This window comes from Aedes albopictus, chromosome 2, assembly GCF_035046485.1.
Source record: "Aedes albopictus strain Foshan chromosome 2, AalbF5, whole genome shotgun sequence".
Classification (NCBI taxonomy): domain Eukaryota; kingdom Metazoa; phylum Arthropoda; class Insecta; order Diptera; family Culicidae; genus Aedes; species Aedes albopictus.
Window position 1 is genome coordinate 290,218,010 of NC_085137.1, and position 57,339 is coordinate 290,275,348.

At 40.3% G+C, this 57,339-nt stretch overlaps 3 protein-coding genes across 3 annotated transcripts; 2 read left to right on the forward strand and 1 right to left on the reverse strand.

Annotated features, from left to right (window-relative positions):
* Positions 1-20,236: 20,236 nt before the first annotated feature.
* Positions 20,237-20,629, reverse strand: LOC134286631 (inhibitor of growth protein 3-like). Its single transcript, XM_062848273.1, has one exon. It carries the CDS (start codon positions 20,627-20,629, stop codon positions 20,237-20,239), a length of 393 nt encoding a protein of 130 aa, XP_062704257.1.
* A 3,503-nt stretch (positions 20,630-24,132) lies between these two features.
* On the forward strand, positions 24,133-39,860 carry LOC109426247 (esterase B1). Its single transcript, XM_029872825.2, has 4 exons — positions 24,133-25,603; positions 25,663-25,802; positions 38,565-39,162; positions 39,214-39,860. The coding sequence occupies exons 1-4, from the start codon at positions 24,885-24,887 to the stop codon at positions 39,494-39,496; spliced, it is 1,740 nt and encodes a 579-aa protein (XP_029728685.2). The 5' UTR covers positions 24,133-24,884; the 3' UTR covers positions 39,497-39,860.
* On the forward strand, positions 27,842-30,220 carry LOC134288811 (uncharacterized). The gene is made up of 3 exons (XM_062854696.1): positions 27,842-28,120; positions 28,292-29,400; positions 29,464-30,220. The coding sequence occupies exons 1-3, from the start codon at positions 27,842-27,844 to the stop codon at positions 30,218-30,220; spliced, it is 2,145 nt and encodes a 714-aa protein (XP_062710680.1).
* Positions 39,861-57,339: the final 17,479 nt, after the last annotated feature.

The window sequence follows — 57,339 nt, forward strand, 5'->3', positions numbered from 1 at the left end:
CGAATTAAGGACAAACGTCTTGAAATCCCACTTCAAGACAGGCTTCAAACAACAGTACATCTTATTATTCTGTTTTTGCTTACTTGTAATAAGCTTAAAATGAGAAGCTCAGGTGCGCTGCTTTTGTTTACAAAGAGATTTGTGCTTTCGAAATCGTGAGTAGGTGTCGAAGTCGGCCATTGTGGCGGATTCTAACAAGTCTGTCCTTAATGAATAGCGTTAGAGTTTAGTGATCAACCATTTTAGTAAGAAATAAAATATTATACCTTATTAACCAATATACCAAATAAGGGTCAAATTGCTAATATCGAGTTCTTCTGTAACATGACAATCACCCTTCGGAACATCATTTTAGGTCTCTCCTGCCGTTCATTGGTTTTCCAAGAACACCGATCGTATTTGAACCAAGATTCTAGGGTATCGCGCCACTTGGGCGGTGGCTTCTATATTCGTCTGTTTTCCACTATTATAACTCAGTCAATTTTGAACCGAGCCCAAGTGGCGCGATTCCCTATTCGTATTCTGTACTTGCTTGGGTCGCTGAAGTATCTATGGGGTCTGAGGTACCAAATATTGGGGTTTGGCCAGCGGTGCGAACTCGCCTGGCACCCCCACTCCAATAACAGGCATTACCTGTATTCGCGTAGCGTTCGGCACGACGGTGACGAAAACTTGTTCGCCACCAGCGTGAAACTCGCCAAGCCCCCCTATAGAGTTTGAGGCCGCTTTCGGTAAGGTCGATTAAGGATTTCTGTTGCGAACTATATAGTGCGGGAATCTTATTCTGATGTGTATCCGCCCTTTCGTAGTGTGTGGCCGACCCACCTCCACTTACGTTCTCGAATTTCTGTGATATCGGTTTCTCAATATATCGTCGATGGAACTCAGTATTCAAGATACAATTGTGAGGCCATTTGGCCCGAATTATATAATTATGCGTGAATAATCGGTTATTACTTACCTGAAATCTAAATTGTTTACTGGTAGATCTTCAACAGCGTTGCAGTGTTTACCGACTCGAAGTTACCGCTAGAAAATATTAATGCAAGGTTCAAAAATCTCTAAACTCGTGGTGTACACGGAGAAACTAAACAACTCAAATTTGAGTTCTTTTAAACTCAAATTTGAGTTCTTTTTCATCTCCCTTTTCATGCGCTCTTTCTTTTGTTGTCAGAGAGTGAAGAGAGAAACAGCCCAACTTGTTCAGTTCGAGTGCGTCAACTCAACGTTGAGTTTCTGCCACAGTACTCAAATTTGAGTGAATAGAACCTAATCGATTTTTCGGTTGGGTGAAAAAAACTTACTTTTAAGTATTTTTTTTCACATGGAAGCAAATGGGAAGAACCCAGCATAAACATCGATTCCATCAACTCAAAATTGGCTTGACGCACGCAACCCCGAAGTTGGGTGGAAAGAACTCAATTTTGGGTACTTTTGTTTCTCCGTGTACGATCTTTTCTTCCTATTCTGTTCAAGTTGGGACATACCCAGGCCCGGATTTAAGGAGGGCCAATGGGGGCAAGTGCTCTTTCGATTAAGTTAAAAAACATTATTTTAATTTCTAAGCAATTCAACTGCAGAATTGAAGTGTATTTCCCAGAATGACTATTTTGAGGGATCGGTTCAATGCTTGGTTGCAGCAAATTCATATCTAGATAGGTATAACAGTATTTAATAATCAGGTAAAATGGAGTATTTTTTTTAATTTCGTTATACGCGAGTTTCTATAAAACCCCATGAAGTTCTTGTTGAATTCAATGGAAAAAACTGTTTTAGGACTTAACATTACGACAAAAAAGCGTCTCTATCAAATAACTGCTTAATACCCATCTGCATCAGTTCGTCGAGCACAGATGTTATCATTGGAAAGAGTAGATAACGATTCCTGGAGATGTTCGCGAAATTTGGGGCAGATTTGGAAACCTAGTTTTTAAAAACATCTCAGAACAATGTTTTTACAGTGTTATTGCTACAGTTGCCCCCTAGAATCCTGACTTTGTTCACTCGTAGAATTTTGCAATTCGAACTGAACGCTAATTTGTACAATTTTCATAAATCTTTTAAATTCGGATGAAAGTTTAAAATACATGTACGATGTATACCTGTATGCGAAATCTTGACATTTTAGCATAAATATTAGAACGCATGTTCGTAACATTTTTTTCATTTATTTAAATAATCGGTCGATATTTTGGAGAATTTCAATAGTAGGTTTTTAATATTTTATCATGAATAAAAAATTCATCATTCGAATGAACAAAACAGTTGAGTGATATATGTTCTTTCTAAACCGCAAAAATCAGCTAAAAAAACGAATAATAAACAACATCGAATAGAAAGCGTTAATGTACGGTTTACATATTAAAAATCTTGTTTTTGGGGGCTCACTTTATACGGTTTGCCCCGGGCCCCCCGAAGCTTAAATCTGGCACTGGGCATACCTACAGGGAGCGGCCAAAATGTTTGGGATAGGTAACTTTATTTTTCTCACATAAAAGTTCAACATGCTGTAACTTTTCATAGAGTGCATCAGAAATTCTTAAATTTTGACTGTTTATCAACCTATTATATGTGCATCATTGGTACAAATTTGAGCTGGATTGGTTAATTTTTCGCGAAGCTAGAACCGTTTTCATAAAACACTATTTATTGGATAACTAGTTTTTGAGCTGTAATATCTCGGAGACCAGTGAGCCGAATTGAATGAAACTTTGAGCGATTATCATTAATATATTAGGGTAAAAACACTAGACTTCGCCCCCCTAAAATTATGCTCTAATCTTCGCCACTTCATAAATAAAAAATGGGATATGTATGGAGGGGGCGAAGAGTAGAGCAGTGGCAAAGTCTAGTGCTTTTACCCTAATGCTTGATTTTTTTTCAAAACGTAGGTACTTTTTAAACATTCAAAAAAGTTATGATGATTTGACATTTTCACCCATATAGAGGAAAATGAGTCAAATTTACAATAGGGGTAGGCGGGGCATTATGGACACCCGGGGCAGAATGGACACCCTCAATATTTTGAAATATGCGAACTTTTTTGAACTTTCAATGAATGGAGAATATAGTCCATTTGTCTAAAACGTAGATTCAGGAAAGAAACATTCGTAATTAAAATTATACTTGATTTTACACAAAAAAGTTGCGTCCTCAATTTTTTGTGCATGGAAATTATAATTTTCACACCATCTAAAATAAGATTTAGTGATTAATTTATTGCAGGTCGATAAAAACCTGATATTTCTAGAACACATGCAAGTAGTTTTGCTATATCTACATGCTTAACATGTTTATATTTTCTTCTTTATCATATCAAAAATCAAGTTTGAAAATATCTTCTGCTGCCGGGGCAAAATGGACACTCACCTTTTTGAAAGAAGCGGCAAGGGAAAAATATAACCTAAATCACAAACCAACCAAATTCTTCGATTTCAGTATATTTTCGGTTAAATGTTCACTATAGTAGACATAGGGTGAAACAAATTGGTCAAAAAACGACAGCAGTGGAAAATAGTTGTTCTAGGCACAGCTGTACATGCCGACAAAAACGAAGCTTTATCCAAAACACCCTGAATTTAAATTAACTGAACAAAAATGAACTACTTCGGCGTATTATTCATCCATAATAGTTGTTTTGTAATTAAATGACTCTATAGGTGTAAATAATGTACGAAATTCGTAAAAGACTCATGGTGTCCATATTGCCCCATGGGGCCCATGGGGGTGTCCATTCTGCCCCGTATGCTTGAAGACGGTCATGAAAAACTAACATTTTTCATAAAATTTTTTGAAGTGGATAAATCATTTTTCTTCGTGAGCATTCTTATGCAAAAGATGCTAAATAGACTTAAAAAGTTGGCAAAAACCTTAGGGTGTCCATATTGCCCCGCCTAACCCTATCGCACAAAAAATACTAATTTTACAAAATAACACAAAATAGTACAATAATATATTGTTTCGAGAAAGATCCTAAAAGTGTCAAACCATCATAACTTTTTTCAACGATTGAAAAGTACCTATGTTTTAACAAATTTTCAAGCATTATTAAATTGTTGATAAACGCTCAAAATTTCATTCAATTCGGTTCACTGGTCTCCGAGATATGACAGTTCAAAAATTAGTTGTCTAAAAATAGTGTTTTACGAGATAGAACCGTTCGCGAAAGATTATCCAATCGAGCTCAAATTTCGGCACCAACATTTCAAAAGGGCGTAACTGCATTTTGAAACAAACCCCTCTTTCACATCTGTGGATCGTATTTCAATGCCGCCATGCAAATCACCGCCAGTATAGGAAAGAAGATCAATTTCTCTGTCTAGTAATGTTTGTGAATTTCGTGGGAAACTTAAAATATGACCCACAGATGTGAAAGAGTGGTTTGTTTCAAAATGCAGTTACGCCCTTTTGAAATGTTGGTGCCGATTTGTACCAATGATGCACATATAATAGGTTGACAAACAGTCAAAATTTAAGAATTTTTGATGCACTCTATGAAAAGTTACAGCATGTTGAACTTTTTTGAGAGAGTAAAAAAAGCTGCCTATCCCAAACATTTTGGCCACCCCCCGTATGTCACATTGCGTGGAATGTTTTATATCTTATACCTATACCTCGGGATCCGGATTATTTATAAAGATGGTGACGGCTCTACTCCATTTGGCATAATAGCCATTTGGCATAATGTCGTTTGGCATAATGCCATTTGGTATAAAAGCCATTTGACATAATGGTCATTTGGCATTATGGTCATTTGGCATAACAAATATTATGCACATTCTTACCAAGATGTCTGTTCTTCGTGTTATGCCAAACGGCATTATGCCAAATGGCCATTATGTCAAATGGCTTTTATGCCAAATGGGGTAGAGCCAATCTACAGACTTGCCGATACTTGTTTGAATAATCCATTTTCTATAGGAAATTTATAGTGTACCAATAGATAAGAAAAATGTCACTAACCCAAACATGTTGGTGCTAGTGAGCATTCACATATTATATCTTAGGGGACTCCCGGAAGCAGTTCCTGGGAGGAATCACAGGAGAAATTCCTGTAGGCATCCCAGGAGGAATTCCTGAGAGGGATCCCTCGAGGAATACTAGGAAAAAAATCCTGGAGGAACTTTGGGAAGAATTATTGGAGGAATCCCGTGAGAAATTCCTGATGGAATCCAAGGATGAATTCCTCTGCCCATATTCGCATAGTCGATGTAACCACCAACGTCTGCTCTGGTGGGAAAACACGATTTTATAGATTTTTTCCGGATTTACATATGCACCGATTATTTGAATAAAATAATCTGTCAGTTTCGTGGATTACAGCTACAAAAAGTGAGCCGCAATGATTTCAAGATGTTTCATGTATTTTTTGCATATTAAAAAAGTGTACGTCAGTTTATGCGACCATTCACTCGTTTTGATGAATGATTACACGGATAAGTTGACGTAACAACCAGATTGCTATGACCGTTATGTTAGCTATTACGGTACCCGTTTTCTGAACACGTGTTAGATTTTTTTTCCGGAATGTCCGGTGTTCGTGCGTTAAATTCATTCACATTCTGAAAATGTGAACTATCTAATAGTGCGGTCGAGCGTATCATGAAGCATGGTGGGCATCGTAGTAAGATTCACAGTTGGTCGGCTTTAAATCAGAACGGACCAACTGTTTTTCAATGATTATGGGAAAATGTCCTCCAAGAAATTGGGTTATCAAATCATGTGCATTATTTCTTGAAATACTATGATTCCTTGGCTTATCTTTACCTGTCAAAAAAATCGCCTAGTCCAATTTGACTTTACGCCGACCAGTTTTCTTATTTCGTTGAATGTGTGCAAAATATCGGAATTACTATTAATCCCCAGGCTCTGCGATGGATCCTTACGGCTTCTTCCAATGCACCTTGCAATTAACCCTTCAGCGCGCCCGCTGTTGTAAAAAGTACAACACCACCGAAAAACCTCGCTTTTCGTATACAGCGCGAGCGCGGTGCAGTTTCGGTTGCTTGATGGCGCGCGTCCTGGAAGGTTAAGGCAGTCTATGCTGAAAAGGTTATTTCATGCCTTAACAAATTATCGTATTGTACGTAATTATTTAGGCCGTTACAAATATTTATTTCACTTTTTGTCCCACCACTCTTTATAAATAATATAAATAATAAAAATATAAATAATAAAGCATAAAAAAAGATATAAATAATAAAGCATAAAAAAATATAAAGCACATAAAAATATTAAAAACTCATCGGATTTGTTAAAGAATTTTTAGCAAGACCCGATATTTTGATAAAAAAAAATTATCTGTCCCCTCAAAATGCAAAAACTAGCCAAAAATTTTTGAAGGGGGGGGGTGGCAGACAAAAAGTCAAAATAAAATTTGTATCCGCCTTATTAAGAAATACCTTAGTAATATTTACAATTTTTTCAGATTTATTTGATAAACTGAAACATTAAGTGTCACCCGCGCTGCCCATATTCGCATAGTCGATGTAAGCGCCACTGTACTTTTCAACATACTTTTGGAATTTTAACAATGAATGAATATAAAGTTCAAGATTTTTTTCGCGTTGACATCTAACTAAGGGTTAGATCTTGTGATCTTTTGAATAAAACTGGTCGCAAATATGCACACGCGTTAGATATTAGCTTTTGTACGGTGACATTGCCAATGGTGGCTACATCGACTATGCGAATATGGGCAGCGCGGGCCTCATTTATTTTTTTCTCAAATTCGACAAATTACGAAATGTTACGAGACTAATTTCATTTTGATAACCTTGTGCTATTCCTCTAACCTAAGTTTTTACAATTAAATTAGTAAACATAAAAAGCTCATACACCCTAGGCAGATAGATATGGATTTAATTTATCTATGAATTTAATTTATCTAAGTTTCGAAGGATGTTTACGACTGGGAAGAAATGTTGAACTGTTGTGGCTTTCTCAGTCTAACAGAATTAAAACGGCTATACCAAACTAACCGTTTCACTTCTGTTAGACTGAAAAGCCACAGCAGTTCAGTAGTGTTGTTTCAATGATGGTTTTGAAACAAAACAAACAAAACGTTAAACTTATAATAGTTTTGCTGTGGAATGATTTTACTCGTGGCTAACCATGAGTTTACTATTTATTTTATTAATCAGGTGCCACAAAAACTCATTGATTGCTTCAAGCACTTAGTCAGTAGCTGAAAGGGGGTATGAGGAGTTGACGTCGTAAATCAGAGGAGGCGATAGAGAACTACCACAACCATCCATACAAAAAAAAAATAACTGTTCATACAAGAAGTGTTTGGATTCTATACTTAGAAGATTTGACAAACACTCATTTTAGGGTAATTTAAAGTAATCCCAAGTAACAATTTCATTGCTGATTGGTTTTCTTTGATTTTTATTAGGGTTTTATTACAGCAATAATTAAAACTCACAGTTTTATGAGTGCTTTTATGAAAACCATTGATAAAATGTTTTATAGTGTACTTGAAGATATCCATAAAGACAGATTTTAAGAGTAAACAAAACTTTCCGATGTGTAAACCTTCTGGCAATCATTATTACCACAATAAAACTGTTAAAACTCTCAACAGATGGCGATCCGTTCGATTAGTAACGACATCTATTGATGGAAAAGCAGAACTACGACACTGCTAGGTTTATTGCGGTCATCATAAAAGTAAACTTGCTTTCGTTTTATTTTCGCTGATTATGGTTGTCGCCATATTGAAGAATTAGCTAACGTGAATGGAAAATAGTTCATTTTGCTCAAATTAGCAATGAATTGATAGTTTGCCACCATTTCCATAACATGTTCACATAAATAAACTCTCTCTGCTGAGTTTTCTTGTGATTCAACATAGTTTTACTAAATTCACAAATTGATTTATTTCATTCCAAGATGATAATATTCACTATTTTCGAAGCGCATTAATTTTATGATTCTGCAGCCCCAATATTCACGGTAAATTCGAATGCGCATAAGGCTACCAGAACAATTACTAAGGTATGCACACAGCAAAATCTAGCCACCGTATTTTGGATAGAATTTTTACAATTTTCAATGAATCGTGGCAACCTATGGCGCAAATGAAAGCTTATTGTGTAAGGAATCGAAAAATATTTACTTCGGGTGATATTTTCACATTGTGTTTAAAATAGAGTCAAGGGATCAACAAGTCCTCGAAAAGTTTTTGCACAAACGTGCTGAAAATCTGACAATGTACATTAAAACGACCTTCCCTGCAGACTTGAATTAGCTTTCAAGTATTCGGTTCTATACATCATTGCAATGTGGAAAGGCTGCAGATTAACTTAAGACCAAGAAATAATCAAAGTTTAGCAAGAAATGCATAGTTTGGTCAACAATATGAATTTGTGGTTTGAAAAACAGAACTATCAAAAATACATGTACAACAAATCATCTTTTTCACTACGGGAAATGTCGAAAAAAATGGCTGGCATCCCTTTTTTAAAAGCTTAGATATTGTGTATTGATTTGGATTGATTATTGTGCCCTGCTTATGGCGGAGAATCCTTGCGTTTGTATGCAGAAAACTATGTGGAAATTGTACCACATTTTTTCTAAAATCGTAAAATTTCATAACCTCAAAACTCAACCCAATTAAACAATATTGAGTAACCGTGAATTGGAACCTTCAAAAAATGTCAAGAAAGGCAGCTTTCATCGAAAAATAAGATTGATTTTGACACAAAGGTGGTAAAAATTTCTTGGCAAGCGATCGAAGGTACTGTGCAAAACTTTACGCAAGGACTCAAGCGCAAAGCTTGAGATGACGGATATAATAAGTCCAATCAACAATGTCTTGATGTTAGTTTAAAGTCAATTAATGCTTTTTTATGATGAAATGCTTCTGGTTTGGGTATAAGTTAGAATGCATTATTACTGCTTGATTTTCTTTGGCTAGATTTTGCTGTGCGCATACCTTACTAAAATATTGCTTTGAAATAATCGCTTTCTACTTACGAATGATGTATCCTCCTGAACTTTACGTGCCATCGAAGAAGCTTCTCTGCATTTTGAGCTGCCATAGTTTTTGTTGAAAAAAAAACAACAACGATCGAGAATTTTTCAGCTAGGTTTTAAAACGGGTTTATTGCTGCTCTTAATGCGGTTTGCAAAACCTCTCCGAGAGTGGTCCACTTAGCCGGAAGATGCTCTTAAAGAGGTTATCAAGAGGTTTTGATGTATGGTTCAGTTTTATTGCAAGTTTTATAAAATTGGTCATGAAGATCTCTTGTAGAGCCGAACAAAACTTAAAATGTTACTTGGGAAGCACAATCACTCCGAACAATACTCGCCGCTAACCAGGATCACGGCATATGGCGGCGTTGCATGAACTACGAATTGTACCAAGTGTATAAATAAATCGATACAGTATTGTGATTTTACTTCGAAGATGAATTCCAAGGGAATTTGTTTGAGCTGGTTGGGAATCGCCGTTTAATTGCACTCATTATATCCCCCACACAAGAGGCGTTTCAAAGCGTTCTTGTAAAATTATAGACTTTTATGTTAATGCTCTTATTACGTTAAACGACCTCTAGATGGATTTTCTGTAAAATATTATATGTAACACGCATTGAAAAGTTTAATGCTGAACTTTTAAACTAGAATTTTCCATATTTTTTATAACGAAAACTTTTTATCTCGACGAATTCTTCCGAAAACACATTGGAGCACCCCTCCGACTATGCTTCTCCATCCTTGCCACCATCAGCTGGCAGCATCAGTAGCATGAGCAGCATAAAAGAAATGTCAGATTGAATCAAAACAAACCACACCAACCGAGAGAGAGAGAATCTCACGCACGTGTTGCTCCTACGTTAAATATGTCAAAGCGATGCGTCAGTTTGGTTGCTGTCTCGCTCTGCAATCGAACGACGATTCAAACGGCGATTCGAACGGCGATTCCAAAAACGACGGTTCTGATTCGTCGTGTTCAGTTAGCAAATCCACGTACAATATGAACCAAATTTTAACAGCCCCACAAACTTTTTGCTCTCATTAACTTACGGTCAAACTTTAACTAATTCAATCATGCTCATTACTAAACTACTGCTTGGAAAACTAATTAGATTTTTAAGGAGAACGAAAAATGTGTCCCCGAAACAGGCTGACAAAATCGGGTAACTAATGTATAATGAAGCGGATAAAACACGGCAGGCTGCGGTGGGCTGTGTGCGTAGCTCGTATGCCGGAGAAACGACAAACTAAAACCATATTAGCAGAGAACCAGGAAGGAGCCGTTGGCTTCGTGGTAGGACGCGCACGTTGGTCTTTTAGGTCTTCCTCAACTGCATTTTGCGGCCCTAAGGGGACTCCAAAATCTCAGGGCGACTGAAAGCTATTGACCCAGGGCCAAGACCAGTGGAGGCGATTGCTTCAATCGGCGTAGACTCACCACTACGAGTTGTAGGCTGTCAAGTATCAATTTGTTTAATTATGCGCATGTTGTTGTCAAAGAATCATAAATGTTTCACTATCTACATTGCATCCATAATAAGTATTAAACATAGTTGATAATATTCACTATGAAAGTTGCTGATATTGAAAATGATTTTCAGGCATCTGAAATCAAAAAAATCAGACATCTCAAATACAAATTATGTTTATGTCAATAAATTATCTCATTAAATCATGTTCAATCACGTTTTATGGGGAGATTTTAATTTTCTTGTATACAGACGTCAGTTTTGCGACCACATGGTGGTTACGTCAAAACGTTCTTTTCAATATACTCACATGTTTTAGAACTGACACATTTTTTTAATAATTGGAGCATATGCAATACATGGTGTAGGATATGTTAAGCCAAAAAAGTGGATTTTGAACTATGTGGCGTTTACGTCACCTATCAGGTATCAGAAGGCCGGCTCCAGAGGCACGTTATCCTCCATTTGGGACATTTCTGCCATCGCCAAAATAACAGCCTATTTCATCATCTACCTGAGGGAAAAGGAAGGAAAAAGGATTTGGATGGGGATAGGGACAGGTAGGGAAATAGGAAAAATACCCTGGAAGAGGGTACTAACGCACAAGCGTACCACAATGGGTTCAAACAGCGCCCTGAAAAAGGCACTGTAATAACGCATAAAGCGAAAGAGAGCCTATAGCTCTTTACCACAGCGGGTTAAGAACAACAGAATATCCTGAAGATTCAGGTTTCTGAAGTCAGTTTCACTTAATAAGTGTTTACCGAATACTCGGAAACGCAGTTGCGCGAAAACTGGACAGTTACATATCAAATGATACGAAGTTCCATAATCGGATTCACAGCTATCACAGGCAAATGAATCAGCTTGCTGAATATTCGCCATGTGATAGCTGAGTCGGCAGTGGCCAGTCAATGCTTTGACCAGCATGCTGCAATTCTGCTTAGACAGATTAGTTAGATACTTCGCCACCCGTAGAGATGGCTCAGCACTATACAATTTGGTTTGACGACATGACTCCAAACTATTCCAATATTGTCTGTGTTGAGTGACAGCCCAGATGTGAATCTGAAGCTTAATCCAACACTTCGATATCGGAATAGCTGGCTCAGGGCCAATGAAGTCATGTGATGCTCCAGAGCGAGCTAACTCATCAGCCAATTCATTTCCAGCGATGGAAGAATGACCAGGTACCCATAGAAGGTGAACAGCGTTTGCTGAATTCAGCTCCTCGATTTGAGTTCGACAAGCGATAACTATCTTCGACCTGGAGTTGGCCGAAGCAAGTGCTTTAATAGCAGCCTGGCTATCTGAACAGAAGTATATTACTTTGCCCATTACGTGCTGCTGAAGTGCTGATTGCACTCCGCACATAAGAGCAAAGATTTCGGCCTGAAAAACGGTGCAGTGTTTACCAAGTGAGTAAGACTGATACAGCCTTAGCTCACGAGAATAAACACCAGCACCTGCTCGACCTTCGAGAAGGGAGCCATCAGTGTAACATACGATGCCGTCTGAAATACTTCTTTCCAGATAACCAGATGTCCACTCTTCCCGGGAAGGGAAGTTCGTGGAAAATGTCCTATATGGAAAATTACAAGCAATTGTAAGATCACTTGGAGCAAGGACAATTTTGTCCCAATTCACCAAAAGTGGAAACAACGAGGTGTGTGTTGAACTGCGGTTCACAGGAGTTTCCTCTAGTAGACCGAGTACCCGTAACCGGTAAGTGCAAGAAAGGGCTTCTTGTTTGAGATGAATGTGTAGTGAGGCAACGTCAAAGAGAACTTCTAGCGCTGCCGTAGGAGTTGAAGAGAACGCTCCAGACATCGCCATTAAGCACATCCTTTGGAGATGGCCTAATTTTGATTGGACCGTTCTCACTTCACTCTTTTGCCACCACACAAGACATCCATAAGCCAATATTGGCCGAACCACAGTTGTGTAAATCCATTTGATATACTTGGGTTTTAGACCCCAAGTTGTACCAAAAGTACGCCGGCATTGCCCGAAGGCCATACAAGCTTTCTTGATTCTGAACTCAATGTGAGGTGTCCAGGAAAGCTTGGAATCAAGAATGACTCCAACGTACTTTACCTGTTCAGTCACATCGATTTCAGAATCAAAGAGACGCAAAGGTCGAACGCCATTACGGTTTCGCCTTTCCGTGAAAAGAACAATAGATGTTTTACTCGGATTAACCGAAAGGCCATATTGGCGACACCAACCCTCAACTACCTGAAGGGCGTTTTGCATCAGGTCGAAAAGGGTGCTGATGCACATACCAACTAACAATGTTAGGTAGTCGTCGGCAAAACCATAAGTAGGAAAACCGCTATTATTGAGTTGCCTCAATAGCGTATCTGCTACGAGATTCCACAAAAGCGGTGATAAGACTCCCCCTTGGGGGCATCCACAAACACTCAATTTCCTAATCCCTGCTAGACGCAATGTCGAGAAGAGATATCGGTTTTTGAGCATTTGGTGAATCCAATTGGAAATCATTGGAGATATACCATGACTCCGTGCGGCTTCCAATATGGCATCGAAAGGCACCCTCGATATCTAAGAAAACACCCAAACAAGATTGCTTTTGAGCGAATGCTTTCTCGATATCGTAAACAACCTTGTGTAAAAGAGTCACAGTGGACTTACCAGATTGGTAGGCATGTTGGTTCACATGAAGAGGCACGTTGGCCAGATGAACATCACGGATATGATGATCCACAATGCGTTCTAAGCATTTCAGAAGAAAAGAGGTCAAACTGATAGGTCTGAAACTCTTTGCTTCTTCATACGACGCACGACCCACTTTCGGAATAAACTTTACAGTAATATCCCTCCAGGATTTGGGAATATACCCTGTAGCAAAACTGCAAACAAGTAGTTTTTTCAAAAGATGTTTGAAATAATCAAATCCCTTCTGAAGCAAAATAGGATAAATCCCATCTGCCCCAGGAGATTTGAAAGGAGCAAAGCTATTAAGAGCCCACTCAATCGATTCTATAGTTACAATACTCCGAGCCGAAGCTAAAGAATCATAACTACAAGAAAAGACATCAGGATCATCCGAAGATGTAATATCCACACATCCAGGGAAGTGTGTGCTGAATAAGCATTCCAGAACTTCCTCATCAGAGGAAGTCAGATCGCCATTTGGCAAACGAAGTTCGTTCACCCGGAAATCCTTAGATTTCGCAAGGATTTTGTTTAACCGACTGACTTCACTCAAGCTGGAAACATTTGTACAAAGGTTTTTCCAGCCGGATCGTTCAGCAGACCGGAGAGCTTTCCTGTAGGCCTTGCGAGCCGACCTGAAAGCCTCCGAACCAGCCGAACGTCGTCTGTTCCAACTCTTTCTACATTGTTTCCTGAGTTTCGCCAGATCAGAGTTCCACCAAGGGGTTCCTCTTGTGATCTTCACAGACCGTAGAGGGCATGCTTCTTCAAAAGCTTCCATGATGAAGGTCGTTGTAGTATCAACGGCATCATCTAAATCACTTGGAGTGTCAATGGATGGTGAATATCCATAAAATTTGGCTGCAACCAAATCAGTATAAAGATCCCAGTTTGTTGACCGAGGATTCCTGAAACGCAATGTTTGCGAAGTAACATTTAAATGTTCAAAAAAGATATAGCGATGGTCAGATAAAGATTCTTCATCTGACACATGCCAATTGGTCAGCTCGTGACTAATTCTGCTAGAGCAAAGCGTTATATCTAACACTTCCTCTCTAGCAGATACCATGAAGGTTGGGCGGTTGCCTATGTTAAGTAATGCAAGATCTGTACTACTTAAGTACTCCATCAAACTGGAGCCTCTCAAGTTAATGTCTGAGCTGCCCCAGATGATATGGTGAGCATTAGCATCACTGCCAATAATTAGCGGAAGGCCTTTTGAAATGCAGTATGCGATGACTTGTTTGAAAGCATCCGTAGGGGATGGTTCATCATGTGGTAAATACACAGAACAATAGACGTATTTCCTGTTGAGGTTTCCAACAGATACATCAATTGTGATAGCACATACATCTCTGGTGGTTAGTTCAGAGATGAGTGTAGCAACTATTGCGTTGTTGACAAGCACACAGGCTCGAGGCATGACACGCGAGTTTGCCATTTCATGTTTACTGAAAGTGGCAAACACCGGGTTCACAAGGTTTCCTAGATAGAAATTTCCCTTACGAAAGTAAGGTTCTTGTACCAAGGCCACTTGGGCTGTACCATTTTGCATAAGTCTGCAAAGATTGATCGTTGCTGTTCTTTTATGCTGAAGATTGATCTGAGCTATCCTAACCGTAGCCACTACCCAAACTAGGTAAGATTAAACTCTTCGCAACAGCAGCACAACAAAGAACAGTAACAATAAAACCATATCGGTATCGATTGGAAAACGCCAAAGGCGAGGATACACAGAATACACTGTGTAAATCGCATAATGCGAAACCATATAGGTGAAAATTTAAACTAATTAACAACATCTTCATAATCCCGCCCTTATTTAGCCTCAAGTGAGACTAAAGAAGGGCAGCTGATTGTCTCGGAGAAACACAAGGTCCACTGCACCATTGCTCCGGTTAGCGCAGTAAGGGCTACATACTGTGGAGGGCGCCCTGGTACTCCACAGGCTCCGTTAGCGGTTAGGTTTTTATTAGACCCCCCTAGCCATTCATTCCTAGGCACGGTAAGCATAAAGCCGCATCACACCATGAATTAGGGGTCACCTGTTGGTGGATTCTTACCACCGGAACAGGCGGTCCGTAGTGTTATTCTTAGCCAATTGAGACAATCGCTACCGACACTACACAGCTATCTAGGCTGATCGAGAAAAGAAGTTAATATTGATGATCAACTTCATACGGACTCGAACAGCCAGATAATTATGTTTATGTCAATAAATTATCTCATTAAATCATGTTCAATCACGTTTTATGGGGAGATTTTAATTTTCTTGTATACAGACGTCAGTTTTGCGACCACATGGTGGTTACGTCAAAACGTTCTTTTCAATATACTCACATGTTTTAGAACTGACACATTTTTTTAATAATTGGAGCATATGCAATACATGGTGTAGGATATGTTAAGCCAAAAAAGTGGATTTTGAACTATGTGGCGTTTACGTCACCTATGCGAATATGGGCAGTCCTGGAGACATCCCGGAAGGGATTCCTAGAGTAATTTAAGGAGAAATTCCTGGAGGAATCTTTTTATGAATTTCTAGTTGAATCGCTGTTGAATTTCCTGAAACAATCCCGAAAGGAAATCGTGAAAAATAAACCGGAGGAATTCCAAGTGGATTTTCTAGATAAAGCCCTGGAGGAACCTTGGCAGGAATTACTAAAAAAACGGTATTAATTTTTGAAACAAAAAACTCGGAAGGAGTTTCTTCAGAAATTCCGGAAGGAATTCCCGAAGGTATCCGTAAGGGAATTCCTGGAGCAATTAACGATGGAATTATTGGTAGCAATTCTGTAAAACCCCTGAATCAATTACTAGAACATCATGAAGGTATCCTGAGAGGATTTCAATGAAATTCTTGGACCCCTGAAGGAATTTGAAGAACAATACCTGAAGAAATCCTGGAAAGGATCAAGTGAGGTGATTTCGAACCAGCTTTTTTTTTTCAGATAAGCTGCTCTCAATAATTTGTACGATTGGGCCAAAGATGCCAACTTTGAATGTTTTTACTGTGCCAAGATTACACTAGTTTACAGCATTTTTTAACTCAGTAAGCTGATGATCGTTTTTGATGTAGATCCATGCCCTGAGTTCGAAAACGCGAAGGAAAAAATTACAGTCGAGCGGATTTTTTTTCGACTTTCCATACAAGGTTGATGATTTGAAATCGATTTTTGTTATATTTTTAAGCAAAGTCGCTCACTTTACACATTTCATTCTCCGTAATCAATGCTCCGATTGAGCTGAATTTTTTACTGTAACTCGCCTACATATGATATGTCAAATAAACGTTGGGAAAGAATTTTTAAAATGTTTTTTTTTCTTATTGAAAAAATACATTTCTTCATATATTTTTGGAAATTTTGCTAAAATTTAAGGAGATTGTCCCCAATACTCGCCAATATCTTGAATTTCATCAATCTTACGCAAAACCACAGATGATCGAATTGTATTATATTCAGCTTTTAATTTATGGAAAAAGATTACAATTTGGTTGAACAAAACGCAAGATTTTTGAATTTTAATAAATTCCATATTTTAGAAAGTTGTAAAACTTGATATTGAGCTAAAACTCAAAAACTGTTCTACTTTAATTTTTTTTGAAGCACGGTTTCGATATCAGCGCTAAATTATGCTTCAAAAATTTTGGTCGTTGACGGAAGTTCACGACTTTCGTTTTATTTTGTAAACTGGTGTTATCAGTAAAATACACTATTTTCTACCACTATTTTCTACCATCGCCACCAGTTACGAGAATTAATCACTAATAACTACATCATCGGACATCGCTTAGCCAGACGAACATTTTTATAGAAAACACAGTTATATCTTTTCGTTGAATTGAAATTTCGACGTAATAAATGAATTGTACAGAAGCGCCATCTAGTGAGATAACTTCATATAAGGGATTATTAATATTAAAATTGAGTAGAGTAAATTCCGATGTAAATAGGAAGTATTGGTATTGATAGCAGTATTTAAATATATTGGGTCGATACATATTGCATCAAGATATTCACCTCAAAGGAAGTTTACTATTTTGAGGACGTTTGTCGCTTGGGGTATCTAGGATGCTAAGCAAATATGTACTTATCAGCGCCAGATTGCAGAAAAACATTAGAACTATTTTCATTAACAAATAGTGCTTGATGTACTAAACACTTTTGCCGAAGACACAAACATTCTATTCATTCAGAATATCAAGATATTCAGATAAAATTTTCAATTTGAATTTGAACACACTAGCGCCATCTACTGGGGTAATTTCGGCTAATTTATTTATCATAAGATTACACTTGGTTTGTAGAACAGTTTGGTCGAAGGCGGCATTATTCTAGGAAGTCATGATTAAAAGATACAACCATTCGTGCCGTGGGGTCCAATGACACGTGTGGCTGGTAGCTCGTTAAGTAACCCTGTGCTTCTGGGCCTGTAGATCTCTAGACTTCCACCGCATGCTCAAGCAGATGTAATTGCGTTGTTTAGTGAATAATAAGTAATGCTATTTTCTATAACCTAACTGAAAGAGCTCATTTTTCTGAGTATAACGTGATTTTATTGGTTACCTTTGTTTTGATGGTTAACAAAACTGTTTTATTTTTCGTGGATAAAATGACAGTTCGACCCGAACAAAAAAAATCCCCATACAAACTATAAATGCATTTTAAAAATAATTCCTGGCGTCCAAAAATTATGAAATTTTGGATTTCGACTAATTTTTGGGCGGGGAATCCGATTATGAAATAATCCGGATACCCATAAAGAACCCAATTACAGTCGAGTCTTTTTTACGCGGTTTTCATTTACGCGGTCGCGTGAATGAAAACTCCATACAAAAAAAATAATCGTCTTATTTTTGCATGATTCGTCGAGAAATGGTAAGACTTTTTACGCGGTTTTTTTGAATTTTGAACTGAGTTTTTTTTTACGCGGCACGTAACCCCCGCGTAAAAAAAACCTGACTGTACCTCCAAAGGCGATGCATTGGTAAAGGCAACCATCGCATGACGCAAATGTCGACACAACGGGCTTTCGTAACATCCACGCCATCGCACTAAGGGGATTCAGGTGGCCAAAAATCGAAAATTTACTTTGTTCAACTTGAGATTTAGGTTCGGTAGTTGCAGGTAGACCACTTGGACCAGTAAACCCTAAAATATTAGTTTGCTAATCCCTATACTTATCGAGATATTGGCAGCAAAATGAGACCATTGGCATTTTTGGTAAAATGAATGAAATGTTCAACTTAGCATATTTTCGGCTTAAATGAAAAATGTTAAACTTTCAAAGTAGTTTCTAAAAGCTTGCTTATAAACATTTCGAATGACGTATCAGACACAGAAATTGTTACCGAACGGTAACAAATACTTGATTTTATTACGGCGATGGAAATAGGGCAATGCATTGTGCAGTAGATTTTAGTTTGAACGGTCAATTTGAATATACCTAATTGGTAACCACTCGTCAATGACGCTTTGTTGTGCGGGTGGCGATAGCTAAAGGTGAGCAAAGTATACTGCGATGATGGAGCGGAAATAGAGAACGCAAAGGTGTATGAGTGGGGTTCAGAGTGCTGGAGATGCGTTGAAAGGGGGAGTTGACTCGCTGGACGTTTTGTCGATGCCTGGCCCAATCCAGCTTCAACGTAGCCGGGAGTTTGTTCACCAACTGATGTAAGAGGGACACATTGTACATATAGTCCTCTAGCTGGTACGCGTCTACCGTGGCACAAAAGCTTTGAACATTCACAGCGAACTCCACCAACATCTCCAATCGATCCTGCGTGCCGGCAGGGCGTTCACCTTTTGTATCAACAGCTTCAGGTTGACCGAATCTCATTTTGAGTGTATGCATCAGCAGACTCCGCGCAGTTTCATATGCCTTCCCTTCCAATGACTTTTGGAACCGGATCAGATTTTCCTCGTTCGTAAAGCCGCACATGCTCGTGGTGCTGTTAAACATCGACATAAAGATCGGCCATTCCTCGAACTTGCCAGAAAACTTGGGTAGGTCATTGGAAATTCCTTGACGAGCTGCTAACTGTTGACGGGAAAACGAGCACGGCTCAAAATCTTCTTCCTGGTTTCTTGAGTAGAAATCTGCCTCTCGAAATGTCTTTCTTGGCTGACGCCTTAGTTGTCCATATGGTTCCTCAACACTTCCAGCTGCCGATGATTGCCGAACGGGCTTCGGCGCGGCGAAGGTCACAACGCACATTTTGCTCTACATCCCGTTCGCGGGTGAGGCGGAAGCAACTTGAGCCTGTCCAGAGGAGTTCTGCGTCGAATGCCTCTGTGGAGCAGTGTTGGGAATACTCACTTGCGAAAAGTTATACTCACTTCCTTCTATCTCAGTCCAGAAGCATGCTATCCAAAAATGATGTTTGAAGGGCCGTTAGATTGTAGTTTAATCTAAAAGTTTGCCCAATACAGTAAAGTTCGCAGACGCATACCAAAACCGTGAGAGAGCTGTGAGTACGAGGTGAGTATAAATTACACGAATTTTACTCACCTCGTACTCACAGCTCTCTCACTACTTTGGTATGCGTCTGCGATCTTTACTTTATTCGGCAAACTTTTAGATTAAACTACAATCCAAAAGCCTTTCAAATATCATTTTTTAAGGCATGCTTCAGGACTAAGATACAAGCAAGTGAGTATCACTCTTGCAAGTGAGTATTCCCAACACTGCTGTGGAGCGAAGACTTCTGCAAATCGAGGATCCAATGCATCTCCCACGCGGATATTTCTTGTATCGTGGAACCATTGTCTGACCCGGTCCTGTGATCTGCTGCACTCTGATCCCGTTTGGCTGTGCATCTGCTCGAGTAATTCATATTTCCTATCCATATAGGCGCGGTGCTTCTCCGCTTGCTGCTTTTCGTATTCCTGTTCTTCTTCAAGTCGTTGTAGTTGTAATTGTAGTAGGGATCTGCGTGATGATGATGATGTCATCGAAGCATCCGTCTTACCGCGACGAGTACCTCCACGGGTAGGCATAGTATTTCCTACGGGCTCCGACACCGTGTTGCACCATTCGCGTCTGCCAGCTCTCGTGCTAGTCCCAAGTGTGTATTTGGGAACTATCTCCTTCGTAGCGGTTGACTTCTATTGTTCTCTGCCGGTTGACAAACCCGTTGCTAGGCGATTTGTAGTAGAAGACGAGGACAGCTGAACCCAAGTTGCAGCAACGCACTTGGGACAACTCCAGCTCCTATCCGCAATTTCTTCTGTTACGCCAACACACGCAAAATGGATCCATCTATCACACCTGTCGCACTGAACCATCCCGTTGTTGTCCGCCTCCTGGCAGAACGTACAGTCCTGTTCTGGGACTCGGGCATCATCCTTTTGAACTCCATCTGGATCTTTTCCTTCTTCAGTGACAACCACGACTACATTTGCATCACTACTTTTTTCGACCACTTTTGACTGCTTATCATTCGACCGTACACCTTTCGAACCGCTTTTACCGTCCTTACCACTTTCCCGACCCGACATCGTTTGATAAACGAATTTAGGAACGAATTTTATTAATTTGTTGAATTTAGTGTCACAATAGTCACCCTGACTGAAAGGGGGGATTCTTTCAAGTTGAGTAATCTCCAGAGCAATCTGTAGTGCACGGCTCTTTATTTAGGAGATTAATAAATTCCTGAATGGTGTAAAGGTGTCTTGTTGCATCACTATGTTTTCAAACGAATCATTGACTTTTTGCTTTTCAATGTTTGCTTGCCTCGCGTTTTTGAAGTGATAAAAAACTGTCAATTCTGCAGCAACGCAGCAGAAAAAGTATCATCGCAACCACTGCGAGTGAGCATATAGGATGATACTTTTTCATACGAATATTCGCTTTGGTGGCAGAGAATTATCACTTTGAAATTTTGAGGCTCATATCCAACATGGCTGCCGATGCTGATGATGCCGTAAAAAGTCTTAAGGATGGGATGAATTTTAGGTTTACAATAATGCTCTATAGGTAATTTAGTGTATAACTTTGTAGCATAATGATAGATATAGGTGCATGTTTCAACATAGGATGCATAATGAATTTCATTTAGATTTAATCTTCAACTTACGTTTAGTCCCCCTAGCGTAATCCGGAGGGTCTTGGGAATTGGAGCTGTTGTGTGTGTATTCTTAGTAGCTGTAAGAGAATCTTTTATAATTTCGAAGCTATTTTTATAGTTTATGCTGTCTCACCGTTCCGATTAAGCTTAGAAAATTTAGGTTAGGCACTCTAGCTCTAAACTAAACAAGTAGTTCCTCAGTAGATTTACAGTAGCTTAGGCACTAGTTGTAGAGAATTCATTAGTTTAAGGCATATTTCAATAAGAGTAATCCAAGTACCTGACTCCACTAGCAAAACAATTAGGTTTAAGTATAGTTTTAACGTATTAACTGTTAACTTATTTTAGGATAGTAGTAAGTGAACGATAAATATTCCAACGTGAACGTTACTTATCAACATCTCCTTGTCATTTACTCACGACAGTGACAGGCGGTCGCTCTGTCACTCCAAATCAGTGCCGCCAGAGAAGCAACAACAGGGCTGCTGCAAAAGCAGAAACACAATGGGCGCGCACTGTTTGATAAGACAGTTCACAGCACCATTCAAAAGTTTTACAATCAACCTTTCTACGTCTGATATATCATTCGAAAGATTTATAAACAAGTATAGGGATTAGCGAACTAATATTCTGGGGTTTACTGATCCAAGTGGTCTACTTTCAACCACCGAACCTAAATCTCAAATAAAATAAAGTCAAAGATCATGAACCAACTCAAAGCTGCTAACACCGTGGGACCCGATGGGATCCCGCCCATTTTGCTGAAACAGTGTGCCGTTAGCATGGTCGTTTCTCTCCAACGCATCTTTGGGTTGTCGCTAACCAGCGGCAAGTTTCCTACCTTAAGGAAATCTGCATTTTCGTTCCCTGTTCATAAAAAAGGGGATAAAATGTGCGTCGAGAACTACCGTGGTATTTCCGCCCTGAGCTCAGTTGCTAAACTGTTTGAACTTGTGGTTTTTGAGCCGATCTTTAGCCATTGTCGTCACTACATCGATGAAAACCAACATGGGTTTATGCCAAAGCGATCTACTACAACCAATCTTCTGTCGTTTACGTCGTATATAATTGATGGCTTTTGTAAAGCAAAACAAACTGATGCGCTTTATTTGGACCTCTCGGCCGCTTTCGATAGCATAAATCATGAAATTGCGATTGCCAAATTAGCAAAACTAGGCTTCGGTGGTAGATTCGTTAGTTGGCTGCGTTCGTATCTCATCGGCCGCCAGCTCACCGTAAGAATTGGAGATGTAACTTCACGTATTTTTGATGCTCCTTCTGGGATTCCCCAAGGTAGCCACCTTGGTCCCCTGATCTTTCTTATATACTTCAATGATGTTAATAAGAAATTGAAGGTTCCTCGATATGAAAATTTATTTTCAAATTAGTTCGCCTGCCGATGCCCGCTTTCTCCAGCAACAGCTAATCAATTTTGCAGTGTGGTGCGTTATAACTTTCTCGAAGAAAAAGAATTCTTTGCAGCTCAATTACGATCTCTTCGGCACTTCCATTGAAAGGATTAATTGCATTAAGGATCTAGGTGTGCAGCTGGATAGTGAGTTGTCTTTTCAGCAGCACATATCGTATGCTGTCGGAAAGGCGTCCAGAAACCTCAACTCCATTTGGACAGTTTAGCGATTCGTCGGAATGTGGCCCGAGCTCTGTTCATCTCAGATGTGTTAACATCAAGGATCGATTGCCCGGTTTTGCTGACCAATATCCAACTGCATGTGCAAAGTAGAGCTCTATGAAATCACCGGTTTTTGGAAATTCCTGTCCGTCGCACGAACTATGCCGCTTACGGATCCCTTGGTGGTCTTCTTAGACTTTTCAATAGGGTTGCTGACGGTTTCGACTTTCACCTGTCAAGGGCAGTACTTAGGAATAATTTTAAATTGATTCTATGTAGATCCAATATCATTAGGGCATAAGTTAGCCTGTTGACAGTAAAAAAAAACAAATAAAGAATAAATAAAGAAAATAAGATCAAAGATTTCCATTCTGGATAAAAATCGATAGCTAATTAATGAGGAGTCCGATTTGAATGTGGTTTTCGACAAAGTTGTAGCTGCTTGAGTAGCCTAGGAGTACCAAGGGTCAACCAACACTCTAGGGCACTTAGGGAAATGCTACGGTCAATTGAATGAAAATCGTCGTTTTCCCATAGTGTAATTCTCATACAAACTACGAAGGGTTTGTGCACTCTCAATTTTCAACCAAATTAGTTCAATTTTTGAAAGGAGGCTCAGAATTTGGTTATGAATCGAATAAGTGGTGTGGAGCAAAAATGATTTTTTGAACCACGCTAATAAATACATTTTGATAGTTCGTCGATCTAAGTTGATTGATATTAGAGACTTGGTCCTCAGGCCCTTTTAATACTCTTCCTAAGGCTGTAAGAAGGGTTAGAAGTCTTTTTTTTGCGAAAGACAGACGATTTTCAAACAAATGGCTTACCTTTGTACGCTGTTTATAAACCACGTGGACTCATTTTTGGCCAACTCATACACTCTCCCCCCCCCACCCCCCCTTCCTTCTAGTAGACTTTGGTTCATACAAAAATATGAAATTTTCGACGTAGAATTTGGCCAGATCTCCTCGTCCCCCTTCAGAGTCTACGTAGTTTATGAACAAACAGGTCCTAAGGCGTTTAATGCGGGTCAATCTGTAATTCACTGAACTTTATTCAATTATTTACACACGGAATATACCTGTTGTAAAAAGTTCCAAACCATATTCATCCAAATTTAGTGCGCTTAATTTTTTTCTCAATCTCTTCACTTTTCAATTCGAAACTAATACATAGGACATTCCTCAACATTCCTGCAAAAAAAAAAACAAATAAATAAATAAATAAGAAAAGATAATGCTTCAAATATTAAAGCATAAAAATAACTCAACAAAATCCTTCAATAAATGTTGTCTAAAACTTAAGATGATAGACTTTTTTGATATGCCATCTACAAAATTATAAGCACTCGTTTGCTCAACAACCCTTCATCTTCAAGACAAGAATCCTATGCCGGTTCAAGAACGTTAGCACTATGCATTTTTACCGATGCTTGACGCCTTGTCTTGAGTGAGCCAACTGCACTTTAGTGAATAATATCAATAAGTAGTTAGCAACTTTTTCGATCGATAGCAGCACTCCCGGCAGGGTTTGCTGTTCATAATCACATGACTGACGTTAACACCATACTACATAGATCGGGGATGAAGAACCTCGAATTTGAATTGTTGCCAATGGTTCAATCAGTATTGATTGAATCACCCAAATAAGAAAAATAACACACAAGCTGAAACACAGTAAACATTTATTTTATGTTTTGGTGATTACGCCAATTTTGCAGTCATTTCAGAATAGCATAAGCACATTCTTCATTGGAGTAAGATACTACCAAAGAACTTGAATCAAATTTGCATTTACCGTTGGCATACCCTGAAAGTGGAGGTTCATGACACACATTATGGGAGATGACAAGTTCAACTGTGACGTTCTAACGCACCGAGCGAACAGGTTTCGGCACCACTTTTGCAGTTTGGTCAACCATGCGGCCGCACTGCAATTAGCCCGGCGCGGTGTGGTGGACTTTTCGCACAATTAAGCTCGCTGCTACATGCTGCTGATCAAATGAGTCTGATCTTAACCATTCGGTGATGTGATCTGGTCTCAGACGGTCGGAAAAATGGTTTCGCGCGCAACTTTCAAACTTCGCCTAGTGATTCTGATTGGAATGATTAAATATCATCTGAAAAGCTTGTGGCAGAAATATTACTTTGGCTACAAGCGACCTAAAGTGCAGCTTAAGTTGGGAAAACTCCGAGGATTAACTGACAAGCTGCCGAACGGTGAACCGTATCACTTCTTCAAGGGCATCCCATATGCCAAACCACCGGTCGGGCCGCTTCGGTTTCAACCTCCAGTGCCAATTCAACGTTATGACGGAGGGATGATTGATTGCTCAGTACACCGGAATGAAAGCATCCAGTTGAATTTCCTTTTCAACACCGTGGCGGGGTCGGAAGATGGCCTCTACTTGAACGTGTACACACCGGAGCTTCCCGATAGTACAAAATCTGCGCCAAACCTACCAGTGATGATATTCATCCATGGGGGCGGTTTTCAGGATGGATCTGGGGATAGCTTTCTCTACGATCCTGTAGACTTGGTAGCTGCAGGGGTTATTGTCGTCACTATTAACTACCGTCTGGGACCTCTCGGATTTTTATGCCTACCCAGTGTGGGGGTCTATGGCAACATGGGGTTGAAGGATCAGCGTCTAGCATTCCAGTGGGTGCAGGAAAACATTGCTCAATTCGGAGGAAATCCGAATAATGTGACTCTGTTTGGCTGCAGTGCTGGAAGTATTGCAGCTCAGCTTCATTACTTATCCAAAAATTCGAGGTACTTAACTGTGCGCGATGCGACTGAGACGTTTGTGAAGATGTCACTCTATGTTGCAGATATCTGTTTCATCGAATAATCTGTCAAAGCTGTACCGGGTTCTCGATGCCGTATTTGCAGCAGAATCCAGTGGCTAAGTCGCGAAAATTGGCAAGTGTTGTGAAGGGCGGCAAACAAATTTCAGACAAAGAAGCATTAGGTAAGAAGATATTCTCTTTGAAACAATCAATTGCAATAGTAATAATTAGTACTATATTTAATAAAGTATTGTATAGTGTAACCTACATTTTGAACTCAGCGTCTCACTACACAAATTAATTTCCGGGATATGGATAAATCGATGATTTGCATTTATTTTTCCCTGTGAAAAAAAATAATCTAGGGTTACTGAAACTGTAATAACAAATTTCGATGTATTCGTGTTAACAGTTTTTAATTTTGAACGTTCAATTTTTCTATGGAAAAATTCTTGGCAATACCAATGAGAGTCCTTGGAAGATACCAATGGAGCTATACAAAAAGAAAATAGAAGTGCACCTGGAGTGATGTTTGAAACTCGTGACTATCACGCCAAGGAAATGGAATCAAATTCCACTCCCGACATACTCACAAAAGTGTGATTTCTTCTTTTGCAAGCGAAATGAAGCCGCGGGTCCCGAGATATTTTAGCGTCGGGGTAAAAATCTTGATAATACAGATAGTAACCCAAGTAACAACTCCATTGCTGATTAGTTTTCTTTGATTTTTATTAGGGTGTTATTACAGCAATAATTAAAACTTACAGTTTTATGACTACTTTTATGAAAACCATTGATGAAATGTTTTATAGTATACTTGAAGATATCCATAAAGCCAGATTTTAAGAGTATCGTAAAACGAGGTGTTCCGAAAAGATGCAGCCTAGTGTACCCCTCAATTCAGCAACATGCTCCAACGTCACAATTGTCTGAACGTTGTCTGTCATCGGTTTGAGGAAATGTACATGCATAGGTAGCAATACGGAGGTTGTCAGAATTAGACTGGATGCGTAGTGATTTGCATTTATATAAGCTACGGTAAATTTCTTTATTAAATGGCTAAAATATAAACGACTCATAGAAAAGTGATCTTTTTCCATACCAAAATCAGAAATTGCCAATAAAGAAGTAAGGGTGGGAGCAATAATAAACTATTAAATTTCCATAAACAAATCAAAAAGTGCATAAATAAATCAAAATTTCCCATAAATAATTGATTTTCGAGCAATAAAAAATGTCGGAATTTCCACAAATAATTCAAAAATTGCAATAAATAACTACATTTTTTCCACCAAAAATGTTTAAATTTTCCATAAATAAATCTGATTTTTCCATAAATAATTTAAAAATTCCCAATTGAAAAACATGAAAAAAGCAATTGAAAATTTAGCAATAAATACGAAACAATGAGTAAAGTAAACCTTCCGGCCGAGTCATGCGGCGAAGCCGCATAGAGGATTGAGGAACTGAGGCGGCAGAAGGCCGCCGAAGTTTCCGAAATCCGACGCGCCGTAACTGCGTCGATTCGGATCTAGGCAATCCACAGATCCAAGAATTTGCCCGGTAGAATGCGAACAGAGATGTTATCTTTTTTTAAAGTCTGACGAGCGTTAGCGAGCTCGGACAGCAAGCGATTGTCTGTTAAATTGCACACATATTTTCAGTCTTTCTATCATTATAGTTCTGTGATATACTATGTTCGAAATTTTTTGTTGGAAAAAATGTAGTTTTTTATTGCAATTGTTGATTTATTTGTGGAAATTCTGGCATTTTTTATTGCTCGAAAATCAATTATTTATGGGAAGTTTTGATTTATTTATGCGCTTTCTGATTTGTTTATGGAACTTTTATAGTTTATTATAGCTTCCACCCCTATTTATTTATTGGCAATTTTCGAATTATTTATGGAAACTTTTTAATTTATTATGGGGCGTTTAATTGGCTGCCTTATTAAATTGAATTGTTTAATTTCTAAATTACTACTGTGTATTTCTAGTTTTCAATTATATTCAATGAATTCGTATGAGGTAGTTCTGTGGTTAGTTGAATACACTATTGCCGACAAAATGTAAGCTAAACGAATTGTAAACCCTGTTATTAACCCTACTTACAAATAAACATTATTTCAGCTTCGAGCTAACTCACTGCTAAATACGAGTTTTGCTACGCGGATTGTCCGAAAATAGTTTTTTGACCACAGAAAACTCGAAGATTTTTAACGATGTCCAACCCACCAAGGCAGTCGATGATCAGGCAAACGCGGTCGAAAACCCGCGCGGCGAAGGAGAGTGCAAATCCCAACCTCCAAGTTGAGACGGATTCACTGGAGGAAAATCACTCGTCCAATTCGTTAGAACCGTCGATCATTGATGTTGATGGAGGCGATAAAATTGAGTGCGGTGGTTGCGACAAACCGAACAGTTACGAATTGTATATGGTCCAATGCCGAGGCTGTGCCCGTTGGTACCACTTCTCTTGCGCCAATGTGAAGCAATCGACGGTTCGAAAAGAAGCCTTTGTGTGTAAACTGTGTGTGCCACCAGCTAGTTCTAGAACAAGTCGCACTACTACGTCTAGTATGCGACAGGCGAGGATTGCCCGGGAACTAGAACGCCTTGAAGAGGAGAGGAAACTGATGGAACGGATGCACGAAGAGGAGTTTGCACTGTAGGAAAAGGCCAGAAAGGACAAGTTCGAACGCGAGAAGCAATATTTAGCCAAAAGGTTTGATTTGCTTCGGCAACAAGATGAGCAAGACGGAACATCGAATTCGGGTAGCAGTCATCGTTGTCAGCATAGTCGTCAGGGAAGCCAAAACCGAGTTCAGGACTGGGTGGATGACGTCGCCAGAATTACCGAAGGCGCTGGCGAGCGTTTACCAGGAACCACCGTAGTCGTCAACGAAAAGGACTTCGACCCGAATGTCATCATTACCAACGAAGGCCACGCTTCATCAACCCCAGTAAAAACTCATGTACCTACGCCACTAGTTCCATTACGTCTGAATGACAAGAGCCAGGAACTGGTTTCGGCTCCGCGTACCACCGGAAGTATTGCGATCGGGGAGACAGCGGACGAGGATTCAGAAAGCGCGATTGGAGCTGTTGGCGGGACGAATCGCCCCAGGATTTCACCGGTGCTGTCATTCGTTGATGTGGTAGGCCCCCTTGACGATCTGCTGAACAATCCGGTTGTGACGAAATCCAAAACGGGCACGATTCCGAAGTTACAGACTCGTCCATCCTTCGAACAATGGCGTTCTCGTACTACCAACAACGAACACGAAAAGGAGCGTGTAAAAGAAAATGATGTACGGAGGCAGCGGGAGCTGGATTTGATCGATCAGCTTAACCGGCTCGAGATGCAGAAAGAAGACGGGTTCCTCAAGAACCGAGAACTGGAGCAGCAGATGAAAACGCGAGAACAAGAACAGGAGCAATTGGTGCTGCAAAAACAACGTGAATTGAGCAAATTGGAACAACGGTTGCAACGTCAGAAGCAGGAGCAGGAAAACTTCGTCCAGCAACAGCAGAAGGTTTTAAAGAAGCGTGATGAGGAACTGGACCGTCTACGGCGTCTGGAGCAAGAATATAGGCAGTATAGGCAAGGTCAAAAGCATCGAGAACTACATCAAGCGCCGACGATAGAGAGTCGTATTCATCAGAAGGAGAACGATGATATAACAACCCTGCGGCCGCAGGTTCTACATTCTGCTGCCGCGATATCAAATTCAGCGGGCCACGGAGAGCCTGCAGGAATTCCTCGCCAAGATGACATCTGGTACATTAGTGGTTATCAACACCAGTCGCTCCCTGCATATGGTAACATCTCGATTCATTCCAGTGGGAATCCGGTAAGTGATGCTTTGCTAGGCGGTACTCAACCGCATTCACATGATGTCCGATTACAACACCGGAGCTTCGACGAACCTAGAATCAACACTCCCGTGGGAGGGCGCTCAGATATTGACATAGAAAGTAGGGCGTTTGCTAGTGAAGTTTCTGTTAGGCCTAGTCAGATACAAAATCCAGTATTGAACCCCTACCTCCCAGTCTCGACTCCCCCTGTAGTCAACAACGTCGCTATTCCTCCCCAATTGGCTCCTACTCCCCAACAATTAGCGGCCCGACAAGTGGTTAATCGTGAATTACCTATATTCGCGGGTGATCCGATTGATTGGCCCCTATTTATAAGTAGTTATAACCATTCGACACACGCTTGTGGCTACTCAGACTCCGAAAACTTGCTTCGTCTTCAAAGGTGTCTGAAGGGAAGTGCCAAAGAAGCGGTAAGTAGTTTCTTGCTCCATCCCACAACGGTGCCGCAAGTGGTTTCAACGTTACAACTCCTGTACGGTAGACCGGAGCAAATCGTCCAGAGTTTGATCGCCAAAGTACGTAACACGCCGGCACCGAAGAGTGAAAGGTTGGACACGTTAGTAAGTTTCGGTCTCGTTGTGCAAAACTTATGCGGGCATTTGAAGGCCATAGGATTGGAAAATCATCTTTCGAATCCAGTTCTCCTCAATGAGCTGGTCGAAAAGTTACCAACAGCAGTGAAGTTCAATTGGGCCCTTCATCAAAGTCAACAGAATAGCTGATACACTCGGATTGGACGGTGTCGCTGAATCTCTCTGTGTCCACTGGACTGGTGGAATCAAGAAAAACTATTCCAATTCTCGGATGGTTTCGTTAGAAATTTCCGGCGAAGGAAAAGATAGGCGGTACCTTGCATCGGAAGTCTACACAGTGCGTAACCTTGGACTGCCTGAGCAAACGATGAAGATCGCCGAATTGGTAAAGGAGTTCCAGCATCTGAAGAACCTTCCGGTTCGGGATTTCGATTCAGCTGTTCCTGGTATTCTTATTGGCCACAACAACGTACATTTGCTGGCTTGCCTTAAGCTACGAGAAGGACGTGAACATGAACCGATTGCCACGAAGACTCGTTTAGGCTGGGTTGTCTACGGAAGCCGACGAGGACCAGAGATCAATCACCCGCATCTGCAGATGTACATCTGCAACAAGCAGGAAGATCAAAATTTGCACAATTACGTTCGTAACTTCTTTGAATTGGAAAGCTTGGGTGTCGCAGTTGTTCCCGAAGTGAAAGGATCGGACGAGCAACGAGCAATGTCGATTCTCAATGAGTCAACGGTGCGAACACCCAGCGGGCGTTTCAAAACGGCTCTCTTGTGGAAGTACGATGACTTCGAGTTTCCGGACAGTAAGCGGATGGCGATTAAGCGGATGGAGTGTCTGGAACGGAGACTGCGCAATAACCCTGACTTGTATAACAATGTTCGAAAACAGATTGTGGAATATCAGGAGAAAGGGTATTCCCATAAAGCTACGGCTGAAGAACTGCAACGATTTGATCCGAGGCGAACCTGGTTTCTTCCGTTGGGGGTTGTGCTGAATCCCAAAAAACCCAACAAAGTACGACTCGTGTGGGATGCAGCGGCCACGGTCGACGGAATAACACTCAACACGATGCTGATGAAAGGTCCTGACCTGCTAACACCTCTGCTACATGTGTTGTATCCGTATCGCGAACGAGAGGTAGCCATCACAGCAGATGTGAAAGAAATGTTCCACCAACTTCTTGTGTGCGAGGAGGATCGTAGTGCTTTACTATACCTTTGGCGGAACTCTGCTGATTTACCATTGGACACGATGGTAATGGATGTGGCGATATTTGGAGCTTCATGTTCGCCAACGCAGGCACAATTTGTTAAAAACATGAATGCTATGGAATTCGAACACCAATATCCTAGAGCTACACTTGCGATAATACGGCGTCACTACGTAGACGACTATTTAGATAGTGTCGATACCATAGACGAAGCAGTAGAATTGGCCGCCCAAGTCATGGACGTCCACGGTCAAGCCGGCTTTCATATTCGGAACTGGATATCCAACAAAGAGGAATTTGTGAGAACAATAGGAGAAGATAATCCCGCAGTAGTGAAGCACTTTACTCCAGGCCAGGAGAGTGACGGTGAACGATTGCTAGGGATGATTTGGCGACCGACAGAGGACAACTTCTCATTTGCGTTAAACTTCCGTGACGATTTGAAAGACATCTTGGCTGGTGACGTTGTTCCAACGAAACGGCAAATACTCAGAATAGTCATGAGTATTTATGATTCACTGGGACTCGTTTCGACGTTCGTAGTTCATGGAAAGATAATGATCCAAGAAATGTGGAGAATCAAGATAGGCTGGGATGAAAAGATTCCAACAAATCTCTTCACTCGTTGGCAGCAATGGCTTATTCGACTGAGAGGAATGGACGAGATTGAAGTACCGCGCTGTTATTTTCCCGGCTATCACCCATCCAGCTACGACACGCTCCAGCTTCACATATTCGTCGACGCAAGTTCAGAAGCCTACGCTGCAGTTGCATACTTTAGAATCGTCGATCGTGGAACTGTTCGTTGCGCCTTGGTATCTTCTAAAACAAAGGTGGTGCCACTCCAACCACTATCAACGCCACGTGCCGAACTGCTTGCAGCGGTTCTAGGAGCTCGTTTACGGAAAACAATCGTAGACGGACATTCGTTGAAGATACATCAAACCCATTTTTGGTGTGACTCATCTACTGTACATTCGTGGATCACATCGGATCTTCGACGATATAGACAATTTGTTGCGCTAAGGGTCAACGAAATTCTCAACCTATCCACACCCGAGGAATGGAGGTGGATTCCAACCCACTTAAACGTTGCCGATGAGGCCACCAAATGGGGCAAGGGGCCTTCGTTCACCGCTGACAGCCGCTGGTATCGAGCTCCTCAGTTTCTGTACGAACCAGAAGAACTTTGGCCAGGAGATCAGGAGACTCGCATAACTGAAACGGATGAAGAAGTTCGTCCGGCGTATGTTGGGAAGCATTCCCTCGGGCAACCACTCGTGCTAGTTGAGCGTTTCTCAAAATGGGAGCGACTCCACAGATGCGTTGCGTATGTGTTACGGTTCGTCAATCGAGTTCATCCGGAATGGAAGACGCTGGGATCAACGGTGAATCTCACGAAGGAAGATTTACTGGAAGCGGAACGAGTGCTTTGGCGGTTGGTGCAACATGAAGCGTATCCCGATGAGGTCAACATTTTGAAATCAAAAAGAGAGGGCCAACGAAATCAACAAAAGAATGTAGAGAAGAACAGTTTGTTGTACAAACTATCACCAATAATGGACGAGCATGGAATAATTCGCATGAACAGTCGCCTTTCTGCAGCCGAGTTCTTGCCCTTCGATACTCGATTTCCAATTATCCTTCCGAAGGACAGCTATATCACCCGCCTCGTTGTTGATTGGTATCACCGCGACTACAAACACGCAAATGACGAAACAGTCATTAACGAGATAAAACAAAAATTCCACATCTCGAAGTTGAGAGGGCGGTTGAGCTTCGTGAAGAAAAACTGCAGCTGGTGCCGCGTATATAAGGCAGTACCAACAGTACCGCAGATGGCATCACTTCCACCGGAAAGGCTTACTCCGTTCGTCCGCCCCTTTTCCTATGTAGGAATAGACTATTTTGGGCCGTATCTGGTGAAAATAGGAAGAGCTTCAGTGAAACGCTGGGTGGCTCTTTTCACGTGTTTAACGATTAGAGCCATTCACTTGGAAATCGCTGCCACGTTGTCTACGGATTCCTGTAAAAAGGCTATTCGCCGATTCATTGCCCGGAGAGGTGCACCATTAGAAGTTTTCACAGACAACGGGACAAACTTCGTTGGAGCTGGTAGAGAGCTGGCAGAAGAGATAAGGAACTTGAACAATGAGTTGAGTAGTACCTTCACGAATAGCCATACACAATGGAGGTTCAACCCTCCCGCAGCTCCCCACATGGGAGGCTGCTGGGAGAGAATGGTGCGCTCGGTGAAGGTAGCACTCGGCAGCGTACCTACATTGCGGAAACTCGACGAGGAATCCTTCTGGACCATGTTAGCGGAGGCCGAATCTATGATAAACTCTCGCCCACTCACATTTGTACCGCTTACAACTGATTCGGAAGAATGCTTGACCCCGAATCACTTCCTTATGATGAGCTCAAAGGGAGTTAAGCAACCTGTCAAAGACCCAATTTGCGAGAAAGCTGCTTTGAAAGACAGCTGGTCTACGTTACAGATGGTTCTGGATCACTTCTGGAAACGTTGGTTGTTGGAGTATCTACCGACCATCACACGACGGTCAAAATGGTTCCAAGATGTACGACCGATTAAGGCAGGTGAACTAGTGATAATTGCAGATGAGAAGCTTCGAAACCACTGGACAAGGGGGCGTGTCGTCCGTGTGTATACAGGGCAAGATGGAGTGGCAAGGAAAGCGGATGTGCAAACAAGTGGAGGAGTCCTGCAACGTGCTATGGCGAAACTAGCTGTGCTAGATCTTGAAAAGGCTGATGACGCTGAAGCGGAACTTCAGTCGTCATGCGGGGGAGGATGTTCCGAAAAGATGCAGCCTAGTGTACCCCTCAATTCAGCAACATGCTCCAACGTCACAATTGTCTGAACGTTGTCTGTCATCGGTTTGAGGAAATGTACATGCATAGGTAGCAATACGGAGGTTGTCAGAATTAGACTGGATGCGTAGTGATTTGCATTTATATAAGCTACGGTAAATTTCTCTATTAAATTGAATTGTTTAATTTCTAAATTACTACTGTGAATTTCTAATTTTCAATTATATTCAATGAATTCGTATGAGGTAGTTCTGTGGTTAGTTGAATACACTATTGCCGACAAAATGTAAGCTAAACGAATTGTAAACCCTGTTATTAACCCTACTTACAAATAAACATTATTTCAGCTTCGAGCTAACTCACTGCTAAATACGAGTTTTGCTACGCGGATTGTCCGAAAATAGTTTTTTGACCACACGAGGTATCTTAGATAATGCGGGTAACTTTGATAGTGCGACAGGCATCGTATAGTTTATCTTATAACTACGATTCCTTCAACCAGTTAAGAAAAATGCTAACGTAGATCAATATTATACAAATGAAAGTTCATCTTACACGTATTTTCATTAAAACCCAGAGTATATGCAATTTTTTGGACAACATTTAAAAATTGTTGATATTTTTGTCATTTGTCAACCTCTTCAAACAATCTGCTATACGACTTCGTTTCCAATAATTTTTCAATGAATAGACTCTTATTCTCGATAGAATCATCATAGTAGATTCCAAATCTAGCCTTCAATCTCTAAGCGAAGTGTGTTTTTATGAAATGGAAGCAATTTTGTAAATTGGGACAAAAATCTCCATTCATCGATAAACGCCTAAAAGTATGCAATGCCATTGTAATTTCATGTAGATAAATCTGTGCTGTTCAAATTTTTTTAATAAAACATTCAAAAACTACCCAAAAAAGAGAAAACTCATCATGAATGTCATATAATCATATGTTGTTGTACCATTAATCATATATTTTCACAAAGATAATGATTTTGCTTGCTAAATTCACTGTATTTTTCACTCAGTACTTCGCAAATTCATTTTTATACGTAAAATTTAGTAAAAATTGATGTTTTTGTACAAAAAATCTATCTGATATATTCCACAAGGCTTCTCTCATCATGTTCATACTCCTAAGATTTCAATCTGTGATTATTTTTCAAGATTTGATGTGTTTTTCATGGCATTATCAAAGTTATCCCAAAGTGAAAATCTGATTCTCGCTCATATGAAAAACTAACAGTCACCTAAAATATTTCTGATTATGAAATCTTTCAAATGCAATTGATTACTGAAACCCCAGTACTTTTTTTTAAGTATAAAACTAGGGGAAATACTGTTACATGGAAAAATATTGAGAAAATTCGCTGAAAAACTATCAAAGTTACCCCGTTTTACGGTAAACAAAACTCTCCGATATATAAACCTTCTGGCATTCATTATTACCACAATAAAACTATTCAAACTCTCACCAGATGACAATCCGTTCGATTGGTAACGACATCTGTTGATGGAAAATTGCGACACTGCTAGGTTTATTGCGGTCATCATAAAAATAAATTTGCATTAGTTTTATTTACGCTAATTATGGTCGTTGCCATATAGAAGAATTAGTTGACGTGAATAGAAAATACTTAATTTTGCTCAAATAAGCAATGAATTGATAGTTTGCCGCCATTTCTCTAGCATGCTTACATAAAAAACTCTTTAAGCTGGGTTTTCTTGTGATTCGTTATTAAATTAACAAATTGATTTCTTTCATTTCAAGATGATAATATTTACCATTTTGGAAGCGCATTAATTTTATGTTTCTGCAACCCCAATATTTACGGTAAAATTGAATGCGTATAAGACTACCAACACTATTGCTATAACTACTAAAATATTACTTAAAATGGTCGCTTTCTACTTACGAATAATATATCCTCCTGAACCTTACGTTCCATCAAAGAAGCATCTCTGCATCTTAAACTGTCATAGTTTTTTTGAAACAAAAAACAACGATTAACCTCTTTCCGAGAATGGAAAACTTTTCAACTAGGTTTTAAAACAGTTTTATTGTTACTCTTAAAGTGGTTTGCAAAACCTCTTCGAGAGTGGTCCTTTTATCCGGAAGATGATCTTAAAGAGGTTATCAAGAGGTAATAAGAGGTTATGAATATCTCTTATTGAGCCGAACAAAACTTAAAATGTTACTTGGGTAAACCATATAGTCACAGCTAGCTGTTAAGGCGTTAGTATTCAGCATGACCGTGCTGAGAGGGGGTTGGCTTTGATTCCCGGTCGGTCCAGAAACTTTTCAAAAAAGAAATTTCCTTGACTTTCTTGAGCATACAGTATCATTGTGCCTGCCACACGATATACAAATGCAAATTGGTAATTTTTAGAGGAAACCCTCAGTAATACCTGTGGAAATGCTAATAGAAGACTAAGATGAAGAGCAAACTTTGTCCCAGTAGGGACATCACTTTTTTATTTATTTACACTAAGTCAACAGGTAATACAAATCACCCCAATGACACTTATACGCCAAGATGAAGAAAGAACGTGATACATTTGGTGCGTGGGCGAATATTATTCGACCGCAGTTTCTTGTGGAGCCCATATTAGACCCGACTTCCACTGATAGCACAGTGCATTAATGACAGACTTGTTAGAATCCCAAAATGGCCGACTTCGGCACCTACTCACGATTTTGAGGGCACAAATCTCTTCGTAAACAAAACCAGCGCAGCTGAGCTTCTCATTTTAAGCTTATTGCAGGTGAGCAAGAACAGAATAATAACATGCATTGTTGTTTGAAGCTTGCTTCTTGAGATTTGTGCGTCTAAAGTTCTTATGCACTGTTGAAGCGGGATGTCAAAACGTTTGTCCTTAATGCACCTTTGTACTTCACGGTTGACGTTGTTGTCTCCCGTCATGAAATTCCAATGTAGATGAAGTACTCCACCACCTTGAAAGTGTCCCCATAGACTAATTTCAAGACCTCGATGTACCAAAGAAAACCATTAAATTTTGTGTGTCCAGTCTGGTACCCAATAATATTCATTACCGTGTATTTTTTTACGTGTAAATTATATTTAGCGTGTTACACCGAAATGGACTAAAAATAAATTACGTAATGGGTACCGAGGATTGTTCACAATCTGCGAACTTAACTTCGGAAAAAATGCGACCATGACGAAGTGTAGGGATGAGTTTGGCTGGAATGTCGTTTCAACGGCTGTCACCCACATCGTCTGGGAGCTACAGAGGAGATGGCGCGTGGACTCGGAGAATGGCTAATTCAGATGCGGTACAAGAAGTTGTCCAGGGGTTCGGAGTCAGCTTCTTAGGTCATACCGCTGCCCTGCGGTCGAACCCTTTACAGCCATGGGGGGACCATAGGGGGATAATCTGCAAACAGACACCCTAATAACAAGGATAGGGTAGTGTGAAGCTGAGGCCGTCTTCTACTACAATAGTAAAAGCTAGGACTACTCTCTCCTCGTACCCACTAAACACATTCCTATGGTCGCCAAACCCTACGTCTCTCCGGAACCACTACGGAGGTATTTCTCAGAGAGGGGCTAGTGCACATCGCACCCTCAAGCTTAGCTGCGTAGCCTGCAGCAACGAACATCGATGACTCGCATTGGAGAGTCCATCACGGTAGCATGCTGGCGCTTGGCCTGTTTCCCGACTGGTCCTCACTACTCCCTTTGTCCTCGGAAGGCGGACAGGGTCAACCCCGCCCGCGTACAGCTGCTTAGCAGACAAAGAAACTGCTTAGCCCGCAAAGGAAGGGTATCACTACCCTTCAGACCCTATTAGATGCACCCAATGGTTGCAGACAGCAGGGTCTGCACCTGCCCCGGCCCTTACCGGGAATCCCTTTCTTCCATTTGACCATACAGGACATCCTGGTAGTCCTGCGTATGCCTCTTGTGCCGCGTATTTCGAAGCACTCCATGTCCTCACTGATAAGGATGCCGATAGGCACCATACCAGTGATGATGCAGAGCGCGTTTGTGACACGGTACGGTTCGCGGTCGCAACCCTCAGGCACATAAGCTTGTAAGTACTTTCCAGGTTCCTTCGGTAGCATTTAGTACTTAGCGCAGTACCCTACGCCGGGTCGTGGCGTCGGACTACTGGGTTGGATCCGAGCACGCGGTTGGAAAAGAGTCTCCGGTAAGGGCCGGGGCAGGTGGAGACCCTACTGTCAGCAACCTTCTGGTGCAGCTGATAGGGTCTGAAGGGTAGTGATACTCTTGCTTTCAGCAGCCAGATCTGGTTTCACGTAGGCATCAGTTCTTGATGTCTGCAAAACAGTTGAGTGCGAGCGTGGGGCTGACCACATTTTGGGAGTTTGTCAGGAGTGGAATTCGATCCCAGGTCCTCGGCGTGATGGTCACGTGCTTTAACCATCACACCAGATCTGCTCCATGAACATGCAACAAACACTCTTATATATATATATATCTTCTATTTTCCAGATATTTTGCTGCGATCTTCCGCTCGTACGTTGGTGAAGTTACAGACAAAAGCGTTCACCGAGCACGATAGCCCACTGGATCCCTACAAATTTTACTTCCGAGCATGCGTCGAACCTGTAGAGACTAAAGATGGTGTCATCGCGGAAACACCGGAGACAATTCTCAAACGAGTAGACTCCTTCAACATGCCAATAATCACCGGATGCTGTGACACTGAGGGCGGTCTGAGCATGCATCTTCTGTTGGATAAGTTGAAAGCCATCAATGCCAAACAGGAACATACCATGATCTCATCCATTGTGAGGGATGCAGACATTCCGGATCGAGCCCAACTGGCTGCCGATGCCAAAAGGCTTTATTTCGGAAGCAAACCCATTGACCGGAACAGTTTGAAGGAGTTGAGTAATCTGTTCACAGACACGGATTTCGTTGCTCATCAAATGGTTTCCACTGAGTGGATTTCAAGGTATCAACCTAGAGTTAAGCACTACAACTATCGTTTCACGTTCGACGGGCAGTATGGTTGTATGGAGCGCGTTCTAGGGACAACGAATATCGGAGGAACTTGGCATGGTGACGACATGTTCTACATTTTCAAGTGAGTATTTGAAGGTTTGTTGAGTTTCCTCATTGACCAATTATTTTTCAGACCGGCGTTTCTGCCTCGTTTGCCAGCTCAATCAGATGAAGAAAAAGTGAAACAAACATTCATACAATTGTGGTCTAGCTTTGCCAAAAACGGAGAGCCTTCATTGGGAGATGCCAAGGCGGTGGAATGGTTACCAGTCCAGTCTTACGCTGGAAGTCAAAATCTGTTCCAACTAGATTATCTGAACATTGACGTCAAAACGAGGATGATGCAAAATCATTGTCGACAAAGATTAGCGTTTTGGCGGCAGTGTATAATAAAGTATAAGAAAGATTTCTTGTGATGATAAATATGAGAACTACTAAACTAAACCAGAGTTTTCTCGAATAAACAAATTAATAAAGTGCAAATGCTTCATTGTCAGTGTCCATAAGAGTTCATATGTAACAGTGGAATGCGTGATAATAAAGGTATCAAAAAGCCTTCCTCGGATATATTGTCTAGTTCTCAGTTTTGAACACATCATTACTTTTAAGCCATAAGTTGTACTCCCAGGAACTAACTGCCAACTGCAGCTTTCTTGGAACATCGGGCACTAATCAGATGTTGTGGCACTGTCTTGTTCGCTTGGTTTCATAATGTTTTAAGCCAACTGATATTGATTCTGGCATCAATGTTGCCGGATTATAGTCCATCATCTGTGAAATGAAATCTGCCAAGGAAAAAGATATAAAAATAATAAAAATTAAAATTAAAAAAAAAAGTAAAAAAAGACCGTAATGAATCGGCTGTATTTTCATCCCGGACGAGCCCCCACGGATGTAGCGGTCCTGCCGACCGAAGGAAGCATTTCCCTCCATGTATCGAATAAATCTAAAGATCAATGATCACCATTGATCTAAGAAAGACCCTTTATTTCCTTTATCCTATATCTGCATCCAGAAAAGTTGGAAAAATCGTTGACGTTTGAACCATACCTTTGAATTATTTATTTCTTGTAAAGTAGAAACATTGTATTCAATAAAGTTTAATTGGGAATATAAGGTTATAAGCACACAGGGTCAAATATTTGTGTATCATTGTGCTTGCCACACAATGTTCAAATTCATGCAATGGCAGGCAAAGAAAAGCCCTTCAATTAATAACTGTGGAAGTGCTCTAAGAACACTAAGTTGAAGAGAGGCAGGAGAGGCAGGCCAAGTTCAGGCCATAAAGAAGAAGAAGAAGAAGAAAGGTAAAAAATTGACAAGTAAAGGACTCAAGAAACAACATCTGTTTGACACTAGTGAACATTCTATCGTGTCAAACATTGGCATCTTTTATGACAAATATTTGAATTTGGCCCTGTGTACTGGGATCTTAACTTAAACCAATGCATTGCAACAGTGCAAACCTACACTAAATTCTGTATCTCACGAACGCATCCAGTTTTTCTAATGAACAAAACGGTTTTAGGCGTAAAATTGTCTGGAGAATCGAATGAAAGTGGTTAAACAGACCGCACGGATCGTTATCCTGCTCATTTTGCCCTAATTCCCCAGTTTTTATTTACTTTTATATGAAACTAGCTCTATAAAACTTATGAAACATGAATGCGGTTTGCTTTGTAGGACTTTTCTAAAGGATTAAGATGTAGAGAATCGATTAGAAGTGATTGCAGTGACCGCATGAATGTATTTATGTTTATTTTACCCTTATTCCCCACATATATTGAGTTTTGTATGAAACTTATGCGTGGTAAGTCAAGAAGCGTCTATTTGGAGGATTATGATACTAGGAATCAATTAGAAGTGGTTGCAGTGACCGCGCGAATGTAATTATGCTCATTTTGCCCTAATTTCTTACATATATTGAGTTTTGTATGAAATTAGCTATATAACTCACAAGAAACTTAATGGGGTATGTTATAAAGGGTTTCTTCAGTGGATTATATAATACGAGGAATCGATTAGAAGTGATTGCAGAATGTAGTTATGGTCATTTTACCCTAATTCTCCACATATATTGAGTTTTGTATGAAATTAGCTCTATAGCTCACAAGAAACATATGAGTGGTATGTTAGGAAGCATTTATTTGGAGGATTATTATACAAGGAATCGATTCGAAGTGATTGCAGTAACCGCGCGAAAGTTATTATGCTTTTTTTGCCCTCATTCCCCATATATATTGAGTTATGTATGAAATTAGCTATATAGCTCACAAGGAACTGAAGGGTCGTATGCTATGATGGGTTTCTTTAGTGGATTATGATACAAGGAATCGATTGGAAGTGATTGCAGTGACCGCGCGAATGTAATTATGCTAATTTTACCCTCATTCCCCACATATATTGAGTTTTGTATGAAATTAGCCATATAACTCACAAGAAACATAATGGGGTATGTTATAAAGGGTTTCTTGAGTGGAATCTATGATACAAGGAATCGATTAGAAGTGATGACAGTGACCGCGCGAATGTGGTTATGCTCATTTTACCCTAATTCATTTTATTAGGGCCCCTATAGCCGAGGCGGTAAACGCACGGGTATTCAGCATGACCATGCTGAGGGTGACGGGTTCGATTCCCGGTCGGTCCAGGATCTTTTCGTAAAGGAAAATTTCCTTGACTTCCTTGGGCATAGAGTATCTTCGTGCCTGCCACACGATATACACATGCAAAATGGTCATTGGCAGTGGAAGCTCTCAGTTAATAACTGTGGAAGTGCTCATAGAACACTAAGCTGAGAAGCAGGCTTTGTCCCAGTGAGGACGTTACGCCAAGAAGAGGAGAAGAGGAGGACCCTAATTCCCCACATATATTGAGTTTTGTATGAAATTAGCTATATACAGGGCATGGCCAAAATGTTTGGGATAGGCAACTTTTTTTCTCCCGCAAAAAATTCAACATGCTGGAACATTTCATAGAGTGCATCAAAAAATCTCAAATTTTGACTGTTTGTCAACCTATTATATGTGCATCATTGGTACAAATTTTGGCTCGATTGATTAATTTTTCGCGAAGTTAGAACCGTTCGGGTAAAACACTATTTTTTCGACAACTAATTTTTGAACTGTCATATCTCGGAAACCAGTGAACCGAATTGAATGATTTTTTTAACGTTTATCAACAATATATTGATACTTATTACGACGTTATAAAATGTAATATTTTCTCACGGCGAGTTAAGTTATACCGGTTTGAAATTTTTACCCATATAGAGGAAAATAAGTCAAATTTACAATATGTACCACACAAAAATTATTAAATGTGTTCTTCCTTCAATCTAAATAGGTTCTTATATATCTGATTAGAGATAACTTGAGAACAGAAGTGAAAATCTTTGGATATCTACACTAAAATTTATTGACATTGACGTAAAAAAATACATTTTTTCGAGAAAAATCCAAAAAGTGTCAATCCATGATAACTTTTTTCAACGTTTAAAAAGTACCTATGTTTTAATAGTTTGTGAAGCATTTACATATTGTTAGTGTACGTTCAAAATTTCATTCAATTCGGATCACTGGTTTCCGAGATATGACAGCTCAAAAATGAGTTGTCTAAAAATAGTGTTTTACCCAAACGGTTCTAACTCTGCGAAATATTAATCAATCGAGCCCAAATTTGTACCAATGATGCACATATAATAGGTTGACAGTCAAAATTTCAGATTTTTTGATGCGCCCTATGAAAAGTTGTTGCATGTTGAACTTTTTTGTGAGAGAAAAAAAAAGTTGACTATCCCAAACATTTTGGCCATCCCCTGTAACTCACAAGAAACTTATTAGTGGTTTGTCAAGAAGCGTCTATTTGGAGGATGATGATACTTAGAATCGATTAGAAGTGGTTGCAGTGACCGCGCGAATGTAATCATGCTCATTTTACCATAATTCCCCACACATATTTGAGTTTTGTATGAAATTGAATATCTAAAACTCACAAGATTCATGTTTTATAAGTTTTATAGAGCTAGTTTCATATAAAAGTAAATAAAAACTGGGGAATTAGGGCAAAATGAGCAGGATAACGATCCGTGCGGTCTGTTTAACCACTTTCATTCGATTCTCCAGACAATTTTACGCCTAAAACCGTTTTGTTCATTAGAAAAACTGGATGCGTTCGTGAGATACAGAATTTAGTGTAGGTTTGCACTGTTTTTTTTTTTTTTCCACTGTGCAATGTCATTTGGCGAAATAAGCCGGCTTAATGTCCCTCACCGATAGGACCAACGGCACTAATCAGCGTGCTTATAAAAAGCGCCCTGATGATATTGCATTTGTTGCATACAAGGTCTCCCTATAAGCAACATTCAATACAAGTGCTATAAAATCCATGAATTTTCACACCCCAAAAAACATCTACTAATCTAAGTGAGAAAAATAGAATGTCCAACTAACATATTTGCTGTTTAATTGTTATATGGAAAACCGTTTTTTTAGCCTTTCCTCTGAAAGCTGTTACACCGCAAGTTTTATTATCGTAATCTGGGGATAGTTGATAACTATTGTAACCACGTCCTTCAACCGCTGAGGACGCCACAATTCTGTTTCAATGAAAGAATTTTTGACGTAAATAAATTGTGTGAGTTTTTGAAGATTTTTATACCAAATGTGTCACAATTTGTATAAAAACATCGACGTTTTTGGATGGATATTAAAACTCTGTTATAAGACTGTTTTTTTTAATCTCCCATCAACGCCTTATAATAACCAAATTTAGCCTTCAAGCAACCTATCCAACTCAATCACCAAATCCTCTTGTGGGTTCCAAATTTGGAGGACCCACAGCCTAGATATTAAGCTATCCTAAAACCAACAACTACGATGACGGCCCAGCCAACACAACGGCCCATAATAGGCGCCAACTTGTGACATAGTTAAGGGGGGGGGGGGTTTGCAAGCGCTCCAAAATTAGACAATATTCAACTTTTTTTTCAGCACAATGCACTAGTTTTCACATTAATATGACTAAACTAGATGAACTGCGTCGATATTATCCGAATTTCATTGATTTTGAGAGGCCTTGCCCCCCCCCAACTACGTCACAAGTTGGCGCGTATGCAACGGACATTCTCAAGGAACTGACATAAACTGAAAACTCTATGACTGACCAGGAAGGAACTGAACAACCCGACAGAACTTAATAAACCAAACCCACCCTCTTCTCCATATAAAGCCAAATATAACCGACCCAGCAAGCCACGGCTTGCAGGTCCACCTCGAGCATGGTCAATGTCTCGTTAGGCCGTGTCGATTTTTGCAAAATTGCGAATACACAATCCCGAATAGTCACAAATGGTTGCAAATGGACCCAAATGAAGCCCTGCAAAATTTAAAAATTCTAAAAAATCGGTAAGCTAGTCCGCAATCGACTTGAAGTTTTATATGGGAATTTTAATTTTTCAGTATGGGGAAATCCAACTTTTCAAACTTTTGAAGAAAAAGGCACATTAAAGCAACTCTAAAAATTCGCTCCCCCCTGAAGATTTAGTGCATATATTAGGGAACATTTTGTTAGAAGACAACTTTTTAGTTGCACTTAAGATAAGGGCGTTATTAAATTTCGAAACAATGGACATTTTATTCGCATGATTTCTAACTTCTTTAATTGGCATCACTGCACGTTTTGCGTGTTGAAGAGGGTGATAACAGCCATCTGACGCAAGTACCTGATAAAAATGAGATAGTTAGGATTGTAAATATTCTTGCGATATTGCTTTATAAAAACTTGGTATCTTCGGCAAAGTTGTTGGCGTGGTCAAGAGCTGTCCAGTGATGAACTAAATCATTGGCAAATCCATCGCTGGGCGGCGCTAGTGTGCATACAAACTACATGCAATAGTATTAACGTATATGCGTATATCTCAATAACGTGATAATTTAACTGTGTGGTGTTCTCGAAAAAGTTGTTGGCTGGGCTACGGGCTATTCAGTGACCAATCAAGTAAATAGGAATTCAACCGATAGGCGGCGCTAGTGTGCATACAAACTGAATGCAAAAGTACAAACGTATATGTGTGTATCTCAATAACGTGATAATTTAAGTAGGTAGTGTCTTCGACAAATTTGTTGGGTGGACCACGGGCTATCCAGTGACGAACGCAATACAGTCTAGACTCCTACTACACGGTTAGTTCGGGGGTGCAGTAGAAATCCGTGTTGTGGGAATCCCAGAGCTTATGGGATTTCGCCTAATTGGGGGTGTGAGCGAATATATCAGGAGTATTACAAGATTGCACCATACTTTCTTTGGCAAAGTTGTAGTACTAGAATAGATCTACCACACAATGCGAACTAACATCCAATTAGTTGGCAATTTGGCCGATAGAGGTGCTATGTAGAAGTGGTTGCTTATGTTCACTCGCCAGTAGAAGTACTCATAAGTTATCGCTTGCGATATCTCAAGATCTACTTGATTTGGAACAATGCTGTCTTCGGCAAAGTTGTTCAGTAGGTCAAGAACAATCTGGTGGCTAACCAATTAGTTTGTGATTTCGCCGCTAGGTGGTGCTAGTTGTCAAGTAAAGTTTCAAACTTCTCTAGCTCGCGATCCAGATCAGATAGAAAAGTGCCGTCTTCGTCAGAGTTTTTCAGGAAGTAAAAACCTATCTGGTGGTTCAACATATAGTTGGTGATTTCGCCACTAGGTGCCACTAGTTGTTAAGTAAAATGTCAAACTTCTTTAGCTCGCGATCCAGAGCAAATAGAAAAGTATCGTCTTCGGCTAAGTTCTTCAGGAAGTCAAGAGCTATCTAATGACTTAACATTAAGTTTGTAATTTCGCCGCTAGGTGACGCTAGTTGTCAAGTAAAGTTTCAAACTTCTCTAGCTCGCGATCCAGATCAGATAGAAAAGTGCCGTATTCGTCAGAGTTTTTCGGGAAGTAAAATCCTATCTGGTGATTTCGTTGCTAGGTGGCGCTAGTTGTTAAGTAAAATCTTAAACTTCTTTAGCTCGCGATCAGAGCAGATAGAAGAGAGTCGTCTTCGGCAAAGTTCTTCAGGAAGTCAAGAACAATCTTGTGATGTAACATTTAGTTGGTGATTTCGCTGTTAGGTGGTGATTTTGCCTCTAGCTCGCGATCCAGCGCAGATAGAAAAGTGTCGCCTTCGGCAAAGTTCTTCAGGAAATCAAGAGCTATCTAGTGAATTAATAATAAGTTGGCGATTACGCCGCTAGGTGACGCTAGTTGTCAAGTAAAGCTTCAAATTTCTCTATCTTGGGATCCAGAGCAGATAGATGAGGGTCGTCTTGGGCAAAGTTCTTCAGGAAGTCAAGAGCAATCTGATGATTCAACAATTAGTTGCATGAAGGGCTTGCATTTTTAAGAAAAATGAAATCTTTTGTCGTTTTGTTTCGCTTTTCGCTCAAGTGCTCTGAGCAATGAAGCACAGACAAACAGACGTAATTTTTGGAGAAAATTCATCAAAAACTTTTGCCCGGTATATTTTCCATGAGCACACAGATTAGAATAACTAGCCACAGAAGTCCAATGTCGCGACTGTTCGTATGACAAACATCTAGTTTGCCACGCCCTTACAGCGTCAGTAGCGGTACTAGAAGTGTCAAACAAATTTTGTTTACCAAAACAAGTTATGCTCTTCAAGCTGGACACTTGAAAACAATCAATTATTACAATAAAACTAGTTAATTTAAATAAATAGGAAAAGTTCTAGTGTATTTCTATTGCACACAGCCACCTGTTCGAAGAACCGCTCGAGATACTGTCGATTGCATGATTCAGCAACGTGTACACTGGCAAACGTCAAAACGATCGAACACTAGCGCCTCTGGTGGAAGGATAGTGGAAATTAAATGAAATTTGAATTGATATTTAAATGCACGTGCCAAACCATGTTTAAGAGTGTTACGTCTGTTTGTCTGTGGACGGAGTCTATGTTGTCGCACAGTAACACACAAATATGAATTTCAATATATGTACAAAAAAGTTTGCATCTGGGATCAAACAACGCACCTCTGAATTGTCAATCCTTCCCAAGTAACGCACTTGTCACATAAAAGTTACAGCAGCAGGTTTTTGTTCCGCCCTTATGTGACAAGCGTGTTACTTGGGATTACTATTAAGCAGCAGAACTATTGCGGTGCAACAATAGCATACGCGCTGAAACACCAATAAATGCTACTTCCTAGTGGCGTTTCCTTGGCCGGTCGCCGCTCGTTTACAAGGAACAAAAAGGATGAAAAAAACGTTGGTGGTCGACTATTTATCATTGAAGTTCATCCTCGGGTTCATCGTGGAACCCTTTACCGGCAATGGAAAAGCTAGTCGTCAATGTTATTCTATCATTGTTTTTTCTTTGCGCAGCGGTGAAGAGAACGACGATTGTCAACTCTGCTCTGGATCCAAGATAGAGATGTTCAAAATTCTATTTGCCAATTACCGCCACGTAGCGGCGAACTACCTCCTAATTGTTAAATCACCAGGTTGTTCTATAGTCTATACTTTCTGAAGAAAATTGCCAAAGATAACACTTTTCTATCTGCTATGGATTCCGAGCAGCCTAGCATCACCTAGCAGCTAAATCACCAATTTATTGTTTTACCACCAGAATGCTCTTGGCTTCCTGTTGAACTTTGCCGAAGACAGTACAATTCTATCTGCTATACACACTCAATTTCGATTTCTCTGTTCGGTAATTTATTTTACGGGTTTTGAACCGTAAAATACAAAAGTTACTGAGTTCTCAGCATTTTTGTACAACGTAACTGACGTTCAGTAATATTTTTTGACATTTTACTGAACACGGTTATAGTTTGTGCCGAGTGTTCAGCAAAGTTGAAGATTTACTGAGTTCAGTCAAATGTCAGTAAAAAGCAGTACTGACTTTTCAGCATTGGTTTCGTTTTTACTGAGCTTTCGTTAAAGTAAAATGTAAACATCAATCCGCGCGCGCTTCCAGCTGTCAAAAATAGAAAAAAGCTTTGATCATTGAAGCTGTCGCCGTGAAACTGCTCTCATCATAATGTTACATTTTTAACACCGATTCCTGTGCCGTTGCCGCATGTTTGGTAAGTATTCGAAAATCCTCGGCACCAGAGAACTAGAATGGCCTCATGTGCGGACAATCCTTCAATGACTTCGTTTGTACAAGTGCTACACCAAATTGGATACATTTGACCGCATCTCCAGATGGAGCAACACTCGGACTCAATCATCGACTGGATACTCCCGTGCATCGAGCTTTGCCCTGAGGTCATTCCGGTTCTGCCTGAGTTGTCGTAGATTTTAAATACTTCCAAAAGCGGTCGGCAGCCGGCAGGTGCACATGAATCGGAAGCACCTATGTAATATGGACGGATTCAAAATGCATCGGAAATGGGACAGGCTGGGAGGGAACACAATATTTTCCAGAACTGAAAAACTCAGCAAGACCAAACCAATCAAATTTTAGATTACCGAAAATTCAGTAACGTGTATATCAGCAATTACTGACTAAATCAGTATTTGTTTGACAGATCGAAATGTTGTGTGTTACCGACTTTTCGGTACTCACAACCGTTTACCGACTAAACTCTGCTGTTCAAAAACCCAGTAAAATTTTACCGACTTCGGTAATCAAATCTGAGTGTGTAGATCCTGAGATAGTGTTTTAAAACTTTACATGACAATTAGCGCCACCTAACGTCAAATTCACAAACTATATTTTTAATCAGAAGATGACCCGTGACTTCCTGAAGAGCTTTGCCGAAGACGACACTTTACTATCTTCTCTGGATCGCGAGCTAGAGAAGTTTGAAACTTGACAACAATGATCGGTATATTCGCCTCACTCCATTCATATTCATTCCTCTTTGCTGAAGCGAATCGAGAAAGATGCTGCAAACGGATAGTCGTGATCAAACATGCAACCCCATCACCAGTGGGAAGCGATGCGCAAATTGTTTGACTTCGATATTCGTTGCCGTTCGTCGCAGTTTCGATCACACGCGAATGAATGAATGGCGAATGGTGAAGAATGCTGGTGAGTGATCGAAACGGCTATTATCATAACTTGAAGAGAATTTTTGCATGTAATGCATAAAATTGTAGTGTATTATTGTTGAAATGCTAGATTAGCAAAGAAAATAATGAACATTTTTTGAAAACATAAAAAAAAATCGTATGCACAAAACCACTCGTATCACTCACGAATCGCATCACCGCTCGATCGCTTGCGATGCGAATGTGGATGTATGAGTAATTTCCAAGTGTGGCTTCCCAACGTTCGCCGGAGTTTGCTGTCGTCGCTGACAAGCAAACGCACAAACTAAAGGGCGAACACGATGAAATTGCCACACAGAAAAAATTGTATAACTTTTGATTGCGTTCGTCAAAATAGCTAATTTTTTGACCATGAATAGTATATTATGTGTAGCTAATACCATAAAATTTTCATTAAAATCGGTTGAGTATTGGCGCATATATTGTCGATATCATATAATGAGATTTTAGAAAACTTGTACACTCATTTCAAAAAATTACTAAGGCTATAACTTTTTTGTTACCTCATCAAAACGTTTGAAAATTTCACTCGATATTCTTAACATAGTATCAATTAAGTGGTAAAAATTTGATCGAAATCGGTTCAGTACTTTTTCTAGTAAATATTCAAAGCTCAAATCGCTTCAAGGTAAATTTTAGGTACTTTTTGACCATTTTTAGTTCCGCGTGCACTATTTTGACTGTAGAACTGGTAACACTGTCCCGATTTTTATAAAACTTTGACAGTGTAAAATTGTTGTGTTAAACTGTTTACAGTGAAAATTTCAGCCATTTTTGTTGAGTACTTTCAAAGTAAGAGCAGTTTGAATTTCACTATACCAAAAACCATATCTGCTTATTGTGACATAGTGCGACATATATGGCTATAATTTTTTAACTGTATGACCAAATTGAATGAAATTTTGACAAACTACTTCTACATACATGCTTTACGTACAAAAAATTTTTCATTGAAATCGGTTCAGTATTTTTGGCGCCAGCGTTGAAACGGCAAAAAAGTGATATTTCCCAAAATGTTTGTTTGCACAAGATTCTCAAGTGGCAATTTCCTTGTTTCAACGATATCTCCGCCATTACTCAACCGATTTTAATGAAAATTTTATGGTATTAGCTACACATAATATACTATTCATGGTAAAAAAATTAGCTATTTTGGCGAACGCAATCAAAAGTAATACAATATTTTCTGTGTGGCAATTTCATCGTGTTCGCCCTTTAAAGCGACAACCGTTCGCTGCTGACTACCTTCGAATGTGGAAGAAAATGAAAAGTGGATATCAGGAACCCTGCTTGACAACTAGCGCCACCTAGCGGCGAAATCACAAACTCATTGTTAATTCACTAAATAGCTCGTGACTTCCTGTAGAACTTTGCCGAAGACGACACTTTTCTATCTGCACTGGATCGCGAGCTAGAGAAGTTTAAAATTTTACTTTAAAACTAGCGCCACCTAGCGGCGAAACCATAAACTAAATGTTGAATCACCACTGAGGTTTTGAATTCATAAAAACTTTGCTAAAGACGACACTTTTCTATCTGCTCTGAATCGCGAGCTAGAGAAGTTTGAAACTTTACTTGACAACTAACACCACCTAGCGGTGAAACCAACAACTAAATGTTGAATCACCATATAGGTTTTTACTTCCTGAAAAACTCTGACGAAGACGGCACTTTTCTATCTGATCTGGATCGCGAGCTATAGAAGTTTGAAACTTTACTTGACAACTAGCGTCACCTAGCGGCGAAATTACAAACTAATGGTTACATCACAAGATTGTTCTTGACTTTCTGAAGAACTTTGCCAAAGACGACACTTTTCTATCTGCTCTGGATCGCGAGCTAGAGGCAAAATCACCACCTAACAGCGAAATCACAAACTAAATATTGAGTCATTAGATAGCTCTTGACTTCCTGAAGAACTTTGCCGAAGACGATACTTTTCGATCTGCTTTGGATCCCGAGATAGCGGAGTTTGAAACTTTACTTGACAACTAGTGCCACCTAGTGGCGAAATCACAAACTAATTGTTACATCACAAGATTGTTCTTGACTTCCTGAAGAACTTTGCCGAAGACGACTCTCTTCTATCTGCTCTGGATCGCGAGCTAAAGAAGTTTAAGATTTTACTTAACAACTAGCGCCACCTAGCAACGAAATCACCAACTAAATATTGAATCACCAAATAGGTTTTCACTTCCCGAAAAACTCTGACGAATACGGCACTTTTCTATCTGATCTGGATCGCGAGCTAGAGAAGTTTGAAACTTTACTTGACAACTAGCGTCACCTAGCGGCGAAATTACAAACTTAATGTTAAGTCATTAGATAGCTCTTGACTTCCTGAAGAACTTAGCCGAAGACGATACTTTTCTATTTGCTCTGGATCGCGAGCTAAAGAAGTTTGACATTTTACTTAACAACTAGTGGCACCTAGTGGCGAAATCACCAACTATATGTTGAACCACCAGATAGGTTTTTACTTCCTGAAAAACTCTGACGAAGACGGCACTTTTCTATCTTATCTGGATCGCGAGCTAGAGAAGTTTGAAACTTTACTTGACAACTAGTGCCACCTAGTGGCGAAATCACAAACTAATTGTTACATCACAAGATTGTTCTTGACTTCCTGAAGAACTTTGCCGAAGACGATACTTTTCTATTTGCTCTGGATCGCGAGCTAAAAAAGTTTGAAATTTTACTTAACAACTAGTGGCACCTAGCGGCGAAATCACCAACTATATGTTGAATCACCAGATAGGTTTTTACTTCCTGAAAAACTCTGACGAAGACGGCACTTTTCTATCTGATCTGGATCGCGAGCTAGAGAAGTTTGAAACTTTACTTGACAACTAGCACCACCTAGCGGCGAAATCACAAACTAATTGGTTAGCCACCAGATTGTTCTTGACCTACTGAACAACTTTGCCGAAGACAGCATTGTTCCAAATCAAGTAGATCTTGAGATATCGCAAGCGATAACTTATGAGTACTTCTACTGGCGAGTGAACATAAGCAACCACTTCTACATAGCACCTCTATCGGCCAAATTGCCAACTAATTGGATGTAAGTTCGCATTGTGTGGTAGATCTATTCTAGTACTACAACTTTGCCAAAGAAAGTATGGTGCAATCTTGTAATACTCCTGATATATTCGCTCACACCCCCAATTAGGCGAAATCCCATAAGCTCTGGGATTCCCACAACACGGATTTCTACTGCACCCCCGAACTAACCGTGTAGTAGGAGTCTAGACTGTATTGCGTTCGTCACTGGATAGCCCGTGGTCCACCCAACAAATTTGTCGAAGACACTACCTACTTAAATTATCACGTTATTGAGATACACACATATACGTTTGTACTTTTGCATTCAGTTTGTATGCACACTAGCGCCGCCTATCGGTTGAATTCCTATTTACTTGATTGGTCACTGAATAGCCCGTAGCCCAGCCAACAACTTTTTCGAGAACACCACACAGTTAAATTATCACGTTATTGAGATATACGCATATACGTTAATACTATTGCATGTAGTTTGTATGCACACTAGCGCCGCCCAGCGATGGATTTGCCAATGATTTAGTTCATCACTGGACAGCTCTTGACCACGCCAACAACTTTGCCGAAGATACCAAGTTTTTATAAAGCAATATCGCAAGAATATTTACAATCCAAACTATCTCATTTTTATCAGGTACTTGCGTCTCCATCCAGCGACGGGTGGTGAAGCCGCAGATGGCTGTTATCACCCTCTTCAACACGCAAAACGTGCAGTGATGCCAATTAAAGAAGTTAGAAATCATGCGAATAAAATGTCCATTGTTTCGAAATTTAATAACGCCCTTATCTTAAGTGCAACTAAAAAGTTGTCTTCTAACAAAATGTTCCCTAATATATGCACTAAATCTTCAGGGGGGAGCGAATTTTTAGAGTTGCTTTAATGTGCCTTTTTCTTCAAAAGTTTGAAAAGTTGGATTTCCCCATACTGAAAAATTAAAATTCCCATATAAAACTTCAAGTCGATTGCGGACTAGCTTACCGATTTTTTAGAATTTTTAAATTTTGCAGGGCTTCATTTGGGTCCATTTGCAACCATTTGTGACTATTCGGGATTGTGTATTCGCAATTTTGCAAAAATCGACACGGCCTAATGTCTCGTGTCCGTAGTAGGCCTGGTCTTATAACCGTTTTGTACACGGTGCGGAGGTGAATCTGTTTCGGCCGTGGTTTCTTCTAGAGCCCGTAGTAGGCCCGACTTCCACTGATGATGCGTCTTCTATTTCACGATTCATACTGTTGTCAGCTGTCAGTAAGGATCCAAGATACCTCGAAGGTATCCCCATCTATCGTAACGTTACAAAAACGAATATTGTCATGTTTGGTTCCACCTAAATCGCCAATTGTTGCACGACTAAAAATTCGCCAATTATTGCACACACCATAAGAAAAGCATGGAGTGTGCAACAATAGGCGAGTTTTTAGCCGTGCAACAATTGGAAAATTACCCAAGCATGTGTTTCGTTTTTGACACATTCACCATCAGTCCGACCTGTGCCGCTTCGTGTTTACGGCGGGCATACATCTCTATCAGCGTTCCAAAATTTAATGGTCTGGCTATAATGTCCATGTTCTCCGTAAAGCACAAATTGACTATATTGATGCTTAAAGTACAAATATCGGAGCAATGCCGTCCATCAATCAGAACGTGATCGATTTACAATTGGGTTTTTAAATTATGAAAAATGTATCGATTTTTTGATTTTATACGAAAGAGCACCTTTTTCTGAGCCACTATGATTTTTTTCAGATATTTAGAACTTTATTTTGGTACCTAAAATCAATTTCAAAGAGATTTTTTGAAATCACCTTTTGACAGCTGGGTAACTGTTTGACAGCTCCACCCAGTACAAATTGCGAGGAGGGGTGATTCGACAAAACGCTCCCATACAAACTTCAAATTGATTTTTAAATAGGTTCCCGGGTACCAAAATTCATGAAAATTTGGATTTCGGCTCAGTTTCGCATGCAGATTCAGAATATGGAATTATCTCAACACCGCTAAAGAAGCCAATTCCGTTTGCTGTATTGATCTCCAGGTGTAACGATAAAAAAAGTCTGTGCAGGAAAAAAGGTGCATCGAACGGCCACGTTCTCAGAAGCGGTCAAATCGATGAGTCGTAGATAGTTTTCGTAAGTTAGCTGGTGGGCGCTGCACTTACAAATCAATCGTCAGGCTTAATTTCTACTCCTGATCTACGTGAACGTTTAGATCTCCTATGACGATCTTGACGTCGCCAAGGACTGAAAGTCTTTTAAATAAAGACAAATCAATCAATCAATCAATCAATCTTGCCACACGTAGAATGTGTTGTAACTACTTATGACCCTGGGAGCTACTGCTGCCCCTGAAGAGGGACCGCTTAAGCCCCAAGCAGCTGGTCTAAGCTGCGATCGCTTCCGGGGTGGGCACACAAGGCCTCTTTGGCTCCCAGGTCCCAGGGCGTTGAACGAAGGGAGAGCTTTCGGTAAGAATAAGACAGCAAAGACAATACAATTAACCTTTTATAACGTTTATTGGACCAATACGGTGTGAGCAGGAAGTCTACGTTTTTCGGAACATTGGTCTGCGTCCCGCCACAAGTTGATAACCGTGCCGGCTGATCAAAGATGCCATTTCCGACGGCAATCGACGGCTGGTTCTAATGCAATGTTCTGTTTCAGGCCGCCAAGGGAGGGGGGAGGTGGTACGATGTTGAGGGTTCACTATAACTGTTGATCTGGTGAGAGGCGGCTTTGATAGCGGTGAAGAGCGATTGACCGTCGCTCATCGCCGTAAAACGTGGCGTTGGCCGCGTCAAGGGTCGACGTTGTCAGCAATGGGAAGCGGGGTCAGCCACGACGTGGATTGGTGCGAAGGGTGTTGGCCGCAGTAAACAGCGATGTTGGCCACTAAGTCGAATTAGAGTGGGCCATCACGAAGGGCAGCACAATGCGGCTTTGGCCTTTGGCTTTGGCCGCAGATGAAAACGGTGGTGGCCACAGTGAAGAGCAGCGCTCGTCGTGGCGTGGCTCGGCGTTGGCCGCCGCGATGGTCGGAAAAAACGTGATACGGACTGGCGAATTAACAACAGGCGATCTTTTTCATCTACCGACCGTCAAGAGCACGACCCGACCTCTCGGTCTAACAAACACCGACTGACTAACCCCCCCCCCCCCCCCCGTTCTCTCTAGGGACGACCGATTAGCCCGTTGCTCTCGGGTCTGTTCATCCGCTGTGTGAATAAAACGCGAAATTACACCCGAGGACAGCTTCGGCATAACGCCTAAAACGCATCTATTGCCCACACCCTATTTGAATGGGCTGTTAAAATATGTTTGCTAGAAGTAAGTCACAGTGACTTCTGCGCAACAAAAACCTGCGCCGCCGTGACTCTTCTATGACAAGTGTGTTACTTGGGTTGTGATCATCCGGAGTGTGGGATGTACACGTGAATTATGTTGCAGTTGAAAAATCGGACTTGATCCTGAACCTATACATTATTTCGTTGATCGGCCACCAACTGATCACTCATCTCTGCCGTAAATCGCTATGAAAGATTTTCCCAGCTCGTGTCATTATCTTCAAACGTTCGCACCATGGATCATGGCCAACACACCTCTTGCAGCCAGGGATGCCAGATGATTTTTTTTGAAAAATCTGTATCGCACTTTTCAAAAATCTGTATCCCATACAAAAATAAAATAGCCCCTCTAGCTCAAAAATCAGTATTTCATGTAAAGCGAAATCTGTATAATACAGATAAATCTGTATATCTGGCATCCCTGCTTGCAGCACTACGATGCCAAACTCGCGCCTTTAGTAGATCGATTAGTTAGGGTGCTCCCAATAAAGTTGATAAATCGGCAGTTCCACGTCCCGAGTTTCTAATCGCAAGTACTGTTTCGTCGCTGGGGTCATTGACGTTGGTTCTGGTTTGTGTAAATTCTCTTGTTGCTTTTCCCCTTATATTTTATTTAGGCTGGCTCGCTTGGTAAAATATCAACCCCGTACTGTCAGACCTCAAACACAACTTACAAGGAGAACAGACGTTTTTGTGAGCTCCTCCTCCTAGAGAACAGACACTCAGGTTTGCAATAGCAAACCCCCTTCTTCCACTGTCAGCCAGGAAATGCTACGACCAAAGTTCACACCGGAGTTGGTAACCCGTTTTCCAGTTTCCAGTCGGTTCCATGGAAAAGTAAGGCGATAGGAGTGACTCGTTAGGCTATACGAATCTAAATTACGCAAAGACTCAGCCTTTACCGATTTCAAGTATAATGTTTTCCATATTGTGCGTCTTTGATAAGCAAATATCACTGAAAAACGGATTTCAATACATTCAATCACTTTTTCTTCTCCTTATTGTTCTTAGCGTAACGCCCCCACTGGGACACAGTCTAATTCTCAGCTACATGAGCACTTCCACAGTTATTAACTAAAAGATTCCTCTGCCAATGGCTATTTTTCATTCGTATGGAAGACACGCGGATGCACAAGGAAGTCAAGAAAATTTCCTTCGAGAAAAAACTCTGGAGCGACCGGGAATCAAACCCGTCACCCTTAGCATGGTTATGTAGAATATTCGTGCACTTACCGCATCAGCTGTATATCTAACATCTGTTCTACACTGAACCAAGGCAACTTTGTGATGATGGCGACCTTCTATGACAAATATTCGTTTACTATCCTTAATTGAATTTACGACCAAATGATGTGAATAGGTATTTTTGAATAAGAATAAACTGGCTAAACATGATCATGCACACCTCAACTCTCAGCTGTTTCGCACCCATACGACAGAGTTTGTGATTTGCTGACACTAACTCGGCTTCAAAAACCCCTGCCGCCGAACTCCCCTTTCAATGTAATTCTATTACATCACTTGTATAGGAACGTCCAAAAATTACAAAAATTGTAATCTTTCAAGCACCCAACTTCTATGTCACACTTTTTATATATACATCTAAAAATGTTGTATGGGTCATCACACTTTGCTGAACTCCCCCTCGCCCTCAAAGTGTGACGTAGTATATGGACGTTCACTATTCACCCGTGTTTGATGAACGCATAAATAATAGCTATTTCGATGAACAACTTACACTTCGATTTTGTTATTACACAACCCTAGTTATAAACCACTAATAGGCCAGTGTTTAATCTTGG

What these genes read in the sequence shown, in the direction of transcription:
- LOC134286631 (XM_062848273.1), bottom strand. Translation starts at nt 20,629, where the DNA reads ATGTCGGGTCGGGAAAGTGGTAAGGACGGTAAAAGCGGTTCGAAAGGT.
- LOC134288811 (XM_062854696.1), top strand. Translation starts at nt 27,842, where the DNA reads ATGTCCAACCCACCAAGGCAGTCGATGATCAGGCAAACGCGGTCGAAA. An exon ending in CCAATGTGAAGCAATCGACG is followed by an intron (nt 28,121 to 28,291) that starts GTTCGAAAAGAA and finishes TTTGCACTGTAG; the next exon opens with GAAAAGGCCAGAAAGGACAA. An exon ending in CCTCGCCAAGATGACATCTG is followed by an intron (nt 29,401 to 29,463) that starts GTACATTAGTGG and finishes GATTCATTCCAG; the next exon opens with TGGGAATCCGGTAAGTGATG.
- LOC109426247 (XM_029872825.2), top strand. Translation starts at nt 24,885, where the DNA reads ATGGTTTCGCGCGCAACTTTCAAACTTCGCCTAGTGATTCTGATTGGA. An exon ending in TACTTATCCAAAAATTCGAG is followed by an intron (nt 25,604 to 25,662) that starts GTACTTAACTGT and finishes TCTATGTTGCAG; the next exon opens with ATATCTGTTTCATCGAATAA. An exon ending in TTCAGACAAAGAAGCATTAG is followed by an intron (nt 25,803 to 38,564) that starts GTAAGAAGATAT and finishes TCTATTTTCCAG; the next exon opens with ATATTTTGCTGCGATCTTCC.